The 60,948-nt window shown below is 49.1% G+C and overlaps 1 protein-coding gene across 2 annotated transcripts; it reads left to right on the forward strand.

Moving 5' to 3' along the window:
* The first annotated feature begins 12,160 nt into the window (after positions 1–12,160).
* METRN (meteorin, glial cell differentiation regulator) lies at positions 12,161–46,180 on the forward strand. 2 transcript variants are annotated; one of them, XM_005284664.4, is made up of 4 exons: positions 12,161–12,617; positions 19,158–19,585; positions 28,661–28,720; positions 31,226–34,967. In XM_005284664.4, the coding sequence occupies exons 1-4, from the start codon at positions 12,529–12,531 to the stop codon at positions 31,540–31,542; spliced, it is 894 nt and encodes a 297-aa protein (XP_005284721.3). In that variant the 5' UTR covers positions 12,161–12,528; the 3' UTR covers positions 31,543–34,967. The 2 variants fall into 2 exon arrangements, with proteins under 2 accessions (XP_005284721.3, XP_065415818.1); XM_065559746.1 differs by lacking the exon at positions 31,226–34,967 and adding an exon at positions 43,998–46,180 and having other exon boundaries at positions 12,177–12,617.
* The last annotated feature ends 14,768 nt before the right edge of the window (positions 46,181–60,948 follow it).

Here is a 60,948-nt window from a genome sequence, read left to right on the forward strand (position 1 = left end):
GGCACTCAGCAGGCTGTTGTTTGGAGCCCACTTCACCAGTCCCTGGGTGCCCTTTAAGCTTCCTGACTGTGAACAGAATCCAGGCACTGCCCCCAGCTGGGGTCTTTAGGCACATCTTGGGGTGCAGATAGGGTGACCAGACAGCAAATGTGAAAAATCGGGACAGGGGGTGGGGGGTAATAGGAGCCTATTCAAGAAAAAGGCCGAAAAATCAGGACTGTCCCTATAAAATCGGGACATCCAGTCACCCTAGGTGCAGATCCTCTGTCTGACAGCTGAACAACCAGATCCGAGCTACCAAGTCCCTGCGACCAGTGCTGACCCAGTAGCTTAAAAACACATCTTTCTTCAGAGTTTGACCTTGTGGGCACTGCAGTTTTAAAGTTCCTCTCTTCAGAGGCACATGGAAGTGAAGCAGATACATAGATATTGCATAGGATTCTAAACAACATTACTCTTTACTTAAGTAGCACAAGAAATACATAGATCTACACAAAATAATAAAAAAAATCTATATATCTTTCCCTGCCTCCGTTTCCTCACCACCCAGGAGAGTGCTCTGGGCTGTGGCAGGCCCTTCCGAGCAGTCCTGGACCCCCCTGCAGTACACGGCTTCTTTTCTGAATCATGCCCTTTCTCTCTTGCTCTGACCTCTATCGTCAGTGCCCTTCCACTCTCCTGCCCAGGCTTTCACTGCTTCTGCTTGTGGTCACTTGTGCTTCTTAAAATGGCTGCTGAGAGACCCTCTAGTCTATAACCATCCACTCCCTTTGTCAAGTAGTGCTCCATTCAGTCTCAGCAGGTGATCAAAATCCCTCACCAGGTGATCCATTACTTAGTTACCAGCCCAGACTGGTTCTTCTGGGCAGCAGCAGCTCTATGTCCAAGGGTGCTTCTGTTTGAATAGAAGATGATCAAGATTTAACAACCCTCCAATATTAGACCCAGGATCCCATACTTTGGAATTTCAGTCCAATATGGAGAGGAAAGGACAACAGCATAGGCAGCAAACCATTCAAAATGGAGTTTGCAACCTGGCACAGAGCCATACAGAGTGTTCATAATCTCACTTGTACGTCGATAGATCCCCACATCATCACATAGGATTTGCTGCTCCAGATCAGAGCAGTGCCTCTACGGATCCATTTACAAAATGCTCAGTCATGCCAACCACTATATATAGGAGGGAGGGTATTTTTAGTTAGATATATACATCATTGTTCTACTTAGTCCCTCTAAAAACTTTCCCGGTCCAATGCATTTCAAGGAAAAGAAAGGTCTTGTCCCTGTTTTTTTCTCCCCAGATGTTCCCATTTGTAGCTTTCTGATGTTGGCAGGTGTATCTCTGGTCCATCTAGTCTGGTTTCATGCCTCTGACAGTGGCCAATACCTGGTCTTTCTGAGGAAAGCTGGAGAAAAAAACAACAACCAATGAACCAAATTAATCCCTGCTGTAACTCTATAGACTTCTACAGGATTACACAGTGATGCATTTGCCTCAATGCACCTGTGCATGTGGAGGACCATGTCCTTCATGACCCCCTTTATTTATGCCCTGAAACATGAGCTTTGAGTGCCCTGAACTTAGACCCAGATCCTCAGATGTATTTAGGCTCCTAACTTTCATTGAAATCAATGGAAGTTAGGAGCCTAAATAACTTTGAGGAGTCTTTTTAACTCCCTGCCACAGCATTTGACTCAATGCAGTGAGTTGCACACACCACCCAGGGTATGGAGGGCTTCTTTATATCTCTTTTAAATGCACCTGCCATTAGTTTCTGTGAGTGACTGTCTTGTGACTCTCTCTCTGCTTAACTCCAGGTCCTTTTCTCCTATGTGCCCATATTCACCCAGTTCTGTAGTTTTCTTAAACAAGTTAGATTTCTAAAATCAAGTTAGGTGGCCGAGGAAACAGAGACCGAAAGCAGATTGGCTCACTGAGCCAAATGCAATCTCCTAGACAAGACTTATAGGAACTGATGGCTTGACAAGAGCAACTCAGACCAGAGGACCATATTGTCTAGTACCCCATCTCTGACAATAGTGAGCCCTAGTGGAAGGGCAAGAAACTGCCAGAGGGAATTATGAGATAATCTCTCTTTAGGGAAGTCTCCTCCTAACCCTAGAGATTGGCTTAAGTCTCGATGCAGGAGGCTTTCTGTCCCATCCAGAATCTATTTACTATTATAACTCACATTGACATCAATGGGAGAAAGACTGAGCCACAGAACTTTAAAAGTAAGACTCGTCCCCATAGAAACGGATCTGTGAAAGCATTATACTTAGTTGTTAATGTACAGTGCATGCTGTCTCCCCAAACATGGCTGAAAGCTGCCATCTCACAGCCCCCCGCCCCCCATGCATGTGGTAGCTCCTGGAAGGAACGTGCCCCTCTAAAGAGAACTTGGCTTAGTTAGCGCTAAGTTCTCTTTGAAGATCTGGATAATGTATAAGGGCCAGCTTGATGGAATATTCATATCTACTCTGCCTTCAAACACATCCCTTCCTGATACTGCCATCTCCTTAGGACTAGCTGCAGTCCCACCTCACACACACACTCCACTCCTCCTTAGTGCAGGGGCTGCCAACATCAGACATTTCAAAATGCTAACCTGCTGGCAGGGAGTAGCCGCAGGACTCTGTTTGGCTAGCTCACCTACAACTGTCAGCATGCTGTCATGTGGCCAGTGTCTTCAGCAGCTGCTTGTTTATAGCCTAGACAGTATTAATCTCTCATTGATTTTCAGTAGGAATTTTCCTGAATGAGGGCCAGAGGATGTAGGAGCTACTCGGGATGTAGGTATCCCATCTTTACAACTCAGGTGATGGCCTTTGATAAAGAAGAAGGTAAGTTTGACCCTGCCTGACACCCACAGGTCCAGGAAGTAGCAGCTGCAGTAATACCTAGCTCTAACCTAGCACTCTCCCGCTATAGATTTCAAGGCACTTTACAAAGGAGATTGGTAGCATTACCCCCATTTCAGAGATGGGGAAATTGCAGCACTGAGAGATTAAATGACTTGCCCAAGGCCAGTGACAAATCCAAGCATGGAACTGAGGCTTCCTGCAGCCTGGCCAGAAGCTTTCTGCAGCTCCATCCCCCAATGTGGTAAATGCATGTAACAATCACACCTCAGTCCTGCGCCTCCTCCACATCTTGGCTGGATGAAATCCACCACATCTGTGGGACTCTGGGAATGGAATGCTGGAACAATGCACACACTTCTTCCCCTGTATGAGAGGCATGGCCACACTCACCTATGGAAACACATCTGCTCCCAGCCCGGTGAATAACGTGTTTTACAGCTACTTTTCACTCCATACGGGTGACATGAGGCTGGTCATCCCAGAGGAAATAACTCACTAGCTCTTTCCCAGACTGCAAACAGATGCTCACTTTGCTGAGTTAGCTGCACCTGTTCATGGTCAATAAACAATAAGTTGGCCCTTCTTACTTGTGGTTCTTCTTTGATAGGCTCTATATATACTTCCAGCTATATGTGCCTCCCTAAGAGATCAGGGATCTCAAGAGGTCTCAAATTGCTCAGTGGTGGAATTTGAGCAGTTGGCGTGATCAGTTCATGCCCTGGGTGGCCAGGAAGAGAGATCCAATCAGAGAAGCAGGGAGGCACCTCAGAACTGAGCAAACACAATGACTAGACCCCCTTCTTCCACTCAGAGCGGATGATCTCTTCACACTGGACAACATGAGGAAGCTCAGAACTGAATGAACATGGCACCTGGTTTCCCTGCTCACTGCAAGAGAGGGCGATCCTTAGGCTCTGCATCAGGGTTGGGAGATCCATTGTCAGAGGAAGGCAAACTCAGTTTTCAGAAAGCATTTCATGCAAACTTCCACCCCTAACGCCCTCCATGCGCGGATCTCAAAGCACTATACAAACACTAGGCATTCTCAACTCAGCTGGCCAATCAGGAGAAACTGTCACAAAGTGGTTATGTCATATGTAACCTATAAGATGGCACAGGTTGGGAAATAATTAGCCTAGATGTAGAGGAGTATAGGAAATTAAAGTTGCTAGTGTGAAAAAATTAGAGATAAATTGGAGATACAGTGTTATGGCAAAGTAAGAGTTAGCAAGGCTCTGACCCGGGGTTATGTTACTGTTATGTTAAGCTTATAACTAGTTTGAGCAGGATTATTAAGACTTGTGAATGTTCTATTAACATGCTATCTATATTTATAGTATGGGAAGGGCACTGGTGCAGATGTTAATTGAAATACATGTAATGTAAAGAGCTATTAAAAAGGGGCAGAAATATAATTATGATAAAGTGTAGTTTAATATTAATTAGTATTAATTAGTAGAAAAAGAGTAGGTTTGCTAAATTGAGGAGCGCTCCAATTAATACCCAAAGGGATCCATTAGGTGCCAGGGTAATAAGGCTGTACTTCACTCTGTTGTCAGTGGACTGAGCACTCCTTGATACGCTATTTCATCATTGAGTGTTAGTGGTAATTGCATGCCCATCTGCTTACCCAATCACTCTACTAAACACATTTTGTGTAACTGACATAGAGGCTTGAACCTGGGGTTTTATGCATCCTTGTCTTTAACAACTCAATACTGATTGGGAACATTTCAACCTAAAGGTTACTATGTGCCAAAGGGCACACCCAATGTTAACCAATAGGTGGTCTTGTGGTTAGGGCCAGAGGTGGATTAAGATGTACTGGGGCCCTGGTCACAAAGAGCAGTTGAGCCTCCCACACCTTGGGGGCTCAGAGGTGCTGGAACTGGGAGAGGGCAGGGGGGCCAAGCCTGCCCACTTTTTAACATGGGAGTATTGACCTCAGGCTGGTGAGAAGTGGCGGTGCCGGCAAGGGCTGCCCTTTGTGGCAGTGGAGCTGATACGGTGATCAGCTTCCCTGCCATGAAGCGCAGACCCTGCTAGCAGCACATTCGCCGTGGTGCCCCACACCCTGGCCAGGCTGGAAGCTGGAGCTCCCCACAGCAGCACGGGCTCCCTGGGTGGCTCTTACCACAGCCTGGCTCTGGCTTCCGGCCTGGCCAGGGGGCAGGACCTCAGGGGGAAAACAGGGGGAGAGGAGGAGGAGGGAGCAGAGCCCTGGGGGAAAGAGGAGGAGCAGGGGGCGGGACCACAGTTCTGGCACCAGTGCGCCCCGCCCCCACACTAGTTCTGGGGCCTCCAAATTGGCCAGAGCCCCTGGGCACGGGCCCCATGGGCTCGTGCATTAATCTGCCATTGGTTAGAGCCCCGCATGGACTGCACTCTACCACACGATCCCTGTGGGACCGTGGGACAGTGACTTCAGCCCAGCTCCTCAGAGGTATTTAGGCACTTATCTCTCATTTAAATCAATGGGAGTTCAGCTCCTCAGTAATTTTGAGGGTCTGTGCCTTAATCGCTCTGCATCTCAATTCTCCACTTGTAGACTGGAGAATAATACTCATTCCTTTCTCCCACACATTGTCTGCCCTGCCTCTTTAGATCAGAAACTCTTAGAGCAAAGGCTTGTCTCTTACTATGTGCATGTACCATGCGTAGCACACTGGGTCCTGTTCAGATGTTACTTTAATGTCAATATAGGGTTGCTCAGCATCCAGTTTTTGACGGGAACACCCAGTCGAAAAGAGACCCTGCCGGCTCTGCTCAGCACCGCTTACCAGGCCATTAAAAGTCTGGTTGACAGTGCAGCAGGGCTGAGGCAGGCTCCCTGCATGCCCTGGCTCCATGTGGTTCCTTGAAGTGGCCAGCATATCCTCTGACTCCTAAGCAGAGGCGCAGCCATGGGGGCACCACACGTTGCCCTCCGCCCTGAGTGCTGGCTCCGCAGCTCCCATTGGCTGGGAACCATGGCCAATGAAAGCTGCGGGGGCGATGCCTGTGGATGAGGGCAGCACGTAGAGCCATCTGGCCTCCCCTCCACCTAGGAGCTGGAGGGAAATGCCGGCCATTTCCAGGAGCTGCCTGAAGGAAGCAACACCCGGCACCTGCACCCTGAATCCCCTCCTGCACCCCAACCCCCTGCTCCAGGTTGGAATCCCCTCCAGCACCCTAACTCTCTCCCAGATCCCACACTCCTCACGCCCCCACACCCAGCCCCCTGCCCCAGCCCTGAGCTCCCTCCCACACCCAAACTCCCTCCCAGAGACTGCACCATCTCCCATACTTTGAACCCCTCAGCCCCAACCCGACACCAGAGCCTACACCCCTGGCTAGAGCTCTCACCCCCCAACACCCGAACACCCTGCCCCAGCCTGGAGCTTCCTCCAGCACCATGAACCCCTCATTTCTGGCCCCACCCCAGAGCCCACACCCCCAGCCCAGAGCCCGTACCCCCTCCTACACCTTATCCAGCTGCCCCAGCCCAGAGCCCCCACCCACACTCTGAACCCCTAATTTCTGGCCCGACCCCAGAGCTCTCACACCCTCCTGCACCCCAACCCCCTGTCCAGCCCGTGAAAATGAGCAAGGGTGGGGGAGAGTGAGCAATGGAGGGAGGGGGGATGAAGCGAGCGGGCGCAGGACTGCAGAGAAGGGATATGGCAGGGGTGGGGCGTCGGGAGGGTGCAGGGCAGGGATGTTTGGTTTTCTGCAATCAGAAAGTTGACAACCCTATGTCAATGACTATTCTTGAAAGGCCCAGATTCTCATGCCTTTCTGGACCATCCGTGAGACATAAATCCATCCTTGTACACGATTCAGCTAGGCCCATCCCTTCGTCAGGGATGGTCTGAATGGAGTGGGGGAATCTCAGGTTCAGAGAGGCTGTTAAGCAAGGACCCAGGAGACCCAGATCAGAATGAAGGGGGTGGGGGCTTAGCCCTGCAGATCACAAATCACCAGCCTTGATGCTTGTGTTTATGGGTAGGGCAGGTGGCTGAGGGAAGGGCCATGTCCACATGCCCAGGCCCACCAGAACATTCAAACAAAAGCTAGGATTGCATGAGATCAGGAGAAAACCAGAGAGCGTTTTTGTGCAGGTTGTTGTGGGTGCCTGGGTGTACGTGACAGTGTGACAGGCAGGGCCGGCTCTAGGCACCAGCTGACCAAGCACATGCTTGGGGCGGCACCTCAGAAGGGGCGGCCAATGTTGGGGTGGCGGGGGGGTGCTCGAGGGGTAAAAAAAACCCTGTTTTTTTGTTTTTGTTTTTGTTTTGGCTGGGCAGCACGGGGGTCTTTCGGCAGCGCGGCGCTGGGGGGGGGGCGGGGGGTTTCAGCAGTGTGGTGCAGCACTCAGGGGGTTTGGCCGGCCCAGCCTGGTGCGGCGCTCTGGGAGTTTGGGCAGTCCGGTCCGGCGCAATGCTCGGGGCGGGGGTTTGGGCGGCCCGGCCTGGCGCTCCAGGGGTTTTGGCGGCCCAGCGCGGCGCTCAGGTGGGGGCGGGGGTTTCGGTGGCCCGGCACGGCACTCGGGGGGCAGGGGTTTCGGCGGCCCGGTGCTCCGGGGATTTGGGCAGCCCAGCCCGGCCCGGCCTGGCACTGGGCGGGGAGGGGTTTGGGCAGCCCCGTGCGGCGCTGGGGGGGGCGGGTTTCAGCGGCCCGGCGCGGCGCTGGGTGGCGGCGTGACGGCACAGCACTGGGGGTGGTTGTTACGGTGGGGCGTCGCTCTTCTTTTTTGCCTGGTGCGGCAAAAAAGTTAGAGCCGGCCCTGTTGACAGGGACTTGTGGAGGTGACTGCAGCTCCTGTTGCATGGCTGCTTTCAAATAAAGGTAGCTGCCTACTTGTGACAAGGGAAACGCCAGGAGGCAGGAGTGCTGCCTAGCCCCTGAATAGCACAGCTGTATCAGCTCCGGGCCAGAGGTTAAATAGCTAATGAAAGAGCCCTGGTTACAGGCTGCCGTCTGGGAATACCGGACACAATAGGTGACTCAGCAACCAACTAGGGGGGCGCGGGAGGGGGATTACACTCTGACAATGGAGGCTTACGGACCCCAGTGGGTGTCACCACATAGCAGTGGGGCTAGTGTTTACTTGGGGAGCCTGGGCAAATGTTCTCCCAGGGGGACACAGTACTACAGTCTAAAATAAAACATCTGCAGGAGGAACCTAAAACCGGAGCAGCAGCCGGCTTGTCCAGCACCTCATCACCCATGGAGCTCCTCTTCCTTCAGACTAAATGGAGCAAACCCGATGGGTTCCACATGGCCAATTGCGGGGCCCCAGAAAAATGGGCACCCCTGCGCCCTGACCCACTCTGCCTGCCCGGCGCTCCTACTGGGGAGCAGAGTCAGGGTGCAGGGGCTTGTCCCACTCTGCTTGGCCAGCGCTCCTGCCAGGAAACGGGGGAAGCTCCCACACCCTGACCCCGCTCCCCGGCAAGAGCGCCAGGCAGGCAGAGTGGGGCAAGTCCCTGTGTCCTGACCCCATTTCCCCAGCAGGAGTGCAGGGGGGAGGGAGGGGGACTGCAGGTGGAAGGGGTGGGGAGGGGCCCCCGGTTGCTCTGGCCCAGGGTCCCACAAAACTATAATCCGCCTCTGGGAGAGTGGGGGGATTTTTGTTACAAATACTCTGGTCAGCACTAAGCAAGGCCTCAACAGCTCCTCCTGTAACACGGAGTAGCACAGAGACAGGCGGACCCATTGCAAAAAATCAGTTTGATGTAGAAACTCTTCTCTGTCTTAGGCTAGGTCTACACTACCCGCCTGAATCTGCGGCTAGAAATCGACCTCTCGGGGATCGATTTATCGCATCCCGTCGGGACGCGACAATCGATCCCCGAATCGATGCTCTTACTCCACCAGCGGAGGTGGGAGTAAGCGCCATCGACAGGAAGCTGCAGAGGTCGATTTTGCCACCGTCCTCACAGCGGGGTAAGTCGGCTGCGATACGTCGAATTCAGCTACGCTATTCATGTAGCTGAATTTGCGTATCTTAAATCGACTCCCCCCTGTAGTGTAGATGTAGCCTTAGACATGGTGTGGCCCAAAGGATCTCCCAGAGGTCAGTGAGATCACAGGAAGAGGGACTTTTCTCTGGGCATCACTGCCTCATGCCTAGTGTGTACAGATCATTTCAGAGCCACTATAGCTCCAGGACCTGTCAGCATTTGCATTAAAAAAGGGCTGTACCTCAGCCATGTTCATTTGCTTGGAGGAGCGACTTGGCCCAGAAGGCAGCATTAGTCCTGTCACAGCCCTCTCCCACCTCAGGTTTAATAGAGACATGCTTAGGAACTTGGGGAGGGATGGAGGGGCATAACCCTGAGCCATGGGGCTTGTTCGTGGGGCAGCATTATCAAGTTGATTGAAGTTGAACACAGGACACTCATTCATAAGCTTCTGGCATTTAACCCCACTCTCCCACTGCCTTTGTACTGTGACCTTCAGCAAGTCACTTCGGGTATGGCTATGCTGCAATGAGATACCCGCAGCTGGCCCATGCCAGCTGACCTGGGCTCACGAGGCTCAGGCTCCAGGGCTGTTTAATTGCAATGTAGATGTTCAGGCTTGGGCTGAAGCCTGAGCTCTGGGACCCTCCCACCTCGCAGGGTCCTAGAACCCAGGCTCCAACCTGAGCCCAAATGTCTACACACTACAATTAAAAGCCCCTTAGGCCAAGTCCCATGACCATGAGTCAGTCGTCACGGGCCAGCTGCAGGTGTCTAATTGCAGTGTAGACATACCCTTAAGCTCTCTTAGTTTCAGCTTCCCCATCAGTAAAATGAGGCTAATGTATACCTCTGTTATATGAGGTCTCATTTGTAAAAAGTAATGTTTGAGGATGTAAGTATATGCATGTTAAGTGTGATCTTTTCATAGCTTTTAAATTATTTAGTATTTTACATTGGCTGTAGTATGCAATTGTGAAATGAAAATACTGTGATTAACTAGCCACTATGTATATGTGCTTCTGCCATCTAGTGGATGAAATCAGAACTTCTCAATGATATACCATAGGCCCTATACCGCTAAGAGAAACTCACCTTCAGCACAAGTGGTAGAGGGCTTGTGGTTTTGGAGCAGGAGGTCTGAATTCTCTCCTTGCCATCACAGTGAAGGAAGGAGCAGCTGCTGTGATAACCTTAAAGTGGTAGGTTGTCACAGCCTGTTGCAAAATATACCTGCTTGAAGACAAACGACAGTATTGATATAGACAATGTTTTCATCAGGCACATGAGCTAAACCAGTAGTACTCATTAAGGTTTGGCCAACAAGCCAATTATCCCAAGGGGCACTGCCAAGGGCTGTGTCAGTGGCATCCTTGGCTGAGGCTGCTAAATAATTCCTCTCTTAAACAAGTCTGAACCAAAATCCCTTCCCCTAAAACTTGGGAAATGTTTGGCTCTGAATCCAAGCTTTGCAGCTCTGGCTGTTCTAAGCTGGGTGCAGGTTACCTAAACTGTCAAGCCCTATTAATAGAAGGAGGAAAAGGGTGGTCTAGTCTAACGGATAGGATCCTGGGACTAGGAGACTTCTGGCTCAGCTGTACACTTCCTTTGTGACCTTAAGCAAATAATTTAATCCACCCTAACCCCCGTTTCCCCATTGATCAAACAGTGGCTAGATAACACATCCCACTCTCACAGGGCTGTTGTGAGGATAAAATTCTTTAATGATTGTGAGGTGCTCAGATTCTATGGGGATGTGGGCCATATATAAACCCAGACAAATGAACGTGAAATGGGTTTTACACACTGAAGGAAACCTTGATCGGATCCATCCACTGAAAAGATCTTACCCAACAAACATGCCAACTTCTGGGCTGACAGTCACTGTGACTGGGGCGGTGTCTCTGGCATACCTCGGTATTTAATTTAATTTAATTTAACACTAATTTAACAACAGTATCCTTCTGTGTGCATCTCTCCTCTGGCTCCTTTCTACTCACAAGCTTTCCCCCAGGACTTGTTCCATCTTAAACTTCTTCTGCTGCTGGTTTATCATCAGACAAGAGCATAATAATGGACCATGCCACCACTTTCAGATTGGACTCATTTTCTATGGATTCCAACAGATTGACTTCTTTCAGTATCATTTCATGGCCTGAGGGCTCTGAATCCAGATTTCAGCCTCCTTTTCCCTACCCCAACCCCCCTTCCGTTTCTTTCTTTCTTCCATCCAAATTTACAATCCCTCATTTCCATTTTGCTCCACCCTCTCCCTAGAGACTTTGTTCTCTTGCCTGTATCATTGCATTGAAATTGTTCCATGTTTATTTCAAACATTTTGGCGGGCTATCACTCCAATGGAAATTTAATTAATTGCAGGGCTTGTGGACCTGGGACAATAGCGTCTGAAAAAAATAAAATCATTAGGAACGGCTTTTGCAAAGAAAGAAAGAAAGAAAGAAAGAAAGAAAGAAGTTTTATGCTATGCTGATGAACAGGCTAATAACAGCAACAACTGGGTAATGAGGAACGCATTCCCTGTATGTTTTCAGAGCTCTTAACAAACCTGTAATGCAATTCTATTGCATTGCTACAGACAAAAAAAGGGTTGGCTCAGATACACAGTGAGCCAAATTCTGAAGTTCTAAGTCAGGCAAAAATCCTGTTACAAAGTTAGATGATCAAATTATAAGAACCTTTCTTAAGATTGTACACAGCTCCATTGGCTTCATGCTCTGAATAAGGATGAAGTAAAAACTGAGCAGGGACATGAAATTTGGCCCTTTATGCATAATTTGATATTACTTAACTTATATTGTAAATACCATTTATAATTCAAACAACCTGCATCCTGATTAGATCTACCCAAGCTGGCATTTCCTGTTTAGCTCACCTCAGAACCACAGATTTGACAATCACATTTTCCAAGATAAATATTAGTCCTAGGGAGGTCAGATCCTATGTGCAAAAGGCTCATTGATTCAGTGTATTATTCATGTTGTGTTTATGTGTAAGAGAAAGGGGTTTGTTTACAAGTTGTGTTCATGTATATTTTACCATTTAATCAATCAGCAGTATATATATATTTCCCCAAACGGTTCTCAAAAATTAAACATCCTCCTTCTCTCAAATCACTGTGCACACCAGCAGCTGTCTGTGTGCTGAACTCCTCGCATCTGGACAACAATCACTCCAAATCAGCTTTTTCATTCTTTTTTTTTCTATTTCATTATATTTTCCTCAAATTCTAGTTGTTGATGGGGAAAGGGAGCCCACGCCTCATCCTTCTCTCGGCTCCGATTGGCTGAAAGTTTCCGAGCCCTGCTCCGATTGGAGAATCACAAATCATCTCCCTCCCCCCCCCAGTCCCCCGCGCATTCACCCCTTAGTCCACCGTAGTTGAATTTGACCAGCAATCTGTGGACACCTTAGTCAATTTCACTATAAGCCTCTTGGTCACTTTCATCTCCACTGCTTTCCCCCTGACTCTGAATAACAGCATCACTCCGGACTAGCAGGAAGAAGGAGGGAAATCCTGCTTTGCATCCTGACAACTTTTGCGGCGGAGGCCTGGGGAGATGGATGGCGGAGACATGCAGGCGTTAATTCCCCACGCACATTCCAGCATGCTGTCTGTTGGGGAAGGATTTACACTAGTCTCTGGCATTTGATTCCTCCTCCTTCTGCTTTCTTGGGAGACGAGATCTCAGAGAAGATGCCTTTGGTGCTGTGGGCTCTTTGCCTTGGTGTCCTGGACACGGTCCTTTGCAGTTACTCAGAAGACCAGTGCAGCTGGAGGGGGAGGTACGGACTTCGGTCCTCAATTAAAAATAAGTAACCATTGGCAAGGATCGCCAGAGATCGCACAGTGCTAAATGTGCCCTATGGTGGGAAACTATCTGCTTTGTCCAGAAACTCAGATAACTTTCTGTTAATAATGCAGCCTCAGATCCTCCAGCCCCATTGTCTTCAGTGGGAGTTTGGATGGCTGGATGGGTATTAATGAATAAAAGGCTGGTGCAGCAGAGTTTAGGGTGTCACTCTAAGAAAGGAGCTGGTGGATGGGATAGTGCATGTTCTGACTGAGCTGCTATAAGTATCAAGAGAGGGGGCCTGATTTTGTTCTCACTTATCCTGGTGTCAATCAGGAGTAAACCCACTGAAGTCAATGGTATAAAGGAGAGGAGCTTTTAACCAGAAGTTTGCATTTTTCTTACTAACCTGTGCCCAAGGCAATATTGAATTTCCAACTTTATGTTTGAGAAAAGGAAAATTCCAATTCTTGTGGCTGCCATTTTTAGTCAATTGAATTTAAGTTTCACAGAGCCTCTGGGGAAAATAGATTGCTTTCCCCTAAGGAGGTGATGGTTTGGGTTCTGTCCCCCATCCCCTGATTGCTATCAGAGGGGGAAAGTATCTCCCTCAAAGCTAGCTAGATGAAAGCTTACAAGGTTTTAACTTAAATCCAGTCTGAGAGAACAACATCCATCCTCCCAAACCGTGTCTCTGTGAGGGACAGCATCTTGTGTCCTCCGGCATAAGTTATGGTCTCTGCACCACATAAACCCTCCTGCTGGCTACCCCAGCTTCTCTGTGCTCCATAGTGGTGGGTTTTACTTGGTGTGCTGATTGTTTTATTGCATCCTTGGGCTGCAGGCTTCTCATTGTTTCTTTGCAAGGTGGAGGTGGGGAGAAAGGAGTAAAGAACTGAAAGTGCTGGAGTTTGTTTACTTTTTCTCATTTTTATGGCATGTCCCCTTGGAAGATCAAAGCTGCCCCCTAGAATTAAACAGTGATCTTACTCCCTGCAGTGTTACAGGGACAAGTGAGAGTTACAGACCTCTGCCACTTGCAGTTTCTTGATTCCCTGTCCTCCCAACCTGTTTTGCACTTCATAATAATATCAATAGTGAACAATAAAATCAGATGCAGCAGTAGCTGATCCTTTCCAAATACACCATGCTGCCTGCTTTCATAGGAAAATAACTCAAGTGAAAGCCTCAAAATAAAAAGCCTCTGATCAGCCTGCTTTAATACATGAGCCAAATTGCTCTTTGACATGATTTTGTTGTGAGGTTGCAGAACTCCCATGCCAAGGAGCCATTTAAAACCACAAACATTGTTCAGAGCTGAGAGCAAAGCAAGGTTTGTCAAGCAGTTACTATAAGAGCCCTGGGGCTTGGAACACCTTTTCATTGTGTGGGTACAGTGCCTATAGGGTGACCAGACAGCAAATGTGAAAAATCGGGACAGGGGGTGGAGGGTAATAGGAGCCTATATAAGAAAACGACCCAAAAATCGGGACTGTCCCTATAAAATCGGGACATCTGTCACCCTAAGTGCCTAGGACAGTGGGGCCTGACTGAGGCCTCCAAGCCATGCTGAAGTACCAACATGGAAGGAGGCTGGATTGTCTTGGATGGTTTAGACACAACAAATCCTGTATCTTGGTAAGGGGTTAGACTATCTGACCCTTGCGGTCCCTTTGAAACCTATGGTTCTATATGATGAGAGACAACCTAACTGCTGTGAAAATGCCTTTGCAGATAGGAGAGCTAGACCTACAGATGGCAGCACCATGGGCACTTTAAAAAACATCCGCAAGATAGTTCAGTGGCAGCATCTGTTTCTCAGTGTTTTTGCCTATGTGCAATTCTACAGATGAGTTAACTACAAAGGAGCAAAAACAGGTCAAGTGACTGTCACTGGTTCAGTTTGGATTAAAGACCTATGCCCTTCCACCTCCTGCTGAGATTTTTGCTTGCTTACCAGTGCGATAGTGCAAAGAATGGACAAGTATGCATATTGTTACACTCTTACTGCTCCAAAAGCTTTGGAACTACTTTGGAAAAGTTTGGCTGTTGTTTTTACAGCAGAGATTTAACAGAATCAGTAGCCTCCAAAAGGTTTCCAAATAAATGACTTGGTCCCTCTTTTGGATCATATGTGAATATCTAGTGAATGACTGAACTAGTTTTTCCTGCCAGGCTGTAACTGTGTGGATTTCACTGTTTGTTATGGAGCCTGGCTGCAGATTCACAATTTTGGGGGACCAACCTGGGCAGATATTTCTCTCCCTCCTTTCCCTGGTCAAAGACTCAACCTATATTACAATAGAACACTGGGGAAGACTTGCTGGCTGGTAGACTGCAAGCCCTACTAGCTTAATGTATGCACTTTCTCAAACTACTCAGAGTTGGGCTGGGTCAGTCCTTGGACGGGAGACCCCATTTAAAAAAACCTAAAGATTATTCTTCTTTCTTAAGCCTCTTAGCACCTTTGAGATAAGATGGCAAACCAAGATCCTAGCCATTTGTTCTCATTAATGATCCCCTGGCATTCTTGGTCAGCATTAAGTGTGTACGGACCAAATTCCAAAGCAGGTAATTAGTGTTTGCCTTCCAAAATCTTACCTATAGTTTAAATCAGATACAGCTACAGTTTTCTGGACTTCAACTAACAGCACACAGTAACACTACAGCTTAGCAACTGCTGTGTTTCATATCAAAGGTATTTCAATACAGGTGTGAAGTGCTCCTTATATATCCCTGCCTGCTTTGAGTTCTTTGGGTGGAAAGAACTATAGAACAACACAGTAGTTTTATTATATTTTTTTTGTTTTGTTTAAAAAACAAAGAAACAGGAGGTAGAATGGATAGGGCACTAAACTGTGACTGGTTCTATTCCTGTCTCTGCTACTTGGCAAGTCACATCCCTGCTCTGTGCCTTGGTTTCCCCTCAAATCCTTTGCCTGTCTTCTCTACTGCAAGCACTTTCGGGCAGAGACTGTATCTTGCTATGTGTCTGTATAATGGTCCCAGCTGGGTGCCCTATACATTAGTGCATGCTGCCTCTCAGAGCCTCCATTCTGTTTGCACATATGGGATTCTAATGTATCTTCATTTGCATTACAGATAAAATATGATCTTGTGGGTCAGGAACGTGATTAGGAGCTGAGCTGCCTAGGTCGTGCTACAGGCTCATGGTGTGACCTTGCACAAGTCTCTCTGTGCCTCACTTTACCCATCTGATCCACCTCATTGTGGGGGAAAGGGGACCGATGATTAATTACTTGATTGCTTATCCTTAGCTAAAAAGGGCTATCAAACATCAAAGGAGAGATACAATCCTGGAGCCTTAAAATTCTGCCTTCCCTGCAGGGGAATGTCACTGAAGGACACCGAGTTCCTGTACCAAACGGTTGTTCCAGGCAGGGGCGGCTCTATGTATTTTGCCGCCCCAAGCACGGCAGTCAGGCAGCCTTCAGCGGCATGCCTGTGGGAGGTCCACCGGTCCCACGCCTTCGGCGTACCCACCGCCAAATTGCCGCCGAAACTGCACTCATGGCGACCAGCAGGCCGCCCCCCCCCCCCCCCCCCCCGCGGCTTGCCGCCCCAGGCACGCGCTTGATGCGCTGGTGCCTGGAGCCGCCCCTGGTTCCAGGCCTGCAGGGAGGGGCTAGGTTAAGGCTCCAGGAGAGGCTATAACTTCTAAACATTAGCATGGAGAAAAGTGGAGGCCATAGGCCATCCTCCAGCAAGGGGGATTCCCCCCTGCACTCTCTGTTGTTTATTCTGTGCACACTCCGCGTGCCTAGAGATGTATACAAGGCAGCAGCATAGTAGAGCAGCAGGATTACTTTGCCCAGAGCAAGTATCTGCAGGCCTGCTGCTCAACTAAATTTACTCTGAAAGGCCTCAAATCTCTTCTTGCACAACAGGTGAGAGCAGAGGAAAAGCAGAGTAAATCCCATCTTGGATTCAGGAGAAAGCTGGGCTTTAATTTGTAAAAGACAACAGGAGGGCGCAGGGGCAAGCTATTCCCAGAGCCCCCACAACCTGCCCTCCCCTGAGAGCTCCCTCTGATGGACACCTCTTAGGACGGCTGTGTGGGGCTCCAGCCTTCTCTGTCGCTTCTCAGCCAAACCCCTCGGGTTCACCTTTGAGTAAGGGGAATACTATACATTGCCATTTATTCTGGAAGGAAAGGCTTGCTGACCAGGGCCCCATGCAGACTCCCTGTACCGAGCTTCTGTCCTTTCAGTTAGGAAAGCAAAAGCCAGGAGACAACAAAAACTCCCGAGTGGTGTGTGAGGCCTGGGATATGCAGGGGATCAGACTAGATCTGGTGGCCACTTCCGGCCCCAAACTCAATGATTATGACAAAACCTTAGGCCAACAATGTCACAGAGGCCAGTGATTTGTAGGTACTCTCTAGAGGCACCTTGAACCAGGAGGTGCTGAGCATCCACAAGTGAAATCTCTACAAGCTGCTGGGGCCCAGTAGCTCAGACAATAAAGTGCAAGATATTAGCCCCCCGTGCCCCCCCCCAAAAAAAACCTGAGGGCCTCCCCTCACAATCAGAGGCCAGGCTTGAAAATTCTGGCCATGGGAGGGAGGAGTTTGGTAGTGGCCAGGCAGCCAAAAAGAGGAGAGGTCTTAGGAAAAGAGGAGCTGCATGTCCATCTCTTGGGAGGATCAGGCATAATTTGGATAAAGAAGAGCATGAGACGTCCAGGCCTGGAGCCTGGTATGCCATATATTCAAGCTTAGTGGTGTCTTTGGTTGGGAGATGCTGATATAATAGGCATTCCAAACCCATTGGAATAGGAGCAGCTTCATTTCCTGGAGCCTTTGCACCTCATAATGCTGAATCTTGGCAGGGGGTTAGACTAGCTGACTCTTGCAGTCCCTTCTAGCCTAGGATTCTATGATTGTCATGCTGCTTCTGCAGCGAGGTAGAGAAAGGGGCCCCCAGCTCTGCGTTTGCGTCTGAACTTCACCAAAGCATCAGGGTGTCCGGAGCCAAGGTCTGGGTTCAGCACCCAGAGAAAAATGGGGAACAGCTAAGAAGTTTGGAAGGGGGGGTGGATTTGGGGATCCAAGGTCTGACTCAGGTCCATCTCCACCTGGAACAGGTGATTTCCAAGCTGGTTGCATAGTAATTGAGCAGGCTGCTCCTCGAGGAAGGAGCAAGTAGGCATGAAGCCAGCCCAGAACTGGAGGAGGAAGACAAGAGGAGCAGTCAGGAGAGTAGGAGGACTTGTGGCACCTTAGAGACTAACAAATTTATTAGAGCATAAGCTTTCGTGGACTATAGCCCACTTCTTCGGATGCATAACGAAGAATATGCATCCGAAGAAGTGGGCTATAGTCCACGAAAGCTTATGCTCTAATAAATTTGTTAGTCTCTAAGGTGCCACAAGTCCTCCTGTTCTTCTTTTTGCGGATACAGACTAACACGGCTGCTACTCTGAAACCAGTCAGGAGAGTGTTCAGCCTGACTCTTTGTTACCAGCCATACTCCGACATTCTCGCTCCGTCATGGAGTGCCCCAGTCACTAAGACCCAGATCCTGCAAGGGAGTTAAGCGCTTAACTCCCACTCAAATCAATGGGATGTAAGCACCTAACTTAAATACCTTGGAGGATCAGGGCCTAATCCTACTCCCAAGGCTCTTGGGCAAGTGGGGTCAGTGCTGGTAGCTGTGGCCATTGGATGCTAGTTTAATCTGCTGCATGGTGGGGTCATTGGGAGCTGAAGTGCCCAGGAGCATGCTGGGATAGAGAGCCTTGTGCCAAAGGGCTAGTACAGTGGTTCTCAACCCGGGGCCTGGGGCCACATGCAGCCCAATTAGCATACAGCTGTGGCCCAGCTCAGCTGTGTGCTAAAGGCCACCCGCATGCCAGAGTCTGCCAGGTTCCCAGCGCGGAGGGATCTGGGCTGCCCCACCACCTAGCACAGCGGGGTCAGGGTAAGAGCTGCCATCCCGCCCCACATGGTGGGAGTCCAGGGTTTGGGCTGCCAGCTGGCCCCACGGGGTCGTGAGCCTGGGGCAGCTGCCTGGCCCCGCAAACTCTAGGGTCCAGGGCAGCTATGGGGCGGGGTCCAGGGTCGGGGCAGCCAGCCCACCCTGCGTGGCAGGGATTGGGGTCGGGGCAGCCAGCCCGTCCCACACAGCAGGGGTCCGGGGTCGAGGCAGGCGGCCGGCTCTGTGAGCTCTGGGGTCCAGGGCAGCCAGCCGGCCCCGGTCCAGGGAAGCTGTGCAGCAGGGGTCCAGGATGGGAGTCCGTCTTGCCCTGCAGGGTCCAGGGCTGCCGGCCCGGCCCCACAAGCTCCAAGGTTCAGGGCGGCCGCGCGGCAAGGGTCTGGGGTGGGCAGCTGGCCCAATGCAGCAGGGGTCCGGGGTCCAGGTCGGGGTCCAGGCTGCCGCTGCCCTGCCACCTGGCCCCTGCGGCCCAGCTAACACATTGTGGGCCATATATGCGGCCCACAATGTATAATAAGTTGAGGAGAACCACTGGGCTAGCACTATGGTAACATTAGTTTGTTCTCCCCTTGCAGTGGCCTGTCCCAGGAATCAGGCAGCGTGGAGCAGATCTCTCTACACTGTGCTGAGGGCTCACTGGAGTGGCTGTATCCAGCTGGGGCTTTACGCCTCAGCCTCTCCCCCCGCCTCCCCATGAGCACTGCAGCCAAAGGGAAGAGCCCCAGACAGGTCACCACCTGTATCAAGCCCTCCAGCACTTTCCGAGGAGCTCAGATCTATCTGGAGAGGAATGGGATCCTGGAGCTGCTGCTGTCTGAAGCAGATGCATCCCTCCGCCCCAGGGTACACTGCTTCAGCTGGCTGCCCCAGGAGAAAGTAGCACTGTTCCTTCAGTCTACCCTGCACCAGGACATCAGCCGTCGGATCGCTGCCTTCCGCTATGAGCTGCGGGGAGACTGGAACTCACGCCTCTCACTGCCCTCCAGCAACCTCAGCATGGAAGGTAAATAGCTAGTGGCATGGCTTCACAGGGTGCAAATGTAACACTGACAGACCCTGGTCATCTGCGGGTGGGATCGAACCTGGGACCTCTGGAGCTAAATGCATGAGCCGCTACTGCATGAGCTAAAAGCCATACAGCTGTTAGCTAAGTCTGTAAAGAAGACTCATTAATCTCTCTCTCTAAGTGGCCTCTAGAGGGAACAGAACACCCCACCCAGGAGGTGTGTGGGTTACACCACGACTATTAACCAATTTCGCTGCTAATCCGTATTGGCCTCCTGTCCTGTTCTGTGACTTTGCCAGGCTCCTTCCTCACTGGGCAAGGATGGTGAGATCCACCATAGCAGTGCCCTCCTGACACAAGCTGCTGCTCCAGCAGGATAAGATTCCTTACTGCATTGTTCTACCAGGGCCAGCTGAAAATCTAGGCTTGTGCACATCCTTTTAGAGAGGGAGGCTTGCTGGAGCAGGGCACAAGGACCCAGGACTTCTGGGCTCTATTCCTGATTCTGACACTGACTCACTGTGTAACCTTGGGCAAATTGCTTCACCTCTTTGTACTTCAGCTTCCCTCTCTGTAAAATCAGGGTACCACTGCTGACGTACCTTACAGGATAATTAGTTAATAACAGGCCAGTCCTCAAGGCCTTACTTAGTTTGTGCTCAGGCAAAATTCTCCTTGATTATTGAAGACAATGGGAAGTTTTGCATGAGTCAGGTGCCAGGATTGGGCCCATTGTTGACAGCGATAGCAGGACCCTGAGCCACGTGGCTGTTACACAGTAGGAGCTCTTTGATCAGTGGGAATCTTCTTGGGTGTCTTGCAGCTCCAGGCTGCAAAGAGGCATAAGCCGCAGGAGGTTCCAGCCACTGGATGCTAAAGGACCCGCATCATGTGGGCCTCCTGTCGGGGACAGGGAGAGGACAGTAACCCAAGCTGGCCTCTCTGCCTGAGCATGTTCAGAAAGCGAAGCCAGGAGCCAGAGGAGGATCGCAAAGCAGCTCCTATCGGCATGTTTAATCGGCACCATCTCGCCTCATGGCTGAGCTAACAAAAGTCCACTGTGGGGTCCGCGAGAGACATCCTTGCCATTCAGCCACCCCAGAGATAAGGGGCTCTCCTGGTCACCATGGCAACCCAGGCATTCCCCCCACAGGAACTGCAAGGGCTGCTCTCTCGCAGCGCCCTGGGAACCCTAAACATGGGATTAGTGTGACTGTTTTTTCAGGAGAGGGGATTTGGAAAGAAGTAGCCTGGCCCTGCAGCAATGGTTCTCTTCCCCCTCTTCACCTTTCCAGCCATAGGAACAGCCTCCAATGGCAGCAGAGCTGGCCCCTGGTCAGGGAAAGAGCACAAAGATCTGGAAGCTGTGGGCTGGGTGAATTAGCAGTATGTTGCCACAGAGCTAGCAACAGGCCAAGCATCCCTTCCCTGCCTGGGGAGCTAGTCTGTCCTAGTCAGGTTCATCACCCCATGTAAAGGTACCATAACACCAACACCTGCCACAAGGACTTGTCTGGGAACCTCGAGCCTAGATACAACCTAAGCCTGTCTGCATAAGAGGACAGAAACCGACTGTTGAATCCCAGGCACCTTGAACACTGGGAAAGTTCTCCTCCCGCTCTGGGTTCTCAGCCCTAAAGCTCAGCAGTGTTTGAACCAGGGAGGCACATGCATGTCGTAGGGGTCATCCAGACCAAGGGAAACTTGGGCTCAAGCCAAATCCCTGGCTCCATCTCTAGCCTCACAGAAGGAGAGTATGTCATTGCCTTCCTCCACCGCCAGCTGTAAGTCACTGTGTATTTCCGATTATTAAAGAACACTGGGGTTGGGGTAGAGGAAACATTTCCCCTTAGTGAGAAATAGCATTCATGGTCCTGTTCAGAATGTCCCAAGAATGGCTGGAGCTGCCCCTCTCCCATCATGGCTGTCACCAGTTCAGTTTCAAAGGGACTGGTTTGAGGTTAACAGATGGTTAGTGCTGCTATGGAGCACATTTGGCTCTTACCTCCCAGTTTGTACAGGTAGTTTCTTCAATAGAAGAGCCTCCTCCTCAAAGGGCACACAGTGGTCCCGTGAGTGTGCTCTGAGTCAGGGACTCTGTATTCTGTTCCCAGGGCAAGTCATTGAACTGCTCGGTTTCCCGCTCTCTGCACTGGGGATGCCAACAATGAACTACCATACAGGGGAGGGGCAAGGCTACATGAATTGCTGTTTGTAAAGCACTTTAGATTGACAGACTGGGGGAAGGATAAACTGTACTGGGAGGAAGGCTGGTCTTGTGCTTAACACAGCACGCTGAGAGTCGGTTCAATTCCTGGCTCTGCCACAGACTCCTCGGCTGACCTTGGGCAAGTCATTTAAGCAGGGCCGCCCAGAGGATTCAGGGGACCTGGGGTCTTTGGCGGCGGGGGGTCCCTGCCGCTGAATTGCCGCCGAAGACCCGGCACTTCGGAGGCGGGTCCCGGGGCGGAAGGACACTCCACCGCCGAATTGCAGCCAAAGACCCGCAGCGGAAGAAGCTCTGGGGGCCCGGGCCCTGCGAGAGTTTTCCAGGGTCTCCGGAGAGAGTGAAGGACCCCACTCCAGGGGCCCCAAAAAACTCTAATGGGGGCCCCTAAGGAGCCTGGGGCAAATTGCCCCACTTGCCCCCCCCCCTCTGGTCGGCCCTGCATATAAGCACTTTGTTCCCCAGCTGTAAAGCAAGGGTGGTCATGCTTGCTTTCTCCCTCTCCTTGTCGATCCTGTCTGTTTAGCCTGTAACTGCTTTAGGTTAGGGCTGTCTCTTGCTATGCGTACATACAGCACCTAGCAGAAAGAGGGGTCTGTGAACATAAGAACGGCCATACTGGGTCAGACCAAAGGTCCATCTAGCCCAGTATCCTGTCTTCCGCCAATGCCAGTTGCCCCAAAGGGAATAGACAGAACAGGTAATCACCAAGTGATCCATCCCCTGTCGTCCATTCCCAGCTTCTGGCAAACAGAAGCTAGGGACACCATCCCCGACCCATACTGGCTAATAGGCATTGATGGACCTATCCTCCATGAATTTATCTAGTTCTTTTTTGAACCCTGTTATAGTCTTAGCCTTCACAATATCCTCTGGCAAGGAGTTCCATGGGTTTACTGTGCATTGTGTGAAAAATACTTCTTTTTGTTTTAAATCTGAGGCCTATTAATTTCATTTGGTGACCCCCTAGTTCTTGAGTTATGAGAAGAAGTAAATAACACTTCCTTACTTTCTCCACACCAGCCATGATTTTATAAACCTCTATCCTATCCCCCCTTAGTCGTCTCTTTTCCAAGCTGAAAAGTCCCAGTTTTATTAATCTGTCCTCATATGGCAGCAGTTCCATATCCCTAATCATTTTTGTTGCTCTTTTCTGAACTTTTTCCTATTACAATATATTTTTTTTTGAGCTGGGGCGACCATATCTGCATGCAGTATTCAAGATATGGGCGTACCATGGATTTATATAGAGGCAATATGATATTTTCTGTCTTATTATTTATCTATCCCATTCTTAATAATTCCCAACATTCTGTTCACTTTTTTGACTGCTGCTGCACATTGAGTGGATGTTTTCAGAGAAATATCCACAACTCTCTTTCTTGAGTGGTAAAAGCTAATTTAGACCCCATCATTTTATATGTATGGTTGGGATTATGTTTTCCGATGTGCATTACTTCGCTTTTATCAACATTGCATTTCATCTGCCATTTTGTTGCCCAGTCACCCAGTTTTGTGAGATCTTTTTGTAGCTCTTCGCAGTGTGCTTGGGACTTAACTATCTTGAGTAGTTTTGTATCATCTGCAAATTTTGCCACCTCACTGTTTACCCCTTTTTCCAGATCATTTATGAATATGTTGAATAGGACTGGTCCCAACACAGACCCCTGGGGGACACCACTATTTACCTCTCTCCCTTCTGAAAACTGACCATTTATTCCTACCCTTAGTTTCCTATCTTTTAACCAGTTACCAATCCATGAGAGCACCTTCCCTCTCATCCCATGACAACTTACTTTACTTAAGAGCCTTTGGTGAGAGACCTTGCCAAAGGCTTTCTGAAAATCTAAGTACACTATATCCACTGGATCCCCCTAATCCACATGCTTGTTGACCCCCTCAAAGAATTCTAGTAGATTGGTGAGGCATGATTTCCCTTTACAAAAAAACATGTTGACTCTTCCCCAACGAGTTATGTTCATCCATGTGTCTGACCATTTTATTCTTTACTATAGTTTCAAACAGTTTGCCTGGTACTGAAGTCAGGTTTACCAGCCTGTAATTGCCAGGATCACCTCTGGAGCCCTTTTTAAAAATTGGCATCATATTAGCTATTCTCCAGTCATTTGGTACAGAAGCTGATTTAAATGATAGTAGTTCTGCAATTTCACATTTGAGTTCCTTCTGAACTCTTGGGTGAATACCATCTGGGCCTGGTGACTTATTACTGTTTAGTTTATCAATTTGTTCCAAAACCTCCTCTAATGACACCTCAATCTGGGACAGATGCTCAGATTTGTCACCTAAAAAGAATGGCTCAGGTTTAGGAATCTCCCTCACGTCCTCAGCCATGCAAAGAATTCATTTCGTTTCTCCATAATGGCCTTATCGTCCTTGAGTGCTTCTTTAGCATCTCGATCGTCCAATGCCCCACTGGTTGTTTAGCAGGCTTCACTGTGACCCAAGGACCACTTGATGCCAACTGACAGAGGTTGCAGAGGGAGTGCATAATAATACTACTAGAAATTGGAGATCAGGCAGGGCCAAAATTCATGTGTGTGTGGACTGCCCAGCCTGCAACTCAGGTGTACACAGCTTGGAACATCCCACCAGACAGCCCTTACAGGAAAGATACTACAGTACTGTAGGATGATGGGGCAGAACACATCAGCCTATGAGTGTGTTTTTGGGAGGGCACCATGCCACAGAAATGAAGCAAGTGTACGAAGTTTTCCATGGGGAACATGATACACAAAAGCTGTGTGGTCTAGTGACTTGAATTTAGGGCTAATAGTCAAGAATTTGTGAGCTCAGTTCTTGCACTCTGCTGCCAATTCACTGTGTTGCTTTGGGCAAGTCACTTTACTTCTCTTTGCTGCCAAATGGAATAATGCTTCCCTGGGTCCTTGGGAAGGGAGATGCAAAGATAAATTAATGCTTGAGAAATATGAATGCTAAATATTATTCCTCTTTTGGCCAAGTAGTGTATGGCCCAAGCAGGGTTAGCCCATGAGATCCAGGGCTGCCCAGAGGGTGGGGGAGCAAGTAGGGCAATTTGCCCCAGGCCCCGCAGGGGCCCCGCGAGCCCTGGCTGAGAATCCCTTCCCTGGCTACTCACCCGGCGGTGGTCTGGGTCTTTGGCTGCACTTTGGCGGTGGGCCCTTCAGTGCTGCCAAAGACGCCGAGCGAGTGAAGGACCCGCCGCCGCCGCTGACTCAGAGCGCCACCCGGTGAGTACAAGCGCTGCAGCGGGTGGTGCCTTTTTTTTATGTCCGCTCCTCCCCTTTGCCCCAGGTCCCCTGAATCCTCTGGGAGGCCCTGATGAGATCTGGCAAAGCTCAGAGAGGGTTATGAACAGCAGTTAGTCCTGTTGCACCTGCCCATCCTCATGGCCTCAGCCCAGGGGGCAGCCTGGCTCAAACAGATGTGCACCCCAACTTAAGGATTTCTTTCAGTCTCTGCTCCAGAGTGTGAACTCCAGGGGCAGAGGGATGGGCAGTGGTGTCTTGACTTGTTTTTCTGGTTCTGGCGGCTAGAGCACCAATTCTGAAATGTGCTTTCTCTGGTCTCTTAACTCCTTATGCCGGGGTGGGCAAACTTTTTGGCCCGAGGGCCACATCTGCATGGGGAAATTGCTTGTAGGGCCATGAGTGTATGGCTGGGGCAGGGGCTTGGGTGCGGGAGGGAGTGCGGCGTGTGGGAAGGGGTGCGGTGTGCAGGAAGGGGCTCAGGGCAAGAAGTTGGGGCAGAGGAGGGGTATGAGGTGTACAAGGGGGCTCAGGGAAGGGGGTTGGGGTGAAGGAGGGAATGCACAGTACGGGGTGGGCTCAGGGCAGTGGTGCAGGGAGGGTGCAGGGTGGGCTCAGGGCAGGGGTTTGGAATGCAGAAGAGGTGCAGAGTGAGGCAGGGTGCTCAGAGCATGGGGTTGGGGTGCAGGCGGGGGGCTCAGGGCAGGGAGTTGGGGTGCAGGGTGCAGGAGGGGTTTGGAGTGCTGGCTCCGGCCCAGCGCCGTTTACCTGGAGTGGCTCCAGGGTGGCAGTGGCATGCAACGGCCCTGGCCCTGACCCCACACTGCTCCGGCCCCTGGGGCGGGTTGGGGGCAGAGAGCTCCACATACTGCCCTTGCCTGTGGGTACCTCCCCCGAAGCTCCCATTGGCCGCGGTTCCCCATTCTTGGCCAATGGGAGCTTCGGGGGAGGTACCCACAGGCAAGGGCAGTGCGCTGAGCCCTCTGCCCCCCCTCTCCAGGGGCGGCAGGGACGTGGTGCCGACTGCTTCTGGGAGCGGCGCAGCACAGCGCCACGGAGGTGGCAATCCTATGGGCCGGCTCCAAAGCCCTGAGGGGCTGGATCCGGACCGCGGGCTGTAGTTTGCCCACCCCTGCCTTATGCTCTCTGGAGGGGCAGTGGAGCAGTCTAAACAGTGCCTTACACCAGAGGTTTTCAGTCTTTTTCTTTCTGAGGCCCCCATAACATGCTATAAAAACTCCACAGCCCATATGTGTCACAACAACTGGTTTTCTGCATATAAAAGTCAGTGTTAGGGGAAGCAAGCAGGGCCACATCACAGAGGACCCCGTGAAGGTAAGTTGCTCAGGCTTCAGCTTCAGGCCCAAGTGGCAGGACTTGGAGCCCTGGGCTTCAGCCCCATGCAGTGGGGCTTCAGCCTTCTGCCTTGGGCCCCCGCAAGTCTAATGCCAGCCCTGCTTAGTGGGCCCCCTGAAACCTGCTCACAGCCCCACAGGGGGCCCTGGACCCCTGGTTGAGAACCAGTCTTGCACAGCCATTTGCTCAGTGGAGAGCTGCCCTGCACTATGGAGAAAGGAGGGGTTTTGCTGAGAGTGACCTTTGCCAGTGGCGGATTACCCTTGCCCAGGGGGCCCAGCAAACTGGGGGGCCCTGGAAAAATGAGCACCATGTTAGAAATCCGCTATGGGGTGGCAGAAGCCGGGAGCCCTGGCAGAAGCCGTGGGGCAGGCAAGGGAAGCCCCAGTGCCAAGACCTTGGTTCCCAGCAGAAGCATGGGGTGGCAGGGGAAACCCCAGCACCTGGAGCTGCAGCCCTGGGACTTGAGTAGCTCTCACTCGCTGCTGTGGCCCCGGGGCCATGGCGGAGGGACAGAGCTTCTCTGGTCTTGGAGCCACAATGGGGTGGGGAAGGAAGGCGCGAACGGGGGCTAGGGCCACAGTGGGCGGGGGCGGAATGGGCTGGGATTGTGGGCGAAACAGGGGCAGGGCCGCCAGAGAAAGGGGCAGAATGGGGGCAGGGCTGTGCGGGAAGGGGTGGAATGGGGTGGGACCATGGGCGGGGCTGCAGGCAGAAGGGGCAGAATAGGGGCAGGAACCCAGGCAGAAGGGTGGGGCGGGGCCACAGTTCTGGCACCAGGGTCCCTCCACTTGCTCTGACCCAGGGCCACAGGAGACCTTAATCCGCCTCTGCCTTTGCATACCATATGCAGAGCATGGATGAGCGGCAACGGGAGGATCTGTTATCTCAGCAGAGCCTGGGGCAGTAAGGAATTGGGATGCAGTCTCCCAAACTGGTACTATACCAGAGATGGAAGGCAGCAGCTAGAGATCTAGGGAAAGGGAGCCAGGATAGAATGGAAACCAATATGCCCAAAGAATGACCATCACCTTCCTTTGGCAGGGCGGTTGTATTTTGACTGAAGGGTAAAGCTGGACGCTTGATCTAACTCTCACAGGTGTCGCATATGTGAGCACAAGCTACAAAGTACAGAACAAGGCAGGGAGAGTGCAGCTGCCAACTTGTAGCTGCCCAGGAGCAGGAGTGAGGCCTAAGAGGGGAGAGTGTAGCTAAACAGCTCATTAGCATGATGAGGTTCACACTTCAGCCCACATTTCCTCCAACACACTTGTTCTCTGCCCACAGAGGGCACGATGCTCTGTCCCTCAGTGCAGAAGGTACTGTCCAGCACTGCTTATGTTCTGCATGCATAGCCTCTGCCTGCAATGGCCCATGGGCCTCTTGCACATCCTGTGGACAGGGCTGGTGCAAGGAAGTTTCGCGCCCTAAGCGAAACTTCCACCTTGCGCCCCCCCCATCCCTGTGGCAGCTCCCTGGCCCCCCCCCACCGCCCTGAGGCGTGCTCCCCGCGGCAGCTCCCCCTCTGCCCTGAGGTGCCCCCCCCCCCGCGGCAGGTGCCCCCCTCCCCCGGGGAGCCGTGCGGCAGCTCCCCACCCCAGCTCACCTCCACTCCACCTCCTCCCTGAGCACGCCGCCCCCGCTCTAATTCTCCTCCCAGGCTTGCGGCGCCAAACAGCTGATTGGCGCGGCAAGCCTGGGAGGCGGGAGAAGTGGAGCGGCGACCGCGCGCTCGGGGAGGAACGCTGTAAAAAAAAAATTGGGGGCACCGCTTTTTGGTGCAGGATACCAGCAACCCCCATCTTGTTCTTCCCTACTCCTGAGCAGTTCATTGCAATCCTGACTCAGCCAGAGGGGTCACTGCAGAGCTCCCCCAGAGCACATTGCCTCTGCAGTTTTCCCCACACAAATCCTAAAGCTCTGAACTTGACTCTGGGACCTTTGTATTTTCTCTGCAGAATCCACATCCCTTGTGCATGGTGCTATTGCAGGGGGAAACTGCATTCCACCAGGCCAGCTTCCAAGGAGAGGGAGACCCGAGAGGGCACTGGGCAGCAGAGCAACCCTTATGGGAACAAAGGCAGAGCCCCAGGCACCCAGTGGTCTGAGGAGGCCAGATGGTGATGCTGTGTGGCACCTGCAAACAAAAGGGATTAAGCCAGCATCCCCACCTCGGGAATATCTGAGCAGGAAGCCTGGGACTCACTTCTAATGTAACTTTTCTCTGTTTGGATGCTGCAGGGGCATGCCGGCCGTGTAATGACACCGAGATCTTGATGGCCATTTGCACTAGTGACTTTGGTGAGTACAGCTTCTGCCATTTCTGCATTCACTGTTGCCCTCTTCTGCTTCACATTCTCTTCCCCCAAGGGTTCTTTTCCCCAGGAATTGGGGGTGTTTGACATCAGTGGATCCAAGAATTAAACACAGAACAAAGAAAAATCCAGTCTCTGATGTCCCCATGATAAAGACACATGCTAACCAGCACATAATAAACAGTACTATTTACCACTGGCCTCTACTAGAGAGAATAAGAAAAGCTCAGTTATGTGTCATAGGCCTTATGACAGCTAAGGACATTCTTCCTTATCTCAAGTGGTAAGGAACTGTGTTGATGGATTAAAAGGCCTTGAAATCTATTGCCCGTGTTGCCAAGGAGTTCTGGGAGATCTCTGGCAAGCACTAGAGCTGTGCAGAGTGCAACAGTTTCATTCTTTGGCAGCTCTCAAGGTTCTGAACTTTATTTTTGTTCCACATTAGAACATTTCACACATTTTAGCTAAACTGAATCATGTTGAAACATCTGTTTTTGGATGGAAAATATGAGCTTTTCGATCTGGCTTCCCTTCCCTCATCAGATGTGACCAAAGAGCCCTTGGCCAAAAAAAGCTTTGCCTATGAAAGCAGGCTAAACTGATACATTTCTGCAAAACGTTTCCGCTTTGACAAAATTGCATATTTCAGTAAAAGTCATTTGATCAAAAATGTTCCAACCCGCTTTAGTAAGTATTGGAATGAAAGCTGGAATACTGTGTGGCCAGATCTGTTACTTACTATACTCTGTGTTGAGTCTTCAATACACCCCGGCATTCCACACGTCTTTCCAGTGAAATAATTGGTGCAGAAATAAAAGACAGAGGTAGAGGGAGAAATTCAACAGCATAGGCAAAGCAGAAAAGCCCCTTCCCTCGCAGCACAGGGGCAGGGCACTTGGGAAGGAGGGACCATCTTTTCATCCTCCCCAACCACCTGCAAGCACACACAGGGTTGGGCATAGTCTAGATCTGACAGAGCATGTGCATGGGAGCTACTCACAGTATGAACTTTCCAAATGCTGAGCAAAACATGGGGCAGTTCGTGTGGAATCACAGAGAGCCCAGTGTGGCAGCTTTACAATGGCAAACAACCCAGACATTGCCCTTTGTTCCTGCCACTTAATTAGCTGACTCATAGCTGGCAAGCCAGGCCACGGTAGGGTTAATACCATCAGCAAGTAGCCTGTGGTAAGAGCTGCCGTCATTTGCTCCCAGGCTGTGATCACACAGCCGAAAACAGCCTTGCTCCCATTTAAATGTCCACACATGGCTGCGCCACAGTGGACAGTTGCCAATTATTCCTGCACACGCTGTTAGCCTCCTGATTTGCATCTCTAAACAGTAGAAGGAGGGTCAGGGGTCACTGACTGCCCAGTCCGGAGTTGCCATGGAAATGAAGAAGTCAAACGTAAGGGCAAGGGATTTGCCATGCTAGATCAGATTATAAATCCATCAAGTGGTCTGGCAGAGGCCAATACCTGCTGATTCAGGGAAGGCCAACTGCACTAGAATGCACCCAGCTAATTGTGCAGTATTACACATAATATGTGCAAGGAGGGGGAAATCCCTTTCTGACTCTCATAGGTGATCAGTGCATGCACTGAAGCATGAGGCTTCATAACCTTTATCTCAGTACATAACTGTAAATGCTCGGAAATGCCCGTGAGTATCCAGCCTATGTATTTGATTCAATGACCCCCAGCAAAAGCACATTCCCCAGGTTGGCTGTCCTCTGTGTGAAGGGGGATTTTCTTTTATGTTCTCTCTAAACTTACCAGCCATTCCTTTCAAGGAGTGACATACCAACTAGAGCAGAGGGGGAAGGGCTGGTGATGATCCCTTTAGAATACAACACTTGACATCCATCTGCTGCATTACAAGGGGATTAACACAGGAGAACCCACTGAGCCCTGGTCTATACTAGACTTTTTGGGGGGATGCAGTTCCAGTAGTGGTAGTAAGGATAAGAGCACAGCATGGATAAAGCATGGGTATTTTTGCCACTGTCCCCTAGACTTGCTCAAGTATCTCCCCTTCTTATTTTGGCCAGTGAACCTCAATTCTCTCCTGCAGCTCCCCCTCCCCGCAAAGCACTGCTACCTGGGCTCAGTGCAGGAATCCCTGGGAGAGTTTCTCTGGCCTGTGTTATGCAGGAGGTCAAACCTGATGCTCACAGTGGTCCCTTCTGGTCTTACAAATCTATAATGCACCTACATTGTGATCTGCAGTCCCTTCAGCTATTCCAGCACCACATCCCCATGCAGACCTGCCAGTGCACTGAACATGTAAATACATCAGGCTTTGGGCCCAGGTCTCCAGAGACAAGAGCCTGGTGCACTGACCCCCTGGATCGCCTGTGCCCCTAGACCTAGTCAGTTTTTCCCAGATAGCTAAGTGTTCCCAGTTAGGGATGCAGAAGTCACAGCAGTGCAACAGTTCCCAGCTCTGGATCAGTGAGTAATTGTGTCTGTCCTACCACCTTTCCCCTCAGTCATTCGTGGCAACATCCGGACTGTCTCCAACGATGTTGAGATGCAGGAATCCATCATCAGCGTGAGCGCCATGCGCATTCACCGGCAGAAATTCACTTTGTTCCAGCCTGTCAGCAAATCCAGCAAATCCATGGGCAGCATCCACACCCTGCTGCAGTGTGGAGTGAAACCGGGACCTGGCAGCTTCCTCTTCACGGGGTGGCTGCACTTTGGAGAGGCCTGGCTCAGCTGTGCTCCCCGGTACAAAGACTTCCGGCGTATCTACGAGGATGCACACCAGGCTCATGAGAACCCTTGCGAAGTCTCGCTGGACTGAGCGATGAGGGCAGGGGCATTCAGCCTGACCCTTGGGAATGGGGATCACCAGCTGCAACGGTGTCACCAAGGGCTAGCAAGAGTTCACCCCATCCCATACACACCTGCAGTAGTTCCCATTCCTGCTTCACTTGCTCTGTGCTGAAGAAAGTTGTAAGGCACCTTCTGTGCTAACAGGAACCTGGCCCCGTCGGAGGAGATCCCCAGACTTCTGATTAGGATCGGGCACACATTGAGTAACATAAAGGGAATTAGACCCTCCCCGTGTGGGGAACAGTAACACACACAGGACTGACTAATGGAGAGCAGGACTTCTAGTCAACCCTCCCTTCAAGCAGCTTGAGGGGACAAAAAATGCCAGTGAAATGACACAGTCTCTCCACAGTTGCTAAGTCATCCTTGCTATCCCAGGATTCATTTCCAAGCGAGTCCCAGCACTGAGGGACTCTCTTCCTGTACTGCAACTGTTCAGACTAAGCATGGGAGTGGGCTGAGCGCAGGGAGGAGATGATGGATCACCAGAACTGGAAACCAATGCTTGAGCAACTCTGCTCCTCATTTTGCACTGAAATACACCCACACATCGTGGAAAAGGCTTTGGCAAAACCAGCCAATGGTGCGGGAGCCTGTCTGAAAATCCTGCCCGAAGAAAGAGGCCATTCTAACTGCACCTGGTTTGATCCATAGGACCTGATTCAGCAAAGTTCTTGAGCACATGCTGTCAGTCCCATTGACTTCAAAGGGACTAAGGCCTAGAGCCTCAAAGGTATTTAGGCATCTGTGAGCTTTGAAAAATCGGGGCCTTGTTGCCTTGACAAAGTTTGGTTCTGAAGTAGCCCTGCTCCCTCTCCTTCCCCCAGAGGAACTTCACCCCTCTAGGGAGGGGAGGAAGACCCAGGAAGTGGCAGATATCATGTTTACATTCCATTTAGTATTTGGGTAGAAATGTGAAGACACTGCTTTGTACATAGCATGGGAAAGTGGGGGATAGCTGAGCTATGGGGGAGAGTCGGAGCAGGGTTGGGGATATCCGCTGGGTGGGCTCTTGAAAGGACGTAAATTAATGGATCACAGCTAGAAATTTGCCTATCCGTGGCTCTGAACTTAGCTGCCAAAAAGTTGCCCCACGGAGTCCTCACAGGCAGCCCTAAGACTTTGATTAAACCGTTATGTGAATGTATACGCAAGCTCAGTGCTGCTCTTCAAGCTCTTGCCAGCAGAGCCCTCGCTCAAAGCCCCATGCACAAACTTTGGAGCCACCTCTCTCCACACATTTACTTCCATCCCTCAAATCTGGCGTTGTCCCTGCCTTCAGCAACACCCAAAATGCAGAATCACCAAAAAGCTTCTAGGAAACTTTAAAGCAGAGGCAGGCCCAGGCTGAGATTAGCTCTAACCTTCCCCAGATTCAGGGTTCTGGTTCTGATGTTCCAGTCTGGTTTCATCTCTGCACTAAAGAAGCTGACACCATTTTCGCATCACTTTTGTGCTGTCTCTGGTCTATGATCATCATCTACGGGCCTTGACAGGACAAGAGGGGTGGGAAGAACCTCTGTGAAATTCAGCATGAAGTGGTCCAGAAGGCAGTCCAGTGTGACTCATAGAATCATAGAATATCAGGGTTGGAAGGGACCTCAGGAGGTCATCTAGTCCAACCCCCTGCTCAAAGCAGGACCAATCCCCAACTAAATCATCCCAGCCACAGCTTTGTCAAGACTCTTGTGTGAACAGCAGCAAACTCTCACCAGGGAAATCTTTGCTAAGGCATTTATTCTGCTTTTTTAAAATGAAGATTTGGATAGACTGTAGTTTGAAGAAAAGGCTCCTGTATAATAGACCCCATAAACTAATGGCACCTGTGGGAGCCAGAGTGCATGGAGGAGATGTGACTGGAGAGCACAGGTTTGTCTTTCTGAAGCTTGTGTATTTCTGAGTTGATGGAATCTCAACACACTATAGATATACAGCATTGCCAACCATGTGTGTATTATAGGAGATGGACTTGCAACATTGTGAGGAGTCCCTATGGAGAATCTGTATGTGTGGAACAGAGCTTGTCATGCCATCCCAGATCAGTGTGCTTCAGCCTTAATCTACTACTACTGGTGGTGGAAAGTGGAGAGGCAACAGCTGCTGATGGAAACATTCAGGCAGAAACAAAGATCTTGGGAGGAGAAAGCAAGAAAGCAGAAGCCTGTTATTGGAGAACAGGAGATAGGACTAAGGATCAAGAGATTCAAGAGACTCTTCTCTTCTAGGTCATTGCTTTACAAACAGTTGGAACTTGGACAACTGCAGAGAAGAACAATCTCTTGGTTTGATTATTGGGGTATGTGGGAAGGAGATCTGGGTTTTCAGTTTTAAGCTGACACATCCACTTTGGGGTGCTCAGTAGTTGTAGAACGGAAATTTTGAGTTAAAGGAACAGGTCTGAGAGGTGTTTGGGATGAAGTCAGTCACACCAGTTAACTATCAGCAAGCTCCTAATTTCATGTGGAAACTGCTGCTAAAAGCCCAGTTTTAGGCCTGGGCTACACTACAACTTCCAATTGAGTTTGTAACTCATTAGTGGCACAGCTGACTCTAACTATGGCTTGTGTCTACATACACAACACTATTAACGCTCAGTTAATAATCATGGCAGTTACCTAGGTAGTTTTGGCTCAGTTAGGATCTAGCCTGGAACATGGTTGGCTTCTTGTCACCAGTTCGTAACATGTTTTTTGCTGTGCAGGTGGACAGCCCAGCATGCTTTGGTCCCCCTGCTGCAGCATGTCCTGTACTCTAGACCCTGTTGAGGTGTCATGAGAGCGGCCCAGATTTTCCCACAATGCACTGCCTAGGTTTGTGTGTTCACACCTAGGGTAGGTGTGAACACACAAACATCGGTAACATGGTTGCACTGTGAAAAAATCTGCAGACATGTCTATTGTAAAGGGTTAGATGAGACAGGTTACAACACCATTGTTTCACATGTAGTGTGGATGGGATCTGAGGCCAGTGAGTGACAGTTTACATGATTCTGGCCCACTTCCTATCCAAAAATGCTTATTTGGGAGAGGAGAGATATTTGACAATGGAGTGGAGACATCCTATGTGCACTAAAGTTATAATGATACCAAATTTGTGATTTTTTTTAAGACTAAAATTTATGTGTAAAGCATGGTTTTGTTTTGTTTTAATTTGAAATCATAATATAAAGTGCATCGCCACAGCTGTAAAACACTTCCAGGCACATTAGCTGTCACCGTTCTGTAGGGTGTAGTCAATGGCCATGAGAAGCTTTGTAATTGAGTTTGTACATATAATGTCGATTTACAAGATAAGGAAGGAAGCCCTGATTCTGTGTAGTTTGTAATAATGAGATTTCTTGTCATCTGTGGTTTTGAAACACCATATTAAAAAAAAAATCAGTATTTGTAGCAACTCTTGCGTCCGTGATTTTTTTCTGGGGACACTGAGTCAGGCTGTGTTCCTGTCTCACTAGTTTTGAAACAAAACTGAGTTTGTGGAAAGTTAACAAAAACTAATAACTGAGATTTTGTAAGAGCTTAACAAGTTGGAGAGAGGCTTTCACAGGGCTTTCTAGGTGGATAGCAGCTAACAAACTTAGCCCATGAAACGCCCAGGTAGAAGCATCATGTGATTGAAGCAAACTCAGTGCCAAATTCAGCCCTGGTGTATCTCTGTTTAACTCAATAGCCTTGGTCCTTTGGTTTAACCTATCCTGATGCCAATGAACCTGTCTGCTCTGAACCAGAAAAGGAGTCAGGGAGTAGCTGTAGTGCAGCATTCAGACCTCCTCGGCATTCCAGTGACAGCTGTGTTGGTTTCATTGTATAGTGTAGGTAGGACCGTCACCTTGTTCCTGAAATATGCTACAGCCTTAAGCCTTAGCATGCTCTACGGACATTGCTTTGGTCATATCTACATTACAAACTGAAAGTCACACTTTATATTAAGGTTCTTTTAATAGAGGGTTAATAGACATTTTAATAAATGGTTGATTGTTATGGAGTCCAACAAGTTACTTATAACCTGACTTGTTACCCTCTGTAACACCTTCTGTTGATGTGTGTATAACCATCAATAGCACAATACTATTCATGTCTGTAACATGCTTATACCTCTACCAATAATTTATTAACCCTTTATATACAGAAGGCTGTTGTGCATGTGAGAGGCAATATTGTGGCGTTGTGTTATAAGACAGGAATGCCCTGACCACCTGTGTAATAACATAGATAGCTTTGGCCCTTGCAGATTGAACCAACCCATAGGAGAGTTTGGTTACAGGACTGGAACTGGTAGTGAGGAGAACATGTAAACAGTGGTTACACTTTCAGAGATTCGAGCCATAGAGTGGCAGCTAAGTGGCTGTTCCCTTAGATCTCTTGTCTGTTGAAAGGAAGGGTTCTGAATGGGAGGCTAGTGAAGTATATGGCCAGGTACTTCGCCCCAGGGCATAAGGCTTCCATTCTCTTAATCATCAGGTCCCCTTACCCCCTCCTGCAGGAGCATCTGCATTGAAATTTCTGCCTTTTTAACAGGAGCTAGGGGCCTGGCCTTAAACCAACAGAAGTGAAATGAGGAGCAGGACAAGGACCTTGCCCCCTACATTTCTGATTCCCCCTCCCCCACACTTCTAACAGGTCCAGCTGCAGCCAGGCTGTGGAAAACACATTCTTTGGAAGTGAGCAGCATAAAGGAGTAGCTTGGAATTAGGTTAATGATGGCAACTTGGTGATGCAGAGAGTCTGGCTCACATTGCGGGGGAGGAGGGAGGGTCGCATTGCTGAAATAGCTCTGGTGGAGGAAGGGTGGGCAAGAGGCGAGAGAGACTCCCATCAGAGGTGCTGTCAGGTCTAATTCTTGTCATACATCACAAACCACAAGGCCTTATTGTGCTGGGCTGTTAAACCCAATTTTCTCAGTGAAGCACAGAGATCACATCTTGACACTTCCATGCTCCCACATTTCCAGCCCTCCTTTGGCCTCTCCCAATCTTTTCTGTAAATGAATTCTGTGACGGGTTGGATCACAGAAACCCCCTTGGGAGCTGCCACCAGATGTGCAAAGACTACCCCTGCGTCTGTTTTCCCTGCCAGCTCAGGACTCCAGCACCCTGTCTTGCTGAGCCAGACACTCTTGTCTGGCTCCAGACACAGACCCAGGGTCTGAATCACTTGTCCCAAAGCTGCAAGTTTACCTGAAAACAGCTCGCAGTAGTGCGCTTGTCTTTAGCACTCAGATGCCCAACTCCCAATGGGGTCTAAACCCAAATAAATCAGTTTTGCCCTGCATAAAGCTTATGCAGGGCAAACTCATAAATTGTTCGCCCTCTATAACACTGATAGAGAGATATGCACAGTTGTTTGCTCCCCCAGGTATTAATACATACTCTGAGTAAATTACTAAATAAAAAGTGATTTTATTAAATACAGACAGTAGGATTTAAGTGGTTCAAAGTAGTAACAGACAGAACAAAGTAAGTCACCAAGCAAAATAAAATAAAATGCGCAAATCTATGCCTAATCAAACTAAATACAGATAATCTCACCCTCAGAGATGTTTCAGTAAGTTTTTCTCAGACTGGACACCTTCCAGGCCTGGGCACAATTCTTTCCCCTGGTACAGCTCTTGTTGCAGCTCAGGTGGTAGCTAGGGGATTCTTCATGATGGCTTCTTCTCCCTCTCTGTTCTCTTCCACCCCTTTATATATCTTTTGCATAAGGCGGGAACTCTTTGTCTCTCTGGTTTTCCACCCCCCCCCCCCTCACTGGAAAAGCACCAGGTTAAAGATGGATTCCAGTTCAGGTGACATGATCACATGTCACTGCAAGACTTCATTACTCACTTGCCAGCACACACATATACAGGAAGACTCACAGGTAAATACAGCCATCTGCAGACAATGGGAGTCATCAAGATTCCAAACCATCATTAATGGCCCACACTTTACACAATTACAATAGGCCCTCAGAGTTACATTTTATATTTCTAGTTTTAGATACAAGAGTGGTACATTTATACAAATCAGATGATCATACTCAGTAGATTATAAGCTTTGTAATGATACCTTACAAGAGACCTTTTGCATGAGGCATATCCCAGTTACGTTACATTCACTTATTACCGTATTTTCTCTAAAACTATCTCAGTTACATTATATTGACTTATTAGTTTTTATAAAACCATATAGACTGCACAACGTCACAAATTCATACCCCTAGTTTTTGCTCTCTCCTTCTCTCCTTCCCATACCCTTCTCCCAAAGCAGATGTTTCCCTTGGACATGACTTGCTGTGGGGGGTGAGGAGATAACCATGGTTGTCTGATAGCACTCCCACTCCTCCCTTGCCCCTTTCAAATTTTCCTTCTGGCTTCATCAACCCCCTTGACCCAGGGATAAAAAAGCTGCAAGTCTCCCTGCTGGGAAAGAGAAATTTGTAATGATTCCCAAATGCTTTGGCCTCCCCACATTCTCATGTGCTAGCACCAAACGCTTGCTCCTCTGGTCAGCCCCTCAGCCTGACAATTCACTTCCTGGCCCATCAATTCTCTTAACTGGGGCTGTAACATGCTGCAAACTCTCTCACACAGATAGGCCAAATCCACTGTCCCACAGCTGTTCACACAAGGAAGGAATAAACAGAGGCTGCTTTACAGAGAGAGAGAGAGAGAGAACCAAATAATTCCCAAGCCTCCAACACAGTACTCCCAGGATGGGGCAGAGGGGGCTCTGTGGGCAGGAGGGGCAGGGACACCCCCTCCCAGGGTGGGGGAGAGGCACCCCTCCTGCTGTCTGCTAATAGTTATCATCATCATTTGCTTTGTGGCACTGCCTAAGAACTCCATGGGGCCAGGTGCCACACAGCCAAGAAGCCAGTCCATTGTGGTATTCCCTGTGCCATACAATAGTCAGCAAGTGCATGAAGCTGGTGAAAGGGACTGAGCCAACAGAAACCCTCTAATAATTGTCAGATCTGGTACAGCATAAGCAGCAGCAGTACCCGGTCCCTGTGCTGTTGCCCACATGCTGCAGCCCTGACTCAGGGCCCATCTATACAAGTCAGGCTAATTTGCTCTCTGTGGCCCATTAGTTCCTTGACCTCTCTGCTGAGAAACTGTTGAGTCTGAACTTTTGATGAGCTTAAACTTAACCCAGACTTGATGTCTCTGTCTGAACTTTTAATCAAAGCTCTGACCTGCGAACTACTCATGACACCCCCCTCCCCTTAAGTAGCCATCTCCTCTTTTCTCTTTTTGAATTTACATTTTAACCTGTTTTATCCTGTAGAATCTTGATTGATTATACATGACCATTATGATCTGTTAATCACTTTGTTTACTTCTGTGTATAAATATTGATGCTCACCCCTAATAAACTTGCCACACTTATTCTGAAGTCTTTCAAGCTAAGGATAGTGTGAGCCCGTTGATCAACGAATTAGTGTCTGGTCTCTGACAGATTGTGAGCCCCATACCAACTCCGCACGAACTCGGGTGCTGGAGAGGTGAGTGAGGACTTGCTTTTTACCTAACAATTTGGGGGCTCGTCCGGGATTTCCTTCTGGTGCGGTGCCTCTGTCCAGTGGTCAGACCACTCATATACGAATTGGCAGGCGCCACGGGAGATTTCTCCCAGCCAATTCAATATTGAGGGGTCGTGTACTGGACAGCAGGGTAAATGCCAGTTGGAGGGCTCCTGTCAGACACCATGGGTCAAGGGACTAGCGTGCCTCTTGAGAGTCCGTTGGGGATTGTAAATAAGTTATGGAACGAAGAGAAACTCCCAGTACAGACAGGAATGTCTAGGAGGAAGTTGTACTGGTTTTGTTGGGACACAGCAGCAGAGCTGTGGAAATCTTTAAAAATTATGGCAGTCAGGTATTCTCCCGAGAGTGAACCCCCTCCATGTTATTTCGATGAAGGGTGTAAACCACGGCGTGTTTTGACTCGTCAGTTGGTTCCCCACTGCACCTGCCCCTATTCCTCCGCAGGGGGACTCTCTCCAGGGTGCAGAGGGGAATCTGCAGGACTCCAGATCGGAATCTCTGCAGAGGGATAAGGGGGAAATGGAAGGGCACATCTCGGGAGGAGTAATTACTAGGCAAAAGATCAAGCAGATGCAGCAGGTTGCATACCCCTCCCCTGGGGACGCCCAGAGGGTTCGGTTGCATCCGCAGATACTTACACCAGGGACGAATACACCCCTGCACCACCAGCTCAGCCCGTTCCCCAGGCCTGGATCAACTACGGGCTACAGCAGCAGCTGCAGCAAACAGCCTCCTCAATGACGGTACCCCGGGGGCGAAGGCAAACAATGTGATGGTCTTATTTCCTTAATGTCCTTAGCCGGCTCCTTCCTCACTTTCTCCCCTCCCAGCAAAGAGCCTCGTCTAACCCTTTCAGTCCAAGGACTGCCTGTCTCCTTCCTCATTGATACTGGAGCTACTTTCTCTCTTTTAAATCATGCCCCCTCTCCCTGGCTATCCTCTGAGGTTAAAACTGCAACTGGGGTGGAAGGCAACCCACAGTCTCTGGGACTCACTTTGCCTCTAAATGTTATTTATGCTGATAAATGTTTTTCTCACCGTTTTCTTTTTTCCCCAGCTTGTCCGATCCCTTTGATGGGCCGGGATTTACTCTGTAAGCTTGAGGCTACTTTAACCTGCACTCCTGAAGGAGTAGGATTATTGATGACAGTGTTAGGAGATTCGGCCCCAACTCAGGGTAATTGGGATCCCCCCCCCCACCTCTCTCCCCTGACCTCACTGACTTGCCTTTAACCCTCTGGGGAATTTCTGACACTGATGTTGGCCTGCTCCTTTCGGCAGAGCCAGTAAGGATTCAAGTGAAGCCCTCCTTAACCCCCCCGTCAGTCCCTCAATACCCCCTGTCGCTGGAAGCCCGGGAGGGCATCCGCCCCATTATCGAGGGATTCATTGCACAAAAGCTAGTCCGCCCTCAGCGCACTCCCTGTAACACCCCTATACTGCCTGTCAAAAAGCCTCCTAAAAAGGACGGAGACCCTATTCGTTGGCGCTTTGTACAGGATCTACGGGTTGTTAATCAGTATGTGGTCCCTCTTCATGCAGTAGTTCCTGATCCAGCTACTATCATCAGCCAAATCCCCTGGGATGCTGAGTGGTTCACTGTTATTGACTTAAAATCAGCCTTTTTCAGCATTCCTGCGCACCCAGACTCTCAGTATCTCTTTGGTTTCACCTGGGAGGGACAAAGTTATGTCTGGCAACGACTTCCTCAAGGCTACAGAGACAGCCCCACGATTTTCAGCCACGACTTGGAAGGCTTCACCAGTCCGCAGGGATCCACGTTAGTCCTATATGTAGATGACATCCTATTAGGTAACCGCGAAGAAGCTGCCTTCCGCATCGATGGTAAGGCACTTTTATTATACTTACACACCAGAGGCCACAAGGTAGACCCTAACAAGATTCAGTGGGTCTCACAGAAGGTCCGGTATCTGGGCTTCCTGTTAACCCCAGAGGGGAGACAAATGGACCCAGTCCGCATAAAGACTATCCAAAACTGCCCTCTGCCAAACACCAAGAAACAACTTCGAGGTTTCTTAGGATTAATTGGCTTCTGTCGCCCCTGGTTGCCGTCCTGCGGGGAGTTAAGCAAACCGCTCCACCGACTCACTGCTAACCTTGCTCCTGACCCTTTGCAGTGGTCCCCGGACACAATCCAAGACTTTCAGTTACTCAAGGACTGTGGCCTCCTCCATGTCTCTCCGCCCCCCCAATTACAGCAAACCCTTTCACCTTTTTGTCCACGAGAGGGGCGGAATTGCTAGTGGCATCCTTACCCAGCTGAGCGGGCCCCACCATTTCCCGCTTGCTTTTTACTCTCAGCAGATCGACCCTGTCACTCAGGGAACCCCATCCTGCACCCAGACTCTGGCAGCAGCTGCCCTGCTGATCACAAAGGCAAAGAGCCTGACCCTGGGTCATTTTACCACGGTTTGGACCTCTCATGCCTTGTCAGCCCTTCTGCGTAGGGGCACAACCCAAGTCTTTTCGGCCCATCGTCAGCAACAGCTAGAGGCTGAACTCTTAGAAGACACTAACCTAATTTTTAAAAGGTGTGGGCCCCTTAATCCAACTACCTTGCTTCCTGACCTGCCAGTCTTCCAGGATCAGCACGACTGTGTGGAAGTAGTTTATAGCATCTTACAGATAAGGGACAACCTGTTTGACGTGCCACTGGACAACCCTGATTGCATCCTCTTCTCGGACGGAAGCTCCTTCTATGTTGATGGCAAGCGTTTCACCGGTTATGCAGTCACCTCTGAATGGGACATTCAAGAGGCCGCCTCACTGCCAGGCAACTGGGGAGACCAAGCCGCCAAACTCTATGCCCTGGCCCGAGCTTGCCAGTTGGCCGCTGGTAAGATCGTTACCATTTTTACTGATAGCAAGTATGCTTTTGGAGTTGTGCATTGTCACATCCACCTCTGGAAGTTTCGAGGTTTCCAGACAGCTGCCGGTAAACCCATTCAGCACCTCCCCCTCATCCACAAGCTTTTGGACGCCCTCCAAGAACCCTCGGTCCTGGCTGTAGTTCACTGCTGGGCCCATACTAAAGATGATAGCCCCGTCACCCGTGGGAATGCCCTGGCTGACGCCTCCGCCAAGACGGCTGCCGTCTTACCCTTAGCCATGCCCACGTTGGCTATTGCAGCCTCCTCCTTTACTCCACCGCACCCCGTACCAGTACCCGCTGCTGAACTACAGTCGTGGGAGAGCCTCGGAGCCACTCTGGTCAAAGGGACCTGGCTTATGCCGGATGGCCGAGCCTGCCTCCCTCGCTCCACATACCCCGTGGCAGTTCGCTGGCACCATGATAAGGGGGGTCACTACGGCACGCACGCCCTTGTGGACACCATCGCTCGCTTTTGGTATGCTCCAGGCATTCAACCCTACTGCCTGTCAATAGTGAAAGCATGCAGCACATGTCAGCATAATGGACCTGCTCCGCCTCTTAACAAAATTAAGGGTGGAAGACCTCCGCCTGCTGCTCCATTTCAACATCTTCAAATTGACTTTGCAGCTATGCCAAAGGCTTTTGGGAAAAAGCACCTCCTTGTTTTGGTTTGCCCTCTGACTTCCTGGGTCAAAGCTTTTCCTACTGCTAATTGTACTGCTGCCACAGTGGCGAAGATTCTCCTTAGAGACATTGTACCCCGTTTTGGCATCCCTCTCGTGCTTGACTCAGATCGCGGACCTCACTTTACTGGTCATGTCCTTGGCCGTTTAGAACAAGGACTGGGCATTTCACACTCCTTTCATACACCCTACCACCCCCAGTCTAGCGGGAAAGTTGAGCGTATGAATAGGGAGCTTAAGTTTACATTGGCTAAATACTGTCAGGAAACAGGGTTAAAGTGGCCTCAGGTACTTCCCTTGGTCCTGTTGTAGATAAATCTCTGATAATTTTCATATGACTTTGCACTGTGCCTCTTCATATAACCTTGTGGTGGGTCTACCCACGTGTGACCTCTGTTTTCATGGAACTTTGTATCAAAGCCTCATTTAGAAACTTTGCATTGCCCTTGGTATAATATTATAGCCCCTCAGGATAGAATAAGATAGAAGAAAAATTTCTTTTTGCTAGCAGTAGAACAAGAGCTCTCCCCCCCCCCCCCCCGCCCCACTCTTAATCAATTGCCCTGTTGAATGAATGAGGTGTGGATGAGCAAGGCATGAAAGGCAGCACCTCCAGACAGCCTCAACTGTTGGAGAGGGGCTGGGAGCCAGACCCAAGGACAATAAAACGTGTCAAGTGGGCTCATTAAAGACAAGCAGACATACTGACGGCCTTGGGGGTTAGAAGCAAGCACCTTCTTTTGGAAACACCCTCTTTGCAGCATTGGGACAACACTCAAAAGAAAGCAGCACAAAGGACCAATGGACACAGACACAGAGTTTGAATCTGGTCTAGATTTGCATAAGAGGAAAGCTGCTATAAAAGTGAGGTGTCTTGCAGAGGACCCCGGGTCTCGTCTTGTCAACATGGGAGCATCGATCCGGATCGGCAGAAGCCCGGCTCCACCCCCTCCCCCATCTAACTCACCTGGCCAGTGAAGTTAAGGGGAGCAACTAATTGGTAACAACAAGACGGAGTGGATTTGTGTGTGTGTGTGAGTGTAAGTGTAATATATATTATATGCATATAATACAGTGTTAATGAATACATGTATTACTAATAAATGTGGCGTTTTGTCTTATTCCCCCTGAAAAGATCCTGTGCAGTACTTTAAGTACAACACTGTTTCACCTTCGTACTCGCCCAACCCATGTATTGGGATTATCCCCCTTTGAACTGCTCTATGGACACCCCCCTTTCAAAGGCGGGGCGCTACCACGTGCTGATGTTTCACTATTGGGAGGGGATCATATGACCGCGTGCCAGTTTCTCTCCCTACAGGCTCGCCTCCGTACCCTTTGGAAAGCCTCGCAGTTTTCCCAGACCGTGCCGCTGGAAGAACAGATCCACCCGTTCCAACCAGGGGACTTCGTCTGGGCCAAAAAGTTCGTTCATGGCGATACCCTCCAGCCGAGGTTTACTGGACCCCACCAGGTTCTTTTAACAACCCAGACTACAGTGTTCCTGGAAGGACGCAAATCCTGGATCCACCACTCCCACGTCAAGCCAGCCGTAGTGGACCACAGTGACGGACCAGCAGCTCTTGCCACCACTGAGGACACTGCCTCCGACCAATGGACCAGCTTACCTCTTTCAGACATCAGACTTAAATTGACTCGGCAAAAATGAGAGGACCTTTTATTCTGACAACTGTATGTTTTTTATTATGCCTTTTTAGTTTATTTTCTGCTTATGAAGATAATGCTTTTATTAGATATTCCCATGAGGTTAAAACTCGTATTTTAGGAAATAGAAGTAATTGCTGGGTATGTACTCAATTTCCAGTAAATGCAGAACAGGGACTCCCCTTCACACCCATTCCCCTGACCACTGCTAATATGACTTGGATGCCACTGGCTAGAGTAAAAGATCCAGTCCAACACAATCTTACATGGGACAAAACAGGAGTGCCAATTAACAGATATCTCAGGGTAACCAATCAGACAGGATCACTGTGTTTTGTTAAAGAAAAGGGGTCAACTTTTGTGGGAACAAGTAAATGCAACATGTATTTTAATGGCACCGCCTTTAGTAAAAATCTTGGCTTCAAGCCTTGCGCATCCGACTTATCCCATATGTGGATCCCTCACCCCGATCCAACTTTTTCATGGGTGGGCAAGCCTTCAGAGTCAGCTTTTAAGAAGCCCTGCTCAGATCACGAGGGTGTCCAACTAATTGCTAAGGGACATACGATTGCCTTCTACAACTGTTCAAGCAGTACTACACTGCCCTTTGAAAACACCACTACCAAATTGTGCCTCTGCAGTTTGCACAACGACCCCTCTGTGTTACCAGGGGAACAGTGGTCCAACGGGTGGTGGGTTACCTCCTACTTTGAGAAATGGAATACCCGAAACGCATTGTATGGAACATACTGGGTGTGCGGGCCCAAAGCTTATTACTTTCTCTCTCCTGATTGGGCAGGGTCATGTTATTTAGCGTGGCTAACACCGCCTTCTTGCATCTCCCTCACTCCCCCTCATTTTCCCCACATTCGTAACATCCGTGAAACCTTCAGAGATATTAATATCCGTGATGGTTTGTCGTGGCAGCGGTGGGCTGATCTCATTAGCTTGAGGGGTGGTGTCATCTGTCTACAGGGACTACCAGAATCTTTAACCAATGAAACTGCGACCCTATTTGAGAATCAGGCCGGGGAAATGTCCCAGCTGCGCCAGTTAGCTTTGCAAAACCGAATGGCTTTAGACATAATGTTAGCAGCCCAAGGAGGAACTTGCGCCCTCATAAATGAAGAATGCTGTGTTTTTGTAAATGACACCTACTCTGACACTTTTCAACGTACCAAACATCTAAGGGAAATGGCTAAGAACTACTCCTCTGGCCAGCCACCTTATGATTGGTGGGGAGCCTTATGGAATTGGCTGCCTGGATTTGGGTGGGTTAAAAAACTCTTGGTGGGTATTATTGGGGCCATAGTAATCCTTATAATACTGTGTTGCTGTATTCAGTGTGTCCCCTCCCTCATAGACTCATGTGGGTCAGTTTATTCTTTTCCTACTTCAGCCAAGGGCCTTACTCTCTTCGAGTTGGCCCAGGCTGAAATTGCCAAGCGGCCCTTGGCTCCTTAAAATGGGGTGTAGCTTTTGGTAAATAGTTATCCCAAAGCTACAAATGGAGGAATGTTTGAGTCTGAACTTTTGATGAGCTTAAACTTAACCCAGACTTGATGTCTCTGTCTGAACTTTTAATCAAAGCTCTGACCTGCGAACTACTCATGACACCCCCCTCCCCTTAAGTAGCCATCTCCCCTTTTCTCTTTTTGAATTTACATTTTAACCTGTTTTATCCTGTAGAATCTTGATTGATTATACATGACCATTATGATCTGTTAATCACTTTGTTTACTTCTGTGTATAAATATTGATGCTCACCCCTAATAAACTTGCCACACTTATTCTGAAGTCTTTCAAGCTAAGGATAGTGTGAGCCCGTTGATCAACGAATTAGTGTCTGGTCTCTGACAGATTGTGAGCCCCATACCAACTCCGCACGAACTCGGGTGCTGGAGAGGTGAGTGAGGACTTGCTTTTTACCTAACAAAACTGCCACAGTAGGAGCCAACTAGTGCCACATGTGAAGGTGCAGTTTGTGATGTGGACACCATGAGTCAGATGCTCAAGTCCTCTGCTCAGCTCAGCACACCAATGGGGGAGTAGGTGGCTTTAAGCCATTGTCTGCCAGAGCCTGCCTGGTTCCTGATGCAAGTTGCCACAGGGCTGCTTTAGTTTAAGCACTGGCTACAGTGGTCTTAGGGCTGCCCAGCAGCCGAGACCAGCTGGACTCAGGCCATCCCCCCTCTATAGTACATGTCTACACTGGGAACTGCAAATATGAGCAGCATAAAGCCATTGTGACAACTCTAAATTGTCCATGGAGTGCCCTTAAGCTGAGGCTATTTCCCTCCTAGAAGGAGGCTCTATCTCCTTTACACTAACAGAGGCCAGAATCAGGATCCCTGTGCATCGGGAACTGAACAGAAAGCGCCAAAACCATTTTGCACCAGGCCAAAACCACAATCAAAAGGTGGCTTGAATTGAGACCCAGGAGGTGAAAGATTCTGAATCTCACTAACAATTGGAAACCAAGTTTTATCCTACAGAAGTGACACTTCCACTGTCTTCCGTGGAGGCCAGAGAGAGATGTGCGCCCCTGGTAGGGAGTAATTGAGGTGATTCAGATGGTGCCTTTGGGGACGGACAATCTGAGTTCTGGTCCCACTTCTACCACCAAGTGGCTGTTGTGCAGCATAATGACAACACATAAGAAGTTCATCTAGGACTGCAGATTTGCTACAGTGGTTTGCAGGGCCCCCACCTTTCATCCATGGATCTCAAAGCACTTTACACACAGGAGTGAATGAAGCCCTGCATGGCAAGGTAGGTCTGTATTAGCCCCATTTTACATGTTGGGCAATTGAGGTGACATGACTTGTCTGATGTCACAGAGTGAGTCAGTAGAAGAACCAGACAGAAAATCCAGAACTGTTGGCACCTAATCTCCAATTCTAAGCACTAGACTAGACACACACCTGTGACGCATGGCTAGAAAGGGTTAAACAGCTTGCAGGCTGAATGACCCAAAACCCACCTTTAAAGTCATGTTCGAATGGTATGCGAATGATAATTAGGGCCATTCATGTTAAATAGGCTAGAACTTTGAAATGCAAACCTACATTGTTAGAAGTAATACTAATTGTGTGTATCTTAGACGCTACCCCTAAAAAGACAGTTCCTGTCTGTCACTATAACTATTGATTCAGAGATCAAAAGGGAATACTAACATTTGGATGAATCTTGTGTAAAATAATGTCATTGTCTATATGTCTCTTAGAAGTTTGTAATAGACTGCCTAATGGATAAATTGCCCTATGTTAATTTGTGTAACTAATTACTGATGGTGTTTAGAAAGCAAAAGGTTACATCAATTGTTTAACCAGGACTGTGTGATCAAGTTGATGCTAGGACACTGCATAAAAAGACCCTTGGGTCCTGATCCTGTTCATCTCAGATCTGCTTAAGTTTCATCAAGGGGATGTTTGAGTTGCAAGACTGAGGTCCCAGTTATGTTGGTATGCCCTGAATATGATATTTGGGCATTGGACTATAACCTATTAACTGAATTCTAAAGGAACTCTTTGCAACTACAACGTTCACCATCTCTGCTATGAATCTGAACCTCAATGGACTGAACTCATGTCTGTATGTGTATTGATCTTTTAACCATACTCTCTCTCTCTCTTTTGTTTTTTTAATAAATTTTAGTTTAGTTAATAAGAATTGGCTGTAGCGTGTATTTGGGTAAAATATGAAACATTAATTAACTTGAGAGGTAATGTGTCCAATCCTTTGGGATTGGTAGAACCTTTTCTTTTAAATGATGAAATAAGATTTTCAGAAATCATCATATTTGACTTAGGTACCTGGAGGGAGGCCTGAGGCTGGAGCACTTTAAGGGAACTGTGTTGTTTGGACTTCTGAGTAACTAGTAAGGTAATAAAGAAGCTGTTTTATGCTGGCTTGGTAAATCTAAATATTGGAATATCCTCCAGCTTTTTGGGGTTTGTCTGCCCCATTCTGTGCAGTTCACCCTAATTGAGTGACCGTAGCTGGCCCTCACTGGGACCCTGTGTCATGGACTCACAGGTCGTGCCCACTCTTGGCCCGTACAGTCCCTGGGGGGAACCCTTTTCAGTGTGACAGCCCTTCTCAGGGATCCACTCTCTCTTGGGGGTTAAGCCCCTCCAACTCCTGGAACCGCAACTCTCTGAGCCTTAGCACACCTGTCCCTCGCTGTGGACCCCCTCAGGGAGTCCACTCGCTCTGGACCCCCGGGGTCTCCACTCCCAGAGGGAATAATGCAATCCTGTTCTCTAGTCTGGAGTGACTCTCAGCCAGCGTAAAACAGGAGGGTTTATTGAGCGTTTGAAAACAGCATAGGAAACTCTCAGGGCCCACATGCCTGGCCTCTGTCAGCATAGTACATCTAACTCTCTCCTGCATCCAGGGTGGGCTCTGCCTGCTCTCTCTCTCCAGTCCCGAGCCCTCCTCCCCCTTTCCAGCTGGGTATCAGATATCACCTCCTGCAAGTCCTGCCTCTGTCCATTGTCACACCCCTCTGCTGGAACCAGCTGGTGACATCACCGGGGTCCTCTCTCCGCAGCCCATTGTCCTCCCACTGGCCAGAATTGGCTGTGACTCCCGAGCTGGACCTCCTGGTCACCAGGTCACCAGTTGCTGGGGTATCCATTCTCCAGGCCATTGGCTGGGGTCCCAAGTTCTGTTGCTGGTACTCTGTAACAACAAACTCCCTCTCCCATCATCTCGTTAAACCAGTAACACCCAGGGAAACTGTGTCCCACCCCCTCTGCATGCAAACCATTGAAAAAAATCAAGAGAACCCCCAACTTCGTCACACACCGATCACAATACCCCTATGACATCTAAAGGCCGGCTGGACATTGAACTAAATAGACTGCTCCACAATCTGAAAATGCATGTGGCAATGTATAAAAAACAACAACATTGTGCCTCCATGAGGGTTTAATCACACAAGCCTAATGACTCATCCAATTCATGAGGCGCGCACACACACACACACACACAGGCTTGTTACTAGCACACTTAAGCCACAACTGGCTTTTTGGCCTGAAGCAGAACAGACAGAATGCCAGCTGGAGCACTCACAGCTGGTCTAAAGGACAAAACAGATGACAGAGAACAACGGGTTGGTGCAGTGAGACACAGGGAATTCCGTTAAAGGATTCTTGTGACATAAACCAACAGTGCTGAGCCAAAGTCCTCATAGTACGGAAGTGGGAAACCCTACTGGCCATAGATACATGCAGAAAGGAATGAAGGTGTATTGATTAAAGAGCTGGTAATCCTATGGGAAACCTTTTATACAATCTCTTTTAAGGATGCCTTACCCAGGTCCAGGACAAATAGGATGCTAAAAGCATCTGATGGGGAAATTACCTGTATTTTTGCCTGGTCTGTTCAAAGCCAGTTAATGTTGCTAAGTGACAACAGTGTCCTTATCTATCCCATCATTTACTGAATCCAAGCACTTAAAAATTATTAAGGCTAGTATTATTCTTATACCGACAGGTTTCAGAGTAGCAGCCGTGTTAGTCTGTATCCGCAAAAAGAAGAACAGGAGTACTTGTGGCACCTTAGAGACTAACAAATTTATTAGAGCATAAGCTTTCGTGGACTACAGCCCACTTCTTCGGATGCATATAGAATGGAACATATATTGAGGAGATATATATACACACATACAGAGAGCATAAACAGGTGGGAGTTGTCTTACCAACTCTGAGAGGCCAATTAATTAAGAGAAAAAAAACTTTTGAAGTGATAATCAAGCTAGCCCAGTACAGACAGTTTGATAAGAAGTGTGAGAATACTTACAAGGGGAGATAGATTCAATGTTTGTAATGGCTCAGCCATTCCCAGTCCTTATTCAAACCGGAGTTGATTGTGTCTAGTTTGCATATCAATTCTAGCTCAGCAGTCTCTCATTGGAGTCTGTTTTTGAAGTTTTTCTGTTGTAATATAGCCACCCGCAGGTCTGTCACTGAATGACCAGACAGGTTAAAGTGTTCTCCCACTGGTTTTTCTCAGGCATTGGCACCCTAACATCAGGCTTGTCTGGTTATGTAGACTCTCTCCTCAGACCCTACGCTACCAGCACTCCCAGCTATCTTCGAGACACCACTGACTTCCTGAGGAAACTACAATCCATCAGTGATCTTCCAGAAAACACCATCCTGGCCACTATGGACGTAGAAGCCCTCTACACCAATATTCCACACAAAGATGGACTACAAGCTATCAGGAACAGTATCCCTGATAATGTCACAGCTAACCTGGTGGCTGAACTTTGTGATTTTGTCCTCACCACAACTATTTCACATTTGGGGACAATATATACCTTCAAGTCAGCGGCACTGCTATGGGTACCCGCATGGCCCCACAATATGCCAACATTTTTATAGCTGACTTAGAACAACGCTTCCTTAGCTCTCGTCCCCTAACGCCCCTACTCTACTTGCGCTATATTGATGACATCTTCATCATCTGGACCCATGGAAAAGAAGCCCTTGAGGAATTTCACCATGATTTCAATAATTTCCATCCCACCATCAACCTCAGCCTAGATCAATCCACACAAGCGGTCCATTTCCTGGACACTACTGTGCTAATAAGCGATGGTCACATAAATACCACCCTATACCGGAAACCTACTGACCGCTACACTTACCTACATGCCTCCAGCTTCCATCCAGGACACACCACACGATCCATTGTCTACAGCCAAACTCTAAGATATAACCGCATTTGCTCCAATCCCTCGGATAGAGACAAGCACCTACAAGATCTCTATCAAGCATTCTTAAAACTACAATACCCACCTGCTGAAGTGAAAAAACAGATTGACAGAGCCAGACGAGTACCCAGAAGTCACCTCCTACAAGACAGGCCCAACAAAGAAAATAACAGAACACCACTAGCTGTCACCTTCAGCCCCCAACTAAAACCTCTCCAGCGCATCATCAGAGATCTACAACCTATCCTGAAAGATGATCCTTTACTCTCACAGATCTTGGGAGACAGACCTGTCCTCGCTTACAGACAACCCCCCAACCTAAAGCAAATACTCACCAGCAACCACACATCACTGAACAAAACCACTAACCCAGGAACCTATCCTTGTAACAAACCCCGATGCCAACTCTGTCCACATATCTATTCAAGTGACATCATCATAGGACCTAATCACATCAGCCATACCATCAGGGGCTCGTTCACCTGCACATCTACCAATGTGATATATGCCATCATGTGCCAGCAATGCCCCTCTGCCATGTACATTGGCCAAACCGGACAATCTCTAAGCAAAAGAATTAATGGACACAAATCTGACATCAGGAATCAAAATACTCAAAAACCAGTGGGAGAACACTTTAACCTGTCTGGTCATTCAGTGACAGACCTGCGGGTGGCTATATTACAACAGAAAAACTTCAAAAACAGACTCCAACGAGAGACTGCTGAGCTAGAATTGATATGCAAACTAGACACAATCAACTCCGGTTTGAATAAGGACTGGGAATGGCTGAGCCATTACAAACATTGAATCTATCTCCCCTTGTAAGTATTCTCACACTTCTTATCAAACTGTCTGTACTGGGCTAGCTTGATTATCACTTCAAAAGTTTTTTTTCTCTTAATTAATTGGCCTCTCAGAGTTGGTAAGACAACTCCCACCTGTTTATGCTCTCTGTATGTGTGTATATATATCTCCTCAATATATGTTCCATTCTATATGCATCCGAAGAAGTGGGCTGTAGTCCACGAAAGCTTATGCTCTAATAAATTTGTTAGTCTCTAAGGTGCCACAAGTACTCCTGTTTTTCTTATACCGAGTATATAATGAGCAAGCACATTCTTCTTATGACGTATAAATAAATGCATCTCTTATGACAACACAATCACCTTAATTCTGACCCCTGGGGTGCTGTTTTATATTGAATTGTTCTTCAGAGTATTTTTGTCATCTTGATTTAGGTGTTTGCATATTTTTCTTTAAGGATTACAATTATATAGGAAATATTATCAGTTTATATTTATCAACCAGCAGAAGAATATTGTGGTAAAGCCCTTGCAATTACTGATCTTAAGAATGATGTTGTATATGTAGTTTAAAAGGAAAGTGAGTAAGGTTATAAATTTATGATAAATTATGTATGTGGTCTTGCATTTGAGATTAATATGTTTATTACACACACACACGGGTTTCAGAATTTGTGTGCATATTATGAGATTACAGAGGAAAGAATTATATTTATTTTGGTTCAGAATTAAGGCTGTTGTATTATGATAAAATATGCCCTGCTTTGTGCATCAAAAGAATGTGTGTTTATTATGAAGGCCAGGTCCTGCAAATCTTTACTTACTCAAGCCATTCTTACTCCCTCTTGGCTTCAACAGGACTCCTCACATGATAAAAAAAATGTAGGGTTGGGCCCTAAAACTGATGTCATGATACTGGAATCAAACTGAAAAATGACAGAGAGACATAGGGACAGGGGCCTCTATGCTATAAACACATAAATGTACTTAACACTACTACTGGATCAATGGAACTACTCACAGTAGTAACATTAACCATGTGACAGTGTTTGCAGGATCAGGGCCAGAAAGAGGAAAAATGGTGAAATTTTTTTTTGGAAAGAGTAGGAAAGAAAGGGAGGAGGCTGAAAGTGAAAATGGAAAGACAATAAATGAGAGGCACAAATAAAGGGAAATGCACTATCCACGTGGCCTTTTATTTAAACCTTATATAAATGTTTCTTTGACCCCTACCTCTATCTAATACATTCCTCTTGTTTAAATTATTGTACTTAATGTTCAGAACATCCGGTGGAGTTTCTGCCCAGGAGAAGAATATATTGTTTTTCTTTAAATACGTTTATTCGGCCAAATCAGATTGTTTTTCTTTGGCAGAAAAGAATGTTATTCTGCTTTTTCACCAACGCAGATTTTTTGTGTTGTTTTTGGTGCCCTTTGCTCTTTGTCAGAGTCAGTCTCCCATCCCCATTTCCCTCGTCACTCTCATTCCAAAGGTGTTTGGGAAAAGGCCAAAGCTGCAGTGTTACAGAAACGCTTCCTTTCAAGAGCTCCAGAGGAAAGGAGAGAAAACAGAGTGAGCCCCAGGAAGGCTACAAACTTGGAACAAAATCAGAAAATAATTATACCATAAGCAGAGAAATACAGTCTCCAAATGTATATAGTCCTACAGGAACTTAAGAGACATTAGGGGAGCTCCCTATAGCCTGGGCTCCTACACCATTCCTTGCAATGAGTCTCACTGGGACCGGTGTAGCCATCAGCTACTCTGTAGTCAGAATTCCTGCATCGTTCTTTGTGTAATGGGGAGAGGAGAGTCTAGTGTAGGGGTGGCCAACCAGTGGCTCCAGAGCCACATGCGGCTCTTCAGAAGTTAATATGCGGCTCCTTGTATAGGCACCAACTCTTGGGCTGGAGCTACAGATGCCAACTTTCCAATGTGCCGGGGAGTGCTCACTGCTCAACCCCTGGCTCTGCCACAGGCCCTGCCCCTGCCACAGGCCCTGACCCCACTCCACCCCTTTCCGCCCCCTCCTCTGAGCCTGCCATGCCCTCGCTCCTCCCCCTCCCTCACAGAGCCTCCTGCATGTCACTAAACAGCTGATCGGGACGTGCAGGGAGGGTGGGGGAGGTGCTGATCGGCAGGGCTGCCGGTGGGCGGGAGGCGCTGGGAGCGGCGGGGGGGGAGGGCGGTAAAGCTGATGAGGGTCTGTTGACGTATTACTGTGGCTCTTTGGCAATGTACATTAGTAAATTCTGGCTCCTTCTCAGGCTCAGGTTGGCCACCCCTGGTCTAGTGGTTAGAGTGCTAGCCTCAGACTTGGGGAATTGTGGTTCAATTCCATCCTCTACCACAGACTCCCTGTGTAACCTTGGGCAAATAAATTAGACCTAGACCCTTAGAGACATTTAGGGGCCTAACTGTATCTCTTTGTGCCTCAATTTCCCCATCTGCAAAATGGGGATAATAGCACTGTCCAGCCTCACAGGGGTGTTGTGAGGAGAAATAAAGTAAAAATTGGGAGGTGCTCAGATACTACAATTTTGCCGGCCATACAAGTACATAAAATCTAGACGGATAGATGAGAGGCCTGAAATGCAAGAGTGTGAGTTCCCTCATCCCCTATAGTCCCCCTCCCCTTCCCTCGGGCATAATCAGAATGCCTGTACCATTCCCTATTGCATACTATGCTGCCAGAATGTATACAGCATTCCCTACAGCACCTCCTGCTGGCAGAGAGTGTACCTGGGTATAGCTGAGAACTCCCTATAGCCAGAGCTGTTACATCATTCCCTTGTGACACCCAGTAGGAAAAAGCTGGAACCAGAATAGCGGTGAGCTCCCTACAGCTGCTGTATCAGGGTTCAGCTCGGACTGAACAAGCTGAATTAATTATTATGCCTAGAGAACCTTCTGAACTGTGCCGCCTTGGCACAGAATGTCAACACACCTATTTAAAGAGAAAAAAAGCACATTGAAAAAATACAGGCCAGTTAATATTTCCTCAGCAGGACGAAAAACACCACTGCAAGCTCTTGGAAAGAAAAAGAAATAAGAGAAACAACAACAGAGTGGAGAACGGGCTACTTTTGTATAAACAAGATAAGAAAAGGGGGCTTTCTGAACCGGGTGACAAGCCCCGTTCAGATCAATCTACACAGGCTGGCTAGCAGTCTTCAAGTTTGGCATGGGAGAGAGGAGCAGTGTTTGAAAACCACTTTCAACTATAGCTTTGTTTCCTAGTACAGCCTATAGCTGTGGCATAGGTCTCAAAGCCAAACTCCATCAAAGTTTGGGGTTTTCTGATGGTTCTGGCCCATCGCCACTCCAGTCTCACAAGCCTGGCAGACTTTGCTATTTAAACTAAAATATCTTTCAGTAAGGACTTGTCTAGTAAGCAGGATTCTGTGCCCAAAAGCTGATGACCCTTTATAATTTCTGGGTACACTGGGCATCTTCATTCAGCCCTGGGCTCTACCACCTTGCTCTGCCAAACAGACCCTAGTCCTGGCCTAGAGTAACCACCCTCTCCTTGGGTGAGAGGAGACTTTCACCTCCAAACTCATTCAATTGCATCAAACAACTACATATAAACTTAAGGCCAACTTGGAACCTAACCAAACTTTGAAACCTAAGTAAGATAACAGCCTTCCATGCAGCCAATGGAAACGACTTTCTCTTTGCATTCACATTTGGACTAGGCAACCAGACCCTGACAAAGGAATCCATCTTCTCACATCAGGCCTCCCATTGTTCTCTTACAAGAACCAGGATTCCAGGAAGACAAGCAGCAAGGTAAACAGACACAGAATCAAATCTCATGATATATACATGCCCATGGAGGAGTCCAGGCACTAGAAGGTCACCTCCAACCTTCCCTATTTAAATACCTTTAAAACAACTGAGTCAGGATCCAGGAGGAGCCAGAATGGTTCCAAGAGAAACCAGAGTATCATGCTGAGAGGTCTCCACCTATCAGGTTCTCTGTGGGCAGCCTGAGAGTTTGTTCAAGTGTCTAGAAACTTTTAGTTCCTGATTAACTTTTCTTTCTTTTTTTAAGCACATTGGTAACCATAGCAACAATTGTTGGCAAAAGTGAAAATGCATTTCTGTCCTTTATTAGGAGCCATTCCCTTCAATTACCTCACTCTGCTCACCCATCCCTTCAGCCCAAGGAATTGAAGTCTGTCTTTTACAATAGACCCAGAATTGTGTCAGGGACCTAAAACTCAGGAGGCTCTGTATGCTCTCACACACATGGCCCCTCCGCCCACCCTGCCCAGCTGGAATTAAACCACAGCCTACTTACTGACTCTAAGGAGAGAGTGTTCCTCTAGCTGTTAGAGACTGAGACTGGAAGTCAGGAATGCTGGGTGTCATTTTCCAGCTAAACCACAGGCGATCTGCATGACTTTGGGCAAATCACAATTGTGCCTCAGTTTCCTCTCTTGTAAAATGGGGTGATATCTCCCTACCACATGAGTGGAGAGGGTGATAGTGAGATTTAGCTAATAATTATAAAATGCCTTCAAGAACATCAGATGAATGGTGTAGTGAAGTGCAAAGTATTATTGTATTTTTAAGGTGATGTGCTAACCTGCTGGATATTCCACTGGGATCTTGAGCATAGTGAAGTCTATACACCATCCCTTAGGAAGGGGAAAGCAATCAAACTACAGTGGCTTGAGCACAGTACAAATGATATAACATTACCGAGAGCCAGTCTGGTCTGGTAGCTAGGGCACTAGGCTAGAATTCAGAAGACCTGCCTTCTATTCCCAGCTCTGCTACTGGCAAGTCACTTCCCCCACTCTGGTTCCTGTCCCATCCTTTGTCTACTGAAGTTTTCTGAGGCATGGACTACCTCTCACTATGTGTATGTACAGTACAGCACTTAACACCCGATCTCAGCTGGAGCCTCTAGGTGCTAATGTAATGTAATAACATCACTCCTGCTACTACCAGCATGTCTTAGCAGAGAACAGCTTGACTGTGTCCCAGGATCTGTGGTGCAGGGGCCTGTGCTTGTGGAGCAGGAGGGTAGGAGCTCTAAAAAGATAGTTACCTTTTCCATAACTGGGGTTCTTTGAGATGTGTTGCTCATGTCCATTCCATATTAGGTGTGTCTGTTCTCCACATGCACCGGTGCTGGAAGTTTTTCCCTCAGAAGTATCTGTAGGGGACCGGCTCTGGCGCCCTCTGGAGTGGTGCCTGCTTGGCATGGTATAAGGGGCCCTGCCAGCTCCCCCCTCCCTCAGTTCCTTTTTGCTGGAAACTCTGACAGTGGGGAAGGAGAGTGGGTTATGGAATGGACATGGGCAACACATCTCGAAGAACATCAGTTACAGAAAAGGTAACTGTCTTTTCTTCTTTGAGTGCTTGCTCATGTCCATGCCATACTAGGTGACTCCAAAGCAGTACCCCTGAAGGTGAGTAGGAGTTCATGGACATGTAAATTGCAACACAGCTCTGCCAAACCCAGCATCATCTCTGGCCTGCTGAGGGATGGTATAATGAACAGTAAACATGTGAACCGAGGACCATGTTGCAGCTCTATAGATATCCTGGATAGGGATGTGTGCCAGGAAGGCCACCGAAGATGCCTGCACTCTCGTCGAGTGGGTTCTGACAATCGGCAGCGGCAGAACCCCTGCCAGGTCGTAACAGGTCCTTATGCACAAGGTAATCCAATTGGAAATCCTCTGGGAGGACACCGGATGGCCCTTCATCCTATCCGCTGTAGCGATGAAGAGTTGAGTCGATTTTCAGAAAGGCTTGGTACGTTCTAAGTAGAAAGCCAAGGCCCTCCAGACGTCCAGGGCATGAAGACAGCTCTCCTCACTGGTCTTGTGTGGTTTGGGACAGAATGCCGGGAGGAAGATGTCCTGGTTCATATGAAAGGTGGAGACCACCTTTGGCAGGAAGGCTGGGTGGGGCCGCAACTGAACCTTATCTTTGTAAAAGACCATGTGCAGGGGTTCTGAGGTCAAAGCTTTAATTTCAGAGACGCGTCTTGCCGACATCACTGCCACCAGGAACGCGACCTTCCATGACAGGTGGGAAAGGGAGCAGGAACCCAGTGGCTCAAAGGGCAGGCCGATAAGCCTAGAGAGGACCAAGTTAAGATCCCACTGTGGGACAGGAGTCCGTTCCTGCGGGAACAGTCTCTGGAGCCCTCTCAAGAATCTGACCATCATGTCATGGGAAAACACCGTCTGTCCTTGGATTGTCAGGTGAAAAGTGGAGATGGCCGCTAGATGCACTCTAATGGAAGAGTGTGCCAGACCCTGGTTCCTGTAGTCCAGGACAGCCTTTATGGAAGAACACGAGGGAGAAATGCCATGCTCGGACGCCCAGTGGGAAAATCTCTTCCACTTGGCCGGGTAAGTCAGTCTGGTTGAGGGCTTGCCAAGAGCAAAACCAGTGGCATTTCCTGTTCTGTCTGGTAGTGAACAGGCCCACTTGGGGAGTTCCCCACCTTTGGAAGATCAGGCAGGCTACCTCTGGATGGAGCGATCACTCATGGTGAGAGAAGAAAGTAGGTGCTGAGCTGGTCTGCCAGTGTATTCCTGACACCGGGAAAGTGACAAGCTTCCAGGTTCATTTCGTGGCTGATGCAGAAGTCCCATAGACGGAGTGCCTCTTAACAGAGAGTCGACGAGTGCGCTCTCCCTTGCCTGTTGATGTAGAACATCGAGGCTGTGTTGTCCGTCAGGACTCGTACCACCTTGCCTGACAGGTGGGGCAGGAAGACTCCGCACGCCAGCCAGACTGTTCAGAGCTCTTTGACATTTATGTGCAACTTCGCCTCCTCCGGGGATCACATCCCCTGTGTCTGGAGGTCGCCAAGATGCGCACCCCAGCTGAGGTCTCAGGCATCCGACACCAACTCAATGGAGTAAGGGGGGTTATCGAATGGAACCCCCTCCAGGATTGTCCACCATAATAGTAAGGTAAGTGTCGCCTAGGGAATGGTAACCCTCTTTTCCAGGAGCTCTCTGGACTGGGAATAGACCATTCCCAGCCATTGTTGCAAGGGTTGCATCCGGAGCTTGGCATGGCGGACCACATAAATGCATGCCGCCATGTGACCCAGGAGGCACAGACAGACCCTGGCTATAGTCAGAGGGGACTTCCGCGATGAGGTTCATTAACGTGTGGAACCTTTCCAGTGACTCGACCTGTGCCAGGGCGTTCCTGTCAAGGACCGATGAACTCTGCACCAGCACTAATGTCTACTTTTTGTCATTTACCAGTAGGCCCAGAGAGCGGCATGTGGACTGAAGCACCGTGACATCCCTTTGGACTTGAAACCTGGAGCTGCCCTTGATGAGCCAGTTGTTGAGGTACGGGTAGATCTGAATACCCCGGCGCCTGAGGTAAGTCGCTACCACTGACATGCACTTGGTAAACACTCTTGGTGGTGTTGCCAGGCCGAACGGGAGGCCTGTAAACTGGTAGTGGTGGGGCCCCACCATAAACCGGAGAAAGCGTCTGTGTCCTTGAAAGATCACTATGTGTAAGTATGCGTCCTTCAAGTTGAGGGCAGCATACCAATCTCCCAGATCCAGGGAGGGGATAACAGAAGCCAGGGAAACCATGCAGAACTTTAGGTACTTGCTGAGGTCTCAGATGGGCCATAGACCGCCCTTGGCCTTTGGGATTAAAAAGTACCGGGAATAGAACCCCTTGTTCCTGTACTCACAAGGAACTTCTTCCACTGCACCCAGTAGTAACCCCTTTACCTCCTGCGCAAGAAGACTCTCATGAGAGGGGTCCCTAAAGAGGGACGGGGAAGGCGGGTGGGAAGGAGGGGTAGAAAGGAACTGGAGGGTATAACCCTGTTCCACTGTGCTGAGGACCCATTGGTCCAAGATTATAGCTATCCAGGCAGGGAGGAAGAGGGAAAGGTGGTTGGAGAACATAGGGAAGGATGGATCTGGGGAATAGTCTAGTAGGTCACCCTGAGGCGCACCCTCAAAACAACTGTTTGGCCCCCTGCTTATTACAGGTTGAGCCCGACTGGGAAGAGGGTGGAGGCGGGTGGCTCGGGTGGCACTTGTAGCCCTTGGCTCATTTATAGGGCTGGTACTGCCAAGGCTGGTTCCCCTGGCCCTGTGGCTGCTGCGGTTTGAACCACTTATGCACCGGGGCTGGGACATAGAGACCCAGGGCTTTTAGGGTGGTGTGGGAGTCCTTGAGGCCATGCAATTTGCTGTCTGTTTGCTCCGCAAATAGGGTCCAGCCATTGAAGGGCAGGTCCTGCTGCTGAGCCTCGGTGGACAACCCAGAGAGGAGCAGTCAAGAGGCTCACCGCATAGAGACAGCAGAAGCCATGGTGCAGGCAGCAGCGTCTGCAGTGTCTGATGCCGCCTGGAGGGCCACCCTGGCCATGGTCTTGCCCTCATCGAGGATTGCTCGGAACTCCTTCTTGGAAGCCTCGGGGAGCAACCCTTTGAACTTGGCCATGGCTTGCCACATATTGAAGTCATATCAGCCAAGGAGGGCTTGGTGGTTGCCACTCAGCTGAAGGCTGGAAGACGAATAAACCTTTTGTCCGAAAAAATCCAGCCTCCTCGAGTCTTTATTTTTGGGGGTGGTCCTGGATTGTTCCCGCCTCTCCTTGTGGTTAACTGCCTTGACCACAAGGGAATTGGGGGCTGGGTGGGAGTATAAGTACTCATGCCCTTTGGTTGGCACGAAATACTTGTGTTCGGCCCTTTTAGAGATGGGGCCAGGGAAGCGAGGGTCTGCCACAGGGCATTAGTGATCTTAGAAACTTCTTCATGAAGAAGTAGTGCCACCCTGGCAGGAGCGGAGGACGTCAAACAGGGAAACTGAGGGCCCTTCCAATTCCTCTGCCTGAAGCCCCAGGTTAGAAGCGACCCTCTTCAAAAGATCCTGGTGCATCTTGGCATCATCCTGAGGAACTGGGTGAGGACAAGGACAATGCCGGTGCCGCGGGAACCTTGATGTCCATTGGTGGTCTAGCAGCTTGCTCCCTTGGGTCCTCCTGGACCTGCGGGGTCTTACCCCCCCAAAGTCTCCAGCACCAGAGGGGGATGGGATACTGAGG

The sequence above is a fragment of the Chrysemys picta genome, chromosome 10, assembly GCF_011386835.1.
Source record: "Chrysemys picta bellii isolate R12L10 chromosome 10, ASM1138683v2, whole genome shotgun sequence".
Taxonomy (NCBI): Eukaryota; Metazoa; Chordata; order Testudines; family Emydidae; genus Chrysemys; species Chrysemys picta.

Bases quoted from the DNA above. Each gene is read 5' to 3' on its own strand.
- METRN (XM_005284664.4), top strand. From the start codon at position 12,529: ATGCCTTTGGTGCTGTGGGCTCTTTGCCTTGGTGTCCTGGACACGGTC. The intron at 12,618-19,157 runs GTACGGACTTCG...CTCCCCTTGCAG, and splicing joins CAGTGCAGCTGGAGGGGGAG to TGGCCTGTCCCAGGAATCAG. The intron at 19,586-28,660 runs GTAAATAGCTAG...TGGATGCTGCAG, and splicing joins CAGCAACCTCAGCATGGAAG to GGGCATGCCGGCCGTGTAAT.